Genomic DNA, 71932 nt, shown 5'->3' with positions numbered 1-71932 from the left:
GGCATAGGATGTAAATCAGATCAACCCAAGACCTGGTTGGAAAAGGAATGTTTTCGCCTGGCGCCTAAAGATGTATAATGTAGGTGCCAGGCGAACTTCCCAGGGGAAAGCATTCCGAAGATGGGGAGCCATGGCAGAGGAGGCCTGTTCTCGTGTTGCCACCCTCTGGGCCTCACATGGAGGAGGAGGTACACAAAGGAGGGTCTTAGAAGATGATCTCAGGGACTGGGTAGGGTCATATGGAAAGAGGCGGTTCTTGCGGTACTGCGGTACTGAGCCGTTTAAGGCTTTATAGGTCAAAACCGGCACTTTGAATTGGGCCCGGAAACGAATTGGTAGCCAGTGCAGTTGGACTAGGATCGGCTCACACCATCTTGCTCCAGTGAGCAACCTGGCCGCTGAATTCTGAAATAGCTGCACTTAGTGCCCTCTTTGCCACCTTCAATGCCATTTTAGCAGTTGCCACTTTCCCCATTAATGGTGACACCTCCCCATCATTTTATTTTATTTTCCATTTTGACCCTACTTTTTCTCCCAAGAGTTCAAGGTGGTGTGCATCATTCTCCACCTCTCCGTTCAGTGGCATGCAGTGAAATCTTTCATAGGGGAACATTTAGGTCCAGAGGCGCCAGCTTGCCAGCGCAATTGTGTGTGTTTGTGTGTTGGGGGATGCTGCGCATGTGATGTCACACGGTCCCAAAGTTGCGTGTGTGAGCATCACGCCTCGCTCCCTAAACCAGACAGAAGCTTCCCGGGCTTTGGGAAGGAGGTACCAGGGGAACATTTACGGGACTAACCTAGTCCCCCTAGTACACTGTCCGCACACCACTGTCCCTGTTCTATCCTCAGAACAACCCTATAAGGGAGGTTAGGCAGTAACTGGCTCAAGTTCACTCATTGAGCTGCGTGGCTGAGGGAGGATTTGAACTCTGGGCTCCCAGGTGCTAGTTCCGCACTCTAACCAATTTTTCCAAAATCCAGTGCCCCAGGACAGAGACATATAAAATCACCCCTGCCACCCTTGCCTCCTCAACTAGCGTTTTCTGATGAAGGCAGTGCCCCAGGCTTTTACGGACCATACAGACCAATCTTTTTGGGTGCAGGATATACGAGGCATGTGGGACTCACCCTTTCCCCTGCAGAAATACAGTGGAACCTCGGGTTAAGTATTTAATTCATTCCAGAGCTCCGTACTTAACCTGAAACTGTTCTTAACCTGAAGCATCACTTTAGCTATTGGGGCCTCCTGCTGCCGCCGTGCCACCGGAGCACGGTTTCTGTTCTCATCCTAAAGCAAAGTTCTTAACCTGAAGCACTATTTCTGGGTTAGCGGAGTCTGTAACCTGAAGCGTATGTAACCTGAAGCGTATGTAACCCGAGGTACCACTGCATGGGGTTGCGGAGCTCATCTCGCTTCCAGGCTGAGGGAGCTGGCATTTGTCCATAGACAGCTTTCCGGGTCATGTGGCCAACATGACCAAACCACTTCTGGTGCAATGGAGCAACGTGACGGAAACCAGAGCTCACGGAAATGCCGTTTACCTTCCCTCTGCAGCGGTACCTATTTATCTACTTGCACTGGTGTGCTTTCGAACTGCTAAGTTGGCAGGAGCTGGGAGAGAGCCACGGGAGCTCACTCCATCGTGGGGATTCAAACCGCCGCCCTTCCGATCGACAGGCCCAAGAGGCTCAGTGGTTTAGACCACAGTGCCACCAATGCCTGCAGAAATACACACAGCCTACACAGAAATATGTGATAGTGTTGACGGATCTAAATGGAGAACTATATGCCCAACAAGAGGAGACACAGGACGCATCAAAACGACAAGGGGAAAGCTGACAATTTGGCAAAGCGACCCCTTTGGCCTCAGCCCAAGTCGAAACGATCCATTCTGCAGGCTTATTTTTATTGCTTATTTTTATTGCTTGCTTTGAAGAGCTGACATGCCTCCTAAATGAATATATATATATATATATATATATATATATATATATATATATATATGCTTTCGTAGATTTTCACGGGTACAGGAATGCAGGTTTTGGTGTCTTCGGGTGTCTTCCCGTGTAAGAGTTGGGGTGTCTAGGCGACGTTTCGACGAGGTCTCACTCGTCATCTTCAGGCTGGTGCTTTCGGCTTCTTGTTACTGGAACAAGTAGCCGAAAGCACCAGCCTGAAGATGACGAGTGAGACCTCGTCGAAACGTCGCCTAGACACCCCAACTCTTACACGGGAAGACACCCAAAGACACCAAAACCTGCATTCCTGTACCCGTGAAAATCTACGAAAGCAAATATATATATATATATATATATGGATTTGTAGGCAGGGCAGGTTTTCAAATTAGATCCTGGAACTAATAAACTGTTATTGTCTCATAATTATATCTGACGTGATGCACTCCTCCCTTTTCCGGGAGGGGGAGAACTGGTGCTGCATCAAAAGCCAAAAGCAATGGGAAAGCACAGAATTAGCTCTTATCCTCCTGCCAGCAGATGCCAATCAGCCTTCCGTGTGCCACACGCCACTGCGGTTGTTGTCTTCGTCTCTTGCACAAATAGCAGAGGTTGGAGATAAAGAGCCTTGCGTGAGATGTGGACTGTGGATATCTCCCTCTCTTGATGAGAGCTAGTCGCTTTCATTTCCTGCCACACTGGCAAGGGCACAGGCTCAGGGCTGTTCATGCCAGGGGAGGGGCAGGGATTTGATTCAGTTGGCAGCAAAAGGCGAACCTTCCTAATTCTCAGCTCCTGAAATCATATGTGGACCGAAACAGAGCCATCCGTTGAAATCTGTGCATCTCAGAATTTTGCAAATTAATTGAATTCCAAATCTTTGCCTCCTCTTTCTCTCTCATTCTTATTGTTTCAGCACTAATTTAGATAAACGAAGCTGAGCTTTGCTTTCCAATCATGCAGGAAATTGAAGCTTAACATTCAGGCAAGGGCACCTGAACGATACCAGGATGGAATGGGATGTAGACTAACCCCCTTTTCTCCACTAACTCTGAATAGCGGACCTGCCTGACCTCTCACAGTGTGCCATCGAAAGGTTCAAAAGGGAGCTACATCTGAAATGAGACGGGACTCTTTGAGAAACATAGCTCTCAAATGCTTCCTGTGAAAGTTGGACTTTTGGCTGCTAATGACCTCCATAAGAGCCAGTGTGGTGTAGTGGTTAAGAGCGGTAGTCTCGTAATCTGGGGAACCGGGTTCGCGTCTCCGCTCCTCCACATGCAGCTGATGGGTGACCTTGGGCTAGTCACACTTCTTTGAAGTCTCTCAGCCTCACTCACCTCACAGAGTGTTTGTTGTGGGGGAGGAAGGGAAAGGAGAATGTTAGCCGCTTTGAGACTCCTTAGGGTAGTGATAAATCGGGATATCAAATCCAATCCAAACTCTTCTTCCATAGCCAATGCCTGGTCAACTACTTTAGCCAAAACATGGAAAATTGGGCACTGACATATAATTACCAAGATCTAAGTGAACACAGAAGCCATCCCCTCTCCCTGTAAAAGACACTGCCATTATGTCCTTCAGGAGCAGATGGAACTGTATCATCTCTCAATGAGATGTGGATTATCTTTTTTTTTTAATGCCCTCAATTTCTCCTATTTTACTGGAAGCAGCCATGAAAAGCAGGATGCTAGCATGCATATGAAAAGAATCAAATACATTGTCCATATTCTCAGATGTCAATAATTTCAGCCCATCGAATAAAAGTTCCCCAGAAAACCTCTGTCCTTTACTTGGATAGAGGAATAGAATCAATATTAGTATGCATGTGAGAAATAATTTATACCCTTGATTATTTTGGTTTCCCTTTTCCAAACCTCTAAGCTAGCCTCCTGCCCTCACGATTGTTGTTCCACCACCATTGTTTGAAGTCAGTGCTTTTTTTCTGGGGGGGACACAGGGGTACACAAATCCCTAAACATTTTGTGAATCTGAGTTTGGCCTCATTGAGGGGCAGTATTTCAATATGAGTAGGAAAATGAGAGTACCCCTAAACATTTTTTTTAAAGAAAAAAATCACTGTTGGAAATAAAATTCAACTGCCAGTTCTGTCAGATTCTGTACACAGAAATGTAGTCGCACCTTGGTTCTTGAACGGAATCCATTCCGGAAGTCCATTCGACTTCCAAAGGCGTTGAGAAACCAAGGTGCCACTTCTGATTGGCTACAGGAGCTCCCTGCACTCAATCGGAAGCTGCAGAAGTCACGTCAGACGTTTGGCTTCCAAAAAACGTTTGCAAACCGGAACACTCACTTCTGGGTTTGCAGTGTTTGGGAGCCTAAACGTTTAAGTTTCAAGGCATTCCAGAACCAAGGTATGGTTGTAGAATGAAGTACTTTTCCTTCACCTCAGGTGGCAAAATGTCCTGGAGTTTCTTGATCCATAACAAAATGGCTTCTGCCCATGGTAGAATGAGATTGTCTACCCAGGTGGACGTGGGTGGTGCTGTGGGTTAAATCACAGAGCCTAGGACTTGCCGATCAGAAGGTCAGCGGTTTGAATCCCTGCGACAGGGTGAGCTCCTGTTGCTTGGTCCCTGCTCCTGCCAACCTAGCAGTTCGAAAGGACATCAAAGTGCAAGTAGATAAATAGGTACCACTCCGGCGGGAAGGTAAACAGCATTTCCGTGCGCTGCTCTGGTTCGCCAGAAGCAGCTTAGTCATGCTGGCCACATGACCCAAAAGCTGTACGCCGGCTCCCTCGGCCAACAAAGCGAGATGAGTGCTGCAACCCCAGAGTCAGCCACGACTGGACCTAATGATCGGGGTCCCTTTACCTTTACGTTTAGACAACTAGAGCGATCTGCTTATTTGAAGGGCTGCTTGCACCATTGTGGATTTGCCCCTGACTTAGACTGCAGGCCACACTTGGTTAATGGGAACTAAGCATTCTTTGTGGTGTATTTCCCTCCTCAGGGATGTATTGTTGACCCCATCAGTCATGGCCTTCAAAAGGGCTTTGAGGGATTATCTGTTTCATGTCTTCAAACTAACATGATTTCATTGGCTATGTTTTGTTGTATTGATCCAAGTTCGCCTTGAGATACTTCAGGTGGAAGGTGATTAATACATAAATGAATATCAACCACAGTTTTCCTTCTCATCTTTCCTTCAGCTGTTCTGAAGAACAGCTACGTATTCCCTACATTTCCTACAAATGAATGCAGGGCTGCCGCCTTGCCCCTGCGATTGAGGGGGCTCAGGGCCACACGACATCAGCATGCCATGCGTGCATGCTCCATGGCGTGCTGACATCACTTGCACATGCTGCAGAAAGTGCTGTCATGTCATGTGGATGTTCCATGGCTTGAGCATATGACGTGAGCACACCTTGTGCTGTTGTCAGGATGCTGTCAGCAGCTCCTGGTTGGTTGCCCAGGAAAGTATAAAGACAAGGAAGAGTTTCTTACAGTCCTTTCTTATTTCAAACATTACAGAGAGAGGCTCTAGAAGGCAGCTTCTTTGATAATGGCATTGTCCCGAGTGAATCTCCACCCCCCTGTCTCTTCCACTTCCTTGTTCATCATCATCATCATCTCCTCTATGGGTGCTGCTAAGTGCCCCCTGTCTTTGAGTTCTTTGCTCTCCTTCTTTTAAGGCTCCCTGGGTTCTGGGAGATGGTGGGTCTGATATGCTTTCTAATGACAAGTTGTCAGGAATGTGCCCCCCCCCCGAGCACAGTGGAAGAGTCAGCCTCAGAAATTGAGCTGAGTGAGCAAGGGGCCGACTCTGCAGATGAGAGCTGTCTGTCAGAGTTGAGAGAGGACAGCCCGGCCTTCCCCCTTCCCAGAGAAGGCACGGTCAACTCGCAAGGAAAGGAAGAGTTGGAAGTTGGCCAAAGCGTTGCCAGGCAACCAGCAGATAAACCAGAGTCGGAGGCTGTGTCTTCTGGGGAAGAGAAAGGCCAGCTGTTCAGGAGACCGGAGAAGCTTAGAGAACAACGGAATGGAAGGAGAAGAAAGGCGGAATTTTGGCGTTCTTCCTGTTGGGGGAGGGACAATGAGTCAGACTGAGCAACTACTGTTAATGAGAGCATGTGGAATGCCATGCTCTGGATGTGTTTTTCTTGTAAATAAAGTTACATAAAACTGATGGAGAGTCCTTGCTGCTTATCAGGCTGGTTGCTTGCCAGAGATCGTTATACAACGTGTTAGCCAGCTGCTGTTCCGGCTTTGCCTGCTCCTCCTCTCCCATTATCTCCCAACTTTCCCCCCTCATCTTCCTCTGAGCAGTGACCTCCTGCGACACACTGTTGTAAATCTATACTGTCTTCCTCTTCCTCCTCCCTGGAAAGTCAGGGTGTGGAGGCAGTCTCCACCATTCCTCCTTCTGTGACCAGTCCTTGACATCACCCCCCTCTCCAGTGTCCTCCACCACTGCCCAGTCCCTGACAGGTGTGCAAGTGCGGCCAACACAGATCTTTGGTGGGCCCTGGCCCTTTTATCAGAAATATTGTGGGGTTGTGACCTCCCCGCCTGCCAAACTCAGTGCCTACGAATGAATATATGGACATACCACCTCTAAATTTGAGGTCCAGCTGTTTACTCACAAGCTTCCTCTTCTCTGATGCTGCTGAACCAGCACCCTTGTCCTTAAGCTGTCACCAGTGTGGTCTACTTGACAGTTCTCGGTACCTTTTTGCATGTTGTGGAGACACCACAGATCTGAGATGAATAACAAATCGCCTTTCTGAGGCAAATTAATATCTTGTCATCTCAACAGATGCCTTAGGGAGCATCTTTTTCCCTCCACACCACCCTCAAAGTCTGAATGGCTATATTTCATGACAGGATTCTGAGAAGGCAAGTCAAGAGCTGCTGTTAACACTTCTGTATCTCAGTAGCAAGGGTGGGTGTGGGGGCAAGCAGGGGTTGACCTGTAGCTAGGGATGGAGGAGAAATTCAACCCAGTTTGCATTTAGAAGGCAAATCAACTGAACCCACACTTCCCGAAACGGCGTGGAAACTGAAACACAGCCGCCCTCAAAACCCACACTTCTCTGAGTTTGGTAATGCAGTTCTCGAGTGCTCCGTACAAAAATGCACACGCTGCACATTGCCCAGAAATGAGCAGTAGACTCGCCCGACATTCCGCTATATTTCTGGGAAGGGCTTTTACTGCATGTGAAAGCTCAAATACAATGTGGAATTTAATGGTTAGGGAGATGAGAGGAAAATCGAATAAACTGCTCCGTAACGCGGACGTGGGTGGCGCTGTGGTTTAAACCACAAAGCCTAGGACTTGCCGAGCAGAAGGTCGGCGGTTTGAATCCACGTGACGGGGTGAGCTCCCGTTGCTCGGTCCCTGCTCCTGCCAACCTAGCAGTTCGAAAGCATGTCAAAGTGCAAGTAGATGAATAGGTACCTCTCCAGCGGGAAGGTAAACAGCGTTTCCGTGCGCTGCTCTGGTTTGCCAGAAGTGGCTTAGTCATGCTGGCCACGTGACCCAGAAGCTGTACGCTGACTCCCTCAGCCAATAAAGCGAGATGAGTGCTGCAACCCCAGAGCTGGCCACGACTGGACCTAATGGTCAGGGGTCCCTTTACCTTTTTAAATACAGCCTAACTCTAGTTTTGTCACCTCCTTGCTGAGTTGAACAAGGGAGACTGAGGAGGAGGAAGCTGAAAAGCAGTGCCATCCCCTGGGCTGTTTGCAAGAAGGAAAGTGGGCTGAGGGAGAACTGAGATCGGTGGAGCTGTGTCCCCATTTACTCATATGGGCCAGCCTCCTTTGTGTAAGTTGTGAATACATCCAAATCTGTATCTAATGTTCTCTATATTTGTATACCTGATGTTCTGTATACTTCTCACATTTAGTTTGCCAGCATTTATCCCTAGGGGAAGGGACACCTCCAGTTTCGTTTTATTCCATTCCTTAGGATGTCGCTCCAAAGCCCTTGGGCCCTTACCCAATGTCCTTTGCAGCTCCTAACGTTGCATCCCTGCCTCGCCAAACACAAGCCAAATACTTTCCAGGACGCAGATGCTGCAAATGAAAGACTGACACCTTGATGCACCAGTAAACCCGTGTTCCTACTGCTTGCATTTAAATTAGCCCATGCGTCCTTTGGGCTAGCTTGTGGAAAGTCTGCATTCGACACATATGGGGAAGGGTGGGCTTACGCTGCAGCCCTGTCTCCCAAATATAGGAGATGGAAATTGACTTTCCGACGGCAGCTCTCCTATGGCTGGGTTCCACAGTCTGAGCAGGCAGGCTTTGGAAGGACGAAGTCAGCAAACATCTGCTGTTCTGGAGGGGGCATTTCAGCTCATGTGCTCTCAGACAGTTATGGCTCTGAGCGGCAAGCTGCTGATGCTCTCAAATGGCATTTATGGGCAGAACATGGAAAGCAGAATAACATCATTTGCCGTCAACAGCAGCAGCACCAGGAGCTCTCATAATACAGAGATGACTGCAATGAAAACATTTGGCTCCTTTCACCCCACGATTAAAACGTTGTTTTCAGTAGCGCATGGGGAGGTAATACGGGCCCTGCTTATAGCACTACATCTGGGCTTACTCACATGAATTCGCAGGAAAATAAGCTGCTTTATACCATCAGGTCATTGGTCCCTCAAGCTCAGGACTGTCTACTCTGACTGACAGCAGCACTGCAGTGTTTCAGAGAGGGAGTCTTTCCCATGAATTGAATCTAGGACCTTTTGCTCGCAAAACAGTTGTTGTACCACCGAGCTTACAACCCCACTCTAGAGCTTAGTGGCAGAGGGCAGTTTCCAAATATGGGATTGCTAATTTTCCCCACATGCTGCCTTTTCATGCAAGGAAGCCTCCCTCATCGCACACGACGGGAAATGTTCAGACATGCACACACACACACACATTCTGCCCACATGCAATCTCAAATGGTAGTGCCCAGGCAGGCCTGGCCAATGTGCCTTTTCTGAATCAAGGATGCCAAGAAGAATAGGTGGGGCAGGCAGAGAACATAAGCATATGAGAACAAAGGAAGAACCCAGGTGTGCAGCCTGGGAGACATTTTGGACTCACAGCTGTCCATGGAGGCGCAGGTTAATTCTGTGTCCAGGGCGACTGTCTACCAGCTCCACCTGGTACGCAGGCTAAGACCCTACCTGCCTGCGGACTGTCTCACCAGAGTGGTGCATGCTCTAGTTATCTCACGCTTGGACTACTGCAATGCGCTCTACGTGGGACTACCTTTGAAGGTGACCCGGAAACTGCAATTAATCCAGACTGGTGACTGGGAGTGGCCGCCGGGACCACATAACAGATGAGAGATCTGCATTGGTTCCCAATACATTTCCGAGCACAATTCAAAGTGTTGGTGCCGACCTTTAAAGCCCTAAGCGGCCTCGGTCCAGTATACCTGAAGGAGCGTCTCCACCCCCATCGTTAAGCCTGGACACTGAGATCCAGCGCCGAGGGCCTTCTGGCGGTTCCCTCATTGCGAGAAGTGAGGTTACAGGGAATCAGACAGAGGGCCTTCTCGGTAGTGGCGCCCACCCTGTGGAACACCCTCCCATCAGATGTGAAGGAAATAAGCAGCTATCCTATCTTTAAAAGACATCTTAAGGCAGCCCTGTTCAGGGAAGCTTTTAATATTTAATGCTATACTGTTTTTAACATTTGATTGGGAGCCGCCCAGAGTGGCTGGGGAGACTCAGCCAGATGGGCGGGGTATAAATAATAAATTATTATTATATTATATAGCCCTGATGTATCAGGCCAATGGCCCATTTAGTCCAGCATCCTGTTCTCACAGTGGCCAACCCGATGCCTAAGGGGAAGCCTGCAAGCAGGCAGTGGTGGACTTGGGGCTTAAAAATTCCAGTGGCGCCTTCTGCAATGCCAACTGTGGCGATCACACAGGGTCCCTGTGCCATCACTTTAGTTCTCGCTGCCACCACCCAGGCCCTACCTGGGACAATACTGAGTCCAGTCAGGGTTAAACTTAAACATAAACTTTTGTTTATTTATTGCAGTTTAACAAGCGTGTGGTTTCATAAACAGTGCAGTGGTACCTCGGGTTAAGTACTTAATTCGTTCTGGAGGTCCGTTCTTAACCTGAAACTGTTCTTAACCTGAAGCACCACTTTAGCTAATGGGGCCTCCTGCTGCTGCCGTGCCGCCAGAGCACGATTTCTGTTCTCATCCTGAAGCAAAGTTCTTAACCTGAAGCACTATTTCTGGGTGAACAGAGTCTGTAACCTGAAGCGTATGTAACCCGAGGTACCACTGTATCAGTCAGTTACATTCATGGGGTGCCTATCCAGACCTATAACTTCCGCTACCTGCTCTCACTCACTAAACCACCTCTCAGATATTTACTTGTCTGCCTAGCTCCTAACTGTTTCTGACTCAGCCTATTTCACTACACTAACTCAACCTACCTACAACTCTAGCCCAATTCATTTCCACTCCAACCATCCACCCAACTCCCAATGAACTCCTCCCAGAGCTGGTTTTATAGTCCCACTGACTCCACCCCCCTGGGTCCTGACTGGGTAATCTGTTTAACTATTTCACCTCCAGCACTCTCTCATATGTTAACGTCACACTAACATCTGGCACCCCCTCGATTCTCACCTTCCATTTTTCGTCATTGTTCCAGCACCCCCTACAGCATCCTCTCGACTTGGTGCCCAGTAAGGAAGTGCACCAACTTGCCTCTGCGATTGAGAGGGCTGGGGCCACACCATGTGTGCACGCCATGTGGGGCATGCCGTGTCATGCACATGTTGTGTGGTGCGCATGAGAGATGTGAGCACTCTGACCGTGCATAGCTGCTGCAAAATTTTGAGGGGGCTTGGTCCCTTCCTTGAAAATTTTGGGGTTCCCGTGACACCCGGCTCCCTAGTTGGCAGCACACGTGCCAATAATAATAATCATCATCATCATCATCATCATCATCATCATCATAATTTATTTACTGTATTTTTCTCTCTATAAGACGCACCAGACCATAAGACGCACCTAGTTTTTGGAGGAGGAAAACAAGGAAAAAATATTCTGAATCTCAGATGCCAGAACAACAAGAGGGATCGCTGCGCAGTGAAAGCAGCCATCCCTCTTGCTGTTCTGGCTTTTGGGATAGCTGCACAGCCTGCATTCGCTCCATAAGACGCACACACATTTCCCCTCACTTTTTAGGAAGGAAAAAGTGAGTCTTATAGAGCAAAAAATACGGTATATCCCGCCCTCCCCAGCTGAAGCCAGGCTCAGAGTGGCTAACAACAATAAAAGCAACACAATTTACATAAAATTACATAAAATCACAATCAATTGATTGAAATGCATTCTAAAACCAATTCAAAATCAAATTAATGGCAACCATTGGGCTAGAGTTCTGTGAGGATTACCAAAGGAGGGGGTCAGACTGTGCCTTGGCCAAAGGCCTGGTGGAACAGCTCTGTCCTGCAGGCCCTGCAATGAGGGTGAATTGATCACATTCCCCTGTATCTGCCTCTGTAGCAGGACCCGAGCACAAGAGCACTTTTCCCGCTTGTGATTCGCAGCACCTGGCAGTCAGAGACGCCCTGCCTCTAGCAGTAGAGGCAGTGGAAGAGCAATGATGAACATAAGGGCATGACGAGAGCCTACTGGACCAGGCCAATGGCCCATCTAGTCCACCATGCTGTTCTCACAGTGGGCACCCAGGCGCCTGTCAGAAACCTGGAAGCAGGAACCTGAGCTCACAAGACCTCTCCCCTGCTGTGGTTTGCAGGAACTGGGTTCCCAAAGCGTTGCTAAAGGATGAGCGCCAAAGGATGGGCAATTAAGGATGGGCTGTGCCTGCAACTCTGGATCTTTGTTTGTTTTTGTCTCCTCCTGCTCAAGAATCCTGCGTGCTTGTAGCAAGGCAGAGAGCGAAATCAGGTGAAGGATTATTCAGGCACCTCCTCATGTGCTCACACTTGGCTAGGCCTTGTGAATTTCACCTTGGCCCTCTCGTCTGTTGCTCACACATTATGGATGATCAGCAGATTGCCAGAGCACCAGGGGAATGGCGTGTGTGTGTGTTTATGCTGTGCTCTGTGGGCTTCCTTTGATCCACAGTACAGCTTCTATAATTACCTGGCCTCTTAGATGCAATCTTTTATATTCATTTTCTCACTTAAGAAGGGGGGTGGAGAGGAAGAAGAAGGTCACAGGCCAGAGACATGGGATGAGGGACAACGTTTATTCAGTTCACATTTAAAGGCAAATTCACCTAATTTGCAATTTCCATAACAACAGGCGAACCAAAACATAGCTCTCATTCAAAATGTACATTTATCTGAATTTTGCAATGTAGTTCTTGAGCCAAGTCATATGTACAAAAATGCATCTGCTAACGTAAAGTGTATATTTAAATGCACACATTTGTGAGAATAATATACAAGGGTGCATTATAGTAGCGGAAAGTGATTTGCAACAATGTACATATTTGCAAAATTGCATATGAACATATATGCAGTAGTGGAAATTTGCACAAAAACGCTGACAAATTTCTATGAGAACTTTTTTTAATTGCAAACTGATGTGGAAATGTGGAGGGTAGAACTTAAGAATGGAAGAAAAATGACAAACAGAGAGAAACTTAACAGATTTGCCCATCCCCATATAATGCAACTGAATATTATGAGATGAAGCAGTTCCTATTATGATGAGCTAGGTAATTATGAACCTTGACAGCCTCACCCCCAAAGTATTTACTTAGTAACTGCTAGGATCTAAGTCTTTATAGGTGAAATCTTCTCTTCTTCTTATGGCTTTGTTGATTTGTCATAATCAAAACACAAAGCAGAGCAACCTCTCCCTTCCTAAAAAAAGAAGGAAATAATTGCAATTACCCTCCCTGTTTGCTCACTTTAATTTTGGTTCATTTAGCTTAAAAGCAAGCAAGCAGGCAAGCAAGCAAAGGAACAAACAAACAACCAACAAGCAATTTCTTCAGAGGCATAGAGTTCAAGCATATAATTTTTCAATGGGGCCATTGCAGTAGGATGGAGTCAGTCTCCCAATGGCAGCCTTGCTGCAGCATACCTGGATTGGGAAGGGGAAAGGTGGAAGCAAGGTTGGGCTGTGTGGATGTACTGGTGGAACCAATTCAGTGCTTCCACAAATGCATGCACACACAGGGCCATCTTAAGCATATCTGGCGCCGTGGTGCAAAGATCCCTCCGGCAGCCTCCCCACCCATTTCCCAGAGTTGCTGACCTTTCTTGGGGAGGATGGCACTGCCAGCAACGTGCCCAGCTTTGTGGGGCTGGAGGAGGCAGGCAGCGGCTGGAGGGCAGCTCCTCCAGTGGGGCAGAGGCGGAGGCTGGATGTGGCGGCTCCCGGCTCAGCTGGCTGCTTTGTGCCGCGGTGGCCACAACAGATGGAGGCTCCGGGTGCTGTGCTGCTTTGGCGCGGCATGGTGGAGGCGGGCGAGGACGGCAAGCTGATGCTAGGAGGCGCTGCGTCCAGCCCCCGCCTCTTCCCTGGCACCCTCCAGAACTTGGTGCCCTGGCGCCCTGCGCCACTAGCCTCTATGGGTAAGACACCCCTGTTCACACAGCCCTGAAGTTGCTACAATCCTGCTCAACCCCAGCCCAGTTCATATAAGCTTGAGTTAGAAGGGCAGTTTCTTTTCTTTTTTTATTAACTTTTTTATTCAAAATTAAAACAAAAGATATTATCCAGAAACATATCATCCTTATTTCCCCCCCATTTTCCCTCCCTCCCTCCCCCTCCCTCCCCCCACCCCCAACTTCCCTCAGTTCCAGTCTTTGATTTCTCTAAAAATGCTGTTTTCTGCATGTTACACAGTTGTATAGATCCTCAAACTATTTAGCTGATTGTTATCAATAAAAAAGTTTGTGAATGTTTATTCAAAACCAGCCAAGGAGTTCAGTTCACTTTGTTGCATCTTCAAATACTTTGTAAAGGGTTCCCATTCATCTTTAAAGGGCGGTTTCAATCCACTCAAACCTCGGTTGACGTACGTAAACCATTCTGGAAGACCGTTCGACTTCTGAAATGTTTGACAACTGAAAACTGAAAGCGGAAGCCTCAGTACAATAGGGAAACTCAAAATGGAAGCAGCGTAGCATGCTTGGCTTCCAAAAATCATTCAAAAACCGGAGCAGTTACTTCTGGGTTTTCAGAATTCAGGAGCCAAAACGTTCCAAAACCAGAGGCATTTGGGAACTGAGGTTTGATTGTACCAGCCACTACTGAAATTTTGCAGTGATTTGGCTTTGCCTAATTAACAGGTTCAGTTTCCAAATTACTGGCCACCAATCTTCCATAAAATTCCATAGGTGTTTTGATAGATTTTCATTTTTGTGCTACCACTAATCAGGCAACTGTGAAGATATTTTGAATTAACCAAAGCATTTCATACGCACATCATTAATATAACCAGTGCACTTTAAAAAAGGGGGGGTGGAGTGCCACAATTCACCATGAAGTTGTTATACACTTTTAACATTTGGGGTGGAAAAGTGCTGGTACTGTGTACACTTGAGTATCCCCCGGGGGGTGGGGGAGCACTGATATAACCCCAGAGCATTGTTAAAGGGTCAGTATTTGATTCATATGATGCAGGATTCTTGATTCAATTCTGTCAACAATGGTTTCTTCAGTTGCAGTTCCCTAAGAGCTAGAATGGAAGTGATATTTTGCAAAATTCAGATGGCACTAAAGTTTGCTTGGAATTTGAAACCTGGATTTCTGAGATGTGAAAAGACCAAGGTTTGAAATTTGGCTGCTTTTATTGGTTAGGCTAAATGGACCCATGGAGTTTGTATAAAATGTATGAAGTTACAAACAGGCATAACTTCAACCAAACAGTATAAAATACTAACTGCTATTGCATGTCAGCTGCTGAACGCTGCCAAATTTCGACAATTGCATTTTGTGGCCAACCAAATGCCTGTGGGAAGCCCGTGAGAGGAAAATGAATGCAAGAGCCCTGGGCCCACCTGCTATTCCAAACAAATGGTATTCAGAGGCATAGTGCCTCTGACAGTGGAGGCAGAGCTTCTTCTTCGTCTTCTTCCTCTTCTTCTTCTTTTTTGGTGATCACTTGTAGCCCAGTAAGATTGTCTTCCATGAACATGGTTTTAACAATGAGTCCCTAAGTGGCTGTGGAGGCCAATTCTGGATCCCCACACCTTCCACAGTGGGGACATAGCTTTCTGGGTGGGACTTGATCATGGTGAGGGTTTGCCAAGTGTGCCTCCCTCTTAGCACGTTTCCCCCTTCCGTCCTGAGTTTGAGTGTCTTCAAAGTCCGTGACTCCTTCGGAAAAGGCTGTTCTCCAATTGGAACGCCCGCAGGTCAGTGTTTCCCAATTGTCGGTGTTTATACTACTTTTTTTTTAGATTTGCTTTGAGCGAATATTTAAACCTCTTTTGTTGACCACCAGCATTACGCTTTCCATTTTTAAGTTCAAAATAGAGTAGTTGCTTTGAAAGATGATAATCGGGCATCCGCACAACATGACCAGTCCAACAAAGTTGATGTTGAAGAATCATCACTTTGACACTGGTGATCTTTGCTTCTTACAGTACACTGGAATTAGTTTGCCTGTCTTCCCAAGTGATGTGTAGAATTTTTCAGAGACACCGTTGATGGAATCTTTCAAGGAGTTGGAGATGGCGTTTGTAAGTGGTCCACGTTTCACAAGCATACAGTAAGGTTGGTAGTACAATGGCTTTGTAAACAAGCAGAGGCATCATGACTAGCAGTCAATGATTGCCTTCTCCTCCATCAATTTACCCAATCCTCTTTTAATGTCACCCAATTTGGTGGCTATCACTGCCTCCTGTGGGAATGACTTCCATTCTGGTTTTGCCTCCATGGTCCTCCCTGTTGAATACACAAGGCCAAGGCCAAGACTCAGAAGTAAGAAAAAATGATGGGCAATCCTACCCCCTGAATTGGTTGCAATTACAAAGCCAGGCAAGTGAATGGGTTGACTGAGAGCTGACTAAGGTTGGTAAGGCAGTGCCCCATTTACCTTAACTGGACTAGTCTCCCCTGAGCAATACAGTGGTACCTTGGGTTACAGACACTTCAGGTTACAGACTCCACTAACCCAGAAATAGTACCTCGGGTTAAGAACTTTGCTTCAGGATGAGAACAGAAATTGTGCTCCGGCGGTGCGGCAGCAGCAGAAGGCCCCATTAGCTAAAGTGGTGCTTCAGGTTAAGAACAGTTTCAGGTTAAATACGGACCTCCGGAACGAATTAAGTACTTAACCCGAGGTACCACTGTATTGCAAAGGCAATCTAAAAGAAAGAGTCTAGCACCCTTCATAACTTGCCCTACCTAGCTACACGTTGAATAACCTTGTTGCAACGTGTGTGTGTGAGAGAGAGATACAAGTTAGTGGTAAAGCTAACAAAAATCATCGTTCCTTCCTGCAGATGCAACAAGGGAAACAGCTCAGTCTTTGAATTCCTCACTGTAATAATGCCACAGCAGAGAGAAAATAATTTTTCCCTTAAATGCTCTGCTTGAGACACAATCTTGCATTGTGACATATTCTAACAGGCTCCAGCGATCGCATTACATAACGGGATGCAAGCTAATGATCCAAGATAATAAGAGGGAAAAGCTGAATATATTTGAAGAGGAAAATGGAAAGGCACGGCTCGCATAAACATGAAGTAAGAAATAAATTTCCTATAGTATGAAATGAAAGATCTTGAATAAACCAACAAGCTCGTGGAAATGGTGCCCAGTGTACGTTCTCTGAGTGCCTGTGCTTATGTAGCCAGAATTGCACCATCCATTCACAAAAGGAAAAAGACTTGGGGAATGGGTATTCCAAAGTTTTCTGAAATACAGAAAAAACTTTAGAAAAAACTCTTATGGGGCTGGGTTGGAGGACATCCAAACAGTCTAATTGTGGGATAACCAGTCCCATATAACCAACATGCTTCAGTCCAATTAATGCATGAAAGGGTTAATACCACAGAGTAAGCTGTCCTGCCAGGCTTAGCTATGTCACTTCCCTTACCATCGTTGGAAATGGCCTGTTTCCCCCCCCACAAATCTACCTGAGAAGCTCAGTGTGTGGAGAGGTTTGAGCTGGCTGCTCCAGCTCAACCGTATGGCTCTCACCAGCCTCTTTTGAGTTCCTATGCCAATAATCTAGGAATTTTTACCACTAAGTTTTACTGCTTGTGCAACTTGCCTGACTGAGGTATGTAAAAGCACATGAACCAGACCTTTGAAGAGTTTGTAAGTAATCTAATTCTTAACTTACCAAACATGTGGTCTTTTCCTATGTTGGGAGAAGAGGGTAATTTTGGAACTCACTCGAAAGGGCATATTTTAAAGGTCTAACAGCCTATATTTCCACACTTTGCTGCATATTTTGAACTTTAAATCTCTGCTGGTGCTCTCTCAGCAAAGAGTACTTGCCCCAAACTTGGATTTTACACCCACCCCAGTACCACTGCAGACTGAGCACCCTCAGTGGGCACAGAATGACAACCAAAGAAAAGACAGCAGGGACTGAAAAGCAGAGAGGGCGAATTAAATGGAGTCACTTGGGAATGGGGGCCAGAGGGAGATATGCATAGGTATAAAAAAGTTAGAGAGAACCATCTCATTGTTTGGATAGGTCATTTTGTGATTCACTCTGAAAAGCTATTTTTAAATGTCCCCAGGGATGGAAGTGAGAGTTCTACAGAGAAAACCAATGGAGAAATGCAGATTTTTTTAAAAAAATGTAAGTGAAATGTGAACACTGACACTCCCTCAAAAAGATATAAGGGGGAGGGAACCTAAAATGGAGTTATGCCCCTCCTAAATAGCCCAATGAGGACTTAGCGTGTCCAGTAGGCACTAGAAAAAAAATGACTCAGAATTGAAATAAAAAATATTCCATCTTCACTTGTACCTCTAGCACAGTCATGTTTGGGAGCAGGAAACCTAGGTCATTGCTGTAAATTACAGGAGGGGAAAGTGCTTTTGTGCTTGGGCCCTGATTGCAAGTTTCTCATAGGGGTTTTTTTATATATATATAATATTTATTAAAGGTTTTAAACAATACATCCCCAAACACATAAAACACCATCACCAACATAGAAAAAAAAGTAAACACAAAACAAATAACATACAGCATAATTAGATTTCAATAAACCAAATTTCCATAACCTTCCTTTCGGACTTCCTCACATCTCCCTTTCCTGCGTTCCCATTTATAAAGTTATATTCAGCAGTGCTTCACCTTCTTTCAAACCTTATTTTGTAATTTTCAAATATTATGTCTCCAATTTTAAACTTTGTTATCAAATATTTAGGTATTTAAATTTGACATAATATTAATCAAAATTTCAACCTTGTTCTTATAGTTCGCTTATTTTCATGCCTCTTTCCACTAAATTACTAATGCCAGATTATTTTCTATCCTGCATCATCTTAACATTCATACAATTTACAATGCTTTTGCAAGTAGTCGTTGAACTTTTTCCAGTCCTCTTCCACTGTCTCTTCTCCTAGGTCCCGGATTCTGCCAGTCATTTCTGCCAGCAAGTTTCTCATAGGTTGGTCACCATCAGAACAGGATTCTGTACTGGACAGACCATTGGCCTTATCCAATAGGCTCTTTTTACTGCCTTATGTCCACTTCAAAATCCACAGTCTGGCAGATTCCAGGTGGTCTGAAGGCTGCATGCTGCCTCCGTTCTCCCCTCCAGATACCTGTCCTTGAAAACTCATAGCAATAAGGATAACGACAATAACAAGGTGTACTTTGCCTGGTGTGTTTGACCAATGACCATTTGAGATAGCCCCATGGTTGTCCTGGAGGCCACAGAGTCCCTGTCAGGAGTGCGTGCAGGAGCCAGGCCCTGTGACCGGTTGGGCTTTGCAGGACTGGGGCCTTTCTAAGTTTGTTCTGAAGAGGCAAGGCACAGCCGCACAGGTGAGGCCGATTGGTAACTCACAGCACCTGGTGGCAAGAGCTGGGAAGGGATATACAGTCAGCATTTCCCTTTGGCTCTTCACCATAGCAGGGACGCGGGTGGCGCTGTGGGCTAAACCACAGAGCCTAGGACTTGCCGAGCAGAAGGTCGGCGGTTCGAATCCCCGCGACAGGGTGAGCTCCTGTTGCTTGGTCCCTGCTCCTTCCAACCTAGCAGTTCGAAAGCATGTCAAAGTGCAAGTAGGTAAATAGGTACCGCTCTGGCGGGAAGATAAACGGTGTTTCCGTGCGCTGCTCTGGTTCAGCAGCGACTAAGCCAGAAGCAGCTTAGTCATACTGGCCACATGACTCTGAAGCTGTACGCCGGCTCCCTCGGCCAGTAAAGCGAGATGAGCTCCACAACCCCAGAGTCGGTCATGACTGGACCTAATGGTCAGGGGTCCCTTTACCTTTACCTTTACCTTTGCCATAGCAACACACTTCCTGCCTTGCTGTGTTTGGCTTCTTGACTCCTTGTTTCCTGATCCTTGGACCCTTGGCTTCCTGACTCCTGGTTTCCAGACTCTCGTTCCTGCTCCCACCCCTGCATCTTGCCCCTGGTCCTGACGTCTTCCGCCAGGACTTTGACTGGACCGTGACAGTCCCATTCTCCCTCCTTCCTGCTACCCCCATTCTGTCTTCCTGCCGGGGTCGTTTACTGTTTTCAGCAGAGCGTGTCCTGGAAATGGCAAGGCATTAATTGCAGGCCTGCCAAACTGTCAGCCTTTGGTCCCCATCCTATCTCAGCTAAAACACTTGCAGGGGGAAATGTGCAAATAGAGCAAGTTGCCTGATAGCCAATCAATATGAAAGGCTTTGCTACCTAGCTCACATGGGAGTCCAGTGTTACACTCAGTGACATGGCACATAACTTTGCGGCACGGCTGAGTCTGATGCTGTTGACATCTTTTTTTCAGGCCAGTCTGACAGCCGGGATTTGTCAGTCCTGCGCACTCTGATCTAAAGATCTTTTTGCTGTTTGTCGCAGGTGGGCAAAGTGCTGCTGCACTCATGCGCAGCTTGTTGGTTTTCCATAGGCATCTGGTTGGCCACTGTGAGAACAGAATGCTGGACTAAATGAGCTATGGGCCTGACCCACAGAGATCCAGCAGACTCATTTTATGTCTCTCTCTCTGTGTGAGTGTTGGCCATGAACTGCTTAAAAAAAAGATTAACACCACAAACCCTAACTGTGTCTACTCAGAAGTAATCCTGTTGAATTCACCAGGGCTTACTCTCACATAAGTGGAATTGCCCTGATCAAATAACTCCCCAAATGCTGCCTGAATAGGGAAAGCATGACTACAGCAGTCTACAGCAGTCGAGGCATTGCTAACGTCAAAACCAAATTGCTGCAATGCTGTTTACACGGGGCTCCCCTTGTGGTTGGGAGTGAACTGGGGAGTGTCCCAAAGACCAGAAAGAGAAGTATGGATGGCCACATTTGGCCCCTAGTTCTGCAGTACAGCTAAGTACAGATGAACATCTCTCCAAAATCATAGCTCACTCACCCACATTCCTTATTGATTCACCCTTCTCCATTTAAAGGACATGAAGGTGGTCTATTTAGGACTTGGATGTTCAACAGGCAAAATCCAGTTATCTGGATCTCTCATATCTCCCTGCATTGCTACATGCTGAGTGCACTTTCTGTCCCTTATTCCAATATCCTTTATGACCTTCTGCATCCTCGAGACCTTTATCACCCGCAAATTTCCTGTCTCAGAAATGGAGAGGGAACAAGATTTCTGATCAGAGACTTGCTTCCATTGCCAGTCATAAGCAATAGCTGTTAGTCAGAAGGGCAGAATTTGGAACTGGGCGTCTCCATCTGTTTCACCCTTTTCAGCAGGGATGTTGCTGAAATTTCTCACACCCACCTTTGTGAGGGTTTGCTCTGAAAGTTGGGCAGGTCACTTTACTGCCTGTGGCAAAGGACTAGATAGCACCCTAAACCCACCCATGTCCAGTCGTATTGGACTTCGGTTCTCATTGCAGGGTTGCATCTTCCAGAGAGCATCCGACTGTCATAAACCCTGCAATGGCATCAAGGTTGGGGTTGGATTGGCAAGCCCTGGTGTAGGAGGAAGAAACAGAGGAGGCTGCTGAATGGTGGGAACATGGGTTGGAGGAAGGGGTGTCTCACGTGTGTGTTCTGATATCCACTGCTTTGGAAGGGGGAACAGGGATGCTGACTCTTCCATCCCTTAAACCTTCTTGTACCTACGGGACCGCCTCTCCCGGTATGCCCCACGGAGAGCCTCAAGGTCCATAAATAGCAACACCCTAGTGGTCCCGGGCCCTAAGGAAGTTAGATTAGCTTCAACCAGAGCCAGGGCCTTTTCAACTCTGGCTCTGGCCTGGTGGAACGCTCTGCCTCATGAGACCAGGGCCCTGAAGGATCTGATTTCTTTCCGCAGGGCCTGTAAGACAGAGTTGTTCCTCCTGGCGCCAATTTGATTCCCTCCCCCTCTTTCTTTTTCCTTTTTCCTTTTTCCTTTCTCCTCCTGTGATGAGGCTGCATTTTAATATTTTAATGTTTCAATATTTTAATGTTGTATTTTAATCTTGTTTTTAAGTTGTATCCATTCAACTTGTTTTTATTATTGCTTGTTAGCCACCCTGAGCCCGGCCTTGACTGGGGAGGGCGGGGTATAAATAATAATAATAATAATAATAATAATAATAATAATAATAATAATAATAATAATAAACTTGCTGCGGAGTGGAGAACCACAGCGGAGGTTGGAGAAGGTGGCATCAACTGAGTGGGGAAGCAGGAGGGCATCAGCAACAGAGCCAGAACAGGAGGATGCAGCCTGGTCATCTAGAACCAGATGCCACCTTCACCTGCCCCAACACAGCACATCCTTGCAAGTTTGACATTCCCACAAGGCGAGAGAGTCCCATGAGTGAACACGTTATACCTTAAAAGCTTGGCAGGAGGAGCAGGGAAACTTGTTGGAACATCCTCATTGCTTTCCTCTATTTCTGAACTTCTCCTGAGCTCCTGAATCATGACTTCTGAGCCCAGCGTCTGTTGCTGAGCCTTTCCTCCCTAAGAAAAACCTCCTGAAAACACATCAATATTCTAGTGCAAAATTCACATCCTTGTATGCAATTTTGTCTAGCAAAGCAATTTCCCCTAATATAATGCATTTTTGTATTTTATTGTCATGAGGAAAATATTTTATTTTATCCAAGGGTCTGTATGCCCCAAACTGAAGCAATGGAAATAGAGGGAATTGTTTTTCCAGGGCTATCCAATCCCAGTGCTTTTGGTGGGGGGAAATGCTGAACGAAATAAATACCGGTAGCTTTGATTTCACATGCTTCTCACTTTTCTCCAAGTTCTGCCTCTGCGGGGCATTATATATATATATGGAACTGTGGCGGAGCCATTGAAGACTTTTCATTTGCTTCCCTTCCAAATTGAAACCAGTCCCTTTCCTTCCAAACCCTTCCGGATCTTTTTCATTTATTCCCTTTGATTTAACATTGCTGCTGTTTGTATTTTGCTCCCTCCACACTCTTCTACCCAATCCACACCCTTTCTTCCAAATCACAGTCATTTCTCATTTATTCTTTTTGATTTCAACTTGCTGCTGTTTGCATTTTTTAGTTGGAGCAGCTTAAGTGTTGTTTGCATATTCTTAGCAGAGGCGGTGGATCCCATCCCCATAGAACGGTTCTAGTCTCAAGAGCTTGTTTTACGGTCAATGTATGTAGTCTGTTTTATACAGCCTCTCTCCCAAGTGATTTTATTCTGCCATCGTCTGTCTTACACTATTAAATTCTTAGTGCTTTTCTCCTCCTCCTCCTCCTCCTCCTCCTCCTCCTCCTCCTCCTCCTCCTCCTCCTCCTTCTTCATCTCCTCCTCCTCCTCCTCTCTTGGTTCTCCCCCTGCAATACAATAACCAAGCGACAGAGTTCTGCACTAGCTGCAGCTTCCAGACCATATTCAAGGAAAGCCCTATGCAGAGTTCATTGCAGTAATCTATTTCTCCCCCCCCTATAATTTTATTAATTTTTCTCTTTCACATTTTAGAATATTAATTGAAACAACCTTAAAATATCACATGGTGCCAGCCCTCTCAAGTGCGGGGGCAAGCCGGCATGCCTGAGTTCTCGGCTGGATCTAGAAACAATAAAAAAAATTAAAAATCAGGAAAATGCATTGGAAAGCTCCTAATGGGAATCACCTTGCCGAAGGGTCGAACTCTACAGTGCCATCTGGTTTCACAGTGTTATAACTCACGTAAAACATTTTTTTTTTTTTTACTAATGTAGCTGAGTCCCTAGTGTTATGAGAGAAGGGAGAAAACTTTTCTCTGTCCACATTCTCTCAGCCGTGCCTAATCTTATAAACTTCTATCATGTCCCCTCTTACTTGCCCTTTCTCCAAACTAAAACACTCCAAATGTTGTAACTTTTCCACATCGGGGATTGGCTTCTTCCCCTTGATCATTTTGGTTGTCCTTTCCTGAACCCTTTCCAACTTTACAGTTTCCTTTTTGAGGTTGTGTGTGTGTGTGTGTTTATCTCCATTATCCCTATCCTGAATGGAGATTAGCTCAATGCAAGGAAAGTATTTTAGAAGCAGCACTTGAGTGACAGTTTGCTGGCTGGTCAAAGGCCGTACCTTTGCCAAAACCCAGGTACCCTCTGAAGCTTGTCACAGTGACCTACATATTCACTTACATCTTGCAAATGCTGAAATGCTTGCAGTACAATGCTGCTTGCAAACAGGGGGCCATATGGAAACAGTACTATGGAACAATCTATCAAGGAAAAGATGGAAATGAGGGTAGACTTGAGGACAGTTATCTACTTTGGTGGATGAAAGGAAGAAAACAAAACTGATGGCTGACCCATTACAGACATAAGAAGAGACCTGATGGCTCCCACCAAAGAATGTGAAATGTGTGCCAAGGATAAAGGGAACCTGTGGAACCTCCCGGTGTTGTTGGACTACAACTCCCATGATCTAACAACCGTTTGGCCATGGGAGTTGAAGTTCTCGAGGGCTTTAGCTCCCCTGCTGCTGCCGTAGACCATACAGCTTGGGTAGGCAAACTAAGGCCCGGGGGCTGGATCCAGCCCAATCGCCTTCTCAATCCAGCCCGCAGACGGTCCGGGAATCAGTGTGTTTTACATGAGTAGAATGTGTCCTTTTATTTAAAATGCATCTCTAGGTTATTTGTGGGACCTGCCTGGTGTTTTTACATGAGTAGAATGTGTGTTTTTATTTAAAATGCATCTCTGGGTTATTTGTGGGGCATAGGAATTCGTTCATTTTTCTTTCCAAAATATAGCCCGGCCCCCCACAAGGTCTGAGGGACAACGGACCAGCCCCCTGCTGAAAAAGTTTGCTGACCCCTGCCATACAGAGCTGGACAGGTCAATGGTGTAACCAAGTACAAGACTGATTCCTCTGACATGGTTTTCCCTATGCTGCTATTGGTCAATCGTAGGGGAGAGAGAAGTTTCCTTCTCAGCCATAGGAGAAGACGAAACAACTGAAAGTGAAACTCTATACTACTGGAATTTGGTCCATTAGGGCAAATGGGGCACAGCACCACCAACCCCAGCTAGCCTTCAGCTACCCCCCACGTACCTGCCTTCCTGTTTATGAATCCAATGAGTAGCTCTGCCTGCAAACTTCCTCCTCCTTAGGCCACATTCACAGTAGTCTATGAAACCACTTGAAACAATCATGGCTTCCCCCAAAGAATTCTGGGAGCTGTTGTCTGTTAGGGGTGCCAAGAGCTGTAGTTCCCCTCACAGAACTACAATTCCCTATGAAGGGGCTAGACAGCATCTTGAAAAGCAGAGACATCACCTTGCCAACAAAGGTTCGTATAGTTAAAGCTATGGTTTTCCCCGTAGTGATGTATGGAAGTGAGATCTGGACCATAAAAAAGGCTGATCGCCGAAGAATTGATGCTTTTGAATTATGGTGCTGGAGGAGACTCTTGAGAGTCCCATGGATTGCAAGAAGATCAAACGTATCCATTCTTAAGGAAAACAGCCCTGAGTGCCCACTGGAAGGACAGATCCTGAAGCTGAGGCTTTAATACTTTGGCCACCTCATGAGAAGAGAAGACTCCCTGGAAAAGACCCTGATGTTGGTAAAGATTGAGGGCACAAGGAGAAGGGGACGACAGAAGATGAGATGGTTGGGCAGTGTTCTCGAAGCTACCAGCATGAGTTTGACCAAACTGCGGGAGGCCGTGGAAGAAAGGAGTGCCTGGCGTGCTCTGGTCCATGGGGCCACAAAGAGTCGGACACGACTAAATGACTAAGCAACAACAACAACATGAAATCACGTGAGGTCCATTGTGTAAATAATGTATATAAAGCAGACATTCTGGGAGAACTTCCATTTCTCCTCACCACTATGAGCTGAATAAAGAGCATGAAATCCACTCACGACTCTGAGTATATTTCAGTTGTTTAAATGAATATTCTAAATTGTAAAACAGAAAATGTATCTATCTATCTATCTATCTATCTATCTATCTATCTATCTATCTATGAATGAGAACACCATACCTCCAGGTTTGCCAGAAGGACCTTACACCTGCCAGTCACCAAATTTCCAGTGTGTTGATGCTCCATCTGATGGGCAGACCTCTTTCCTGGTTTCTGAAGCGCTCAGAGCTATAGGCTTTGCTCATAATGAGCCATGGCACTGATATAGAGCTGTTGGCACAACTTTGCTCAAGCTCTCTCTCCCTCTCGCTCTTGGCAACCTATCCCTGGCTGCCACAGCCCTCCCAGATGCTATCAGCAGCCTGTTGTCCATCTCTTGCTCCAACAAACTGTCACCGTCTGAATGCCAAGGCAGGTGCGGAGCTGTGGTTACGGCAGGTGGTGGCACCTGTGCCCATTCAAGGCATGAAACCAAGACAACCTGCCCTCCCACCGTGAGAGAGGACCATTCACCTGGCAGGTAGCGACGCCTCCAAAATCACCCACATATCAATTCCTCCTTCAGTTTTGCAGTTCTTGGTTACCTGGCCTTGCTTCTGAAATAGAACTGATGTTTTGGGGGATTTTGTGTTGTTCTGGGTCTGTCATGCTTCTGCGGTTAGTACAGAGCATCACTCAGGCTCGGTTTAGCTCCTTGCCTTTCCCCCTGCTCTGCACCACTGATGCATGTACACAGGTTGATCAAAACGCTTCAATGGCATAGTTTAAATCCAACACTGTGCTGAGTGGGGCTGATCACAGTTGGAGTTACTGGGGTGGCCAACTCCCAAGAGACTGCGATCTACTCACAGAGTTAAAAACTGGCAGTGATCTACCCCCCTTTTTAGGGGAGGGGGTTCAGGTCAAAGTTGCTGAGCTGTTTTTAGGAAGGAGTAAGGCCCATTTTTAGGGGTTCAGGTCAAAGTTGCTGAGCTGTTTTTAGGAAGGAGTAAGGCCCATTTTTAGGGGTTCAGGTCAAATTTGTTGAGTTGTTTTTAGGCAGGAGTAAGGCCCATTTTTAGGGGTTCAGGTCAAAGTTGTTGAGCTGTTTTTAGGAAGGAGTAAGGCCCATTTTGGGGGGTTCAGGTCAAAGTTGTTGAGCTGTTTTTAGGAAGGAGTAAAGGCCCGTTTTGGGGGGTTCAGGTCAAAGTTGTTGAACTGTTTTTAGGCAGGAGTAAGACCCGTTTTTAGGGGTTCAGGTCAAAGTTGATGGAGGAGCAAAAGCTGTTAAGCTTCTTTTGGGGGGAGCCACTGATCTACCACTGATCTACCACAGACGTCCAGTGATCTACCAGTAGATCACGATCTACCAGTACAGCAACATCTAGAGAACCACTGCTTCTCCATCCCTGCTTTAACCACGACACCCAGGACTGGCTCAAGGGACTTCGCTGCCTAAGGCAGCGTGTGCCCCACCTGCAAGGCAAGATGCACAGTCCCCCAAACTGGCCAAGTTATTTTCCATAGAATCATAGAATTGCAGAGTTGGAAGGGACCCCGAGGATCATCTAGTCCAACCCCCTGCAGTGCAGGAATAGGCAGTCATCCCATTCGGGGATCGAACCTGCAGCCTTGGCATTATCAGCACCATGTGCTAACCAACTGAGCTATCCAGGCCCCCAAAGCAGGAAATCCCACAAGTGCCTTTCCATGGGAGTAAAAATGCAATACTAATAAATTTAATAACCAATAATTTGCTGCCCTTTTGTGACATCTAAAATCAGCTGCTTGAGGCAGCATCCTCACTCTGCCTTACAGCAGGGCCGGCCCTGGCTACACCAGGATTCAACAGGGCTTACTTCCAAGCAAGTGGGGTTAGGATTGCAGCTTTATCTTCCAGCTTTTACACATTCGGGATATTTTTATTGCAGTTCTCAGCTCAAGAAATAAATCACAATGAGGAAAATGAACCCAAAGATATGGATATGCATTTAAATGCAATTTTTTATGCAGATTCTTTTTTTTAAAGATGAGAGGAGGTACATTCAAAAATGCTTATTTAAATGCAAATTTCCATGCAGTTATATATATATATATATATATATATATATATATATATATATATAATGTAAATCAATGGAGGAATGGAATGAAATGTACTTATGAATGAATGTAGACTGGAAATAGATTGATGTGTCCAAATTCAATTAAGACTGAAAGAACAATTTCTGGAGTTTCTGTTTGGAGGCTGTAGGAATGGCCGAGTGATTTTTGCGACATAAATGTATGAGTTTAATATCATCCACGGGTTTTCTAGGTCGGCATTCAGCAAGGCAAGCTCCCCTGGATGGTGCAAAGATCATCTGAGGGCAGGAAAAATGTTAGCTGGGTGACCCTGAAAAAGAGGAGCCAAGAGGCAGAGAGAGCCTTGCACTTTCTGAGGCACAATGGGAAATGGGATTATTTGTTCTGCTGTTGCTGTTGATTGCAGCGAAAGGGAGAAAGCAAGATTAATTTCATCGGCTGACATTTTGCAGCCCTGCCAGGAAAGTATATTACCCAGAGATGTTGCCTAACAAAGCTAGCGCGGTGTGGCCAACTGTGAGTGAAAGCTTTATGAAAACAACTTGAAGGATCGGTAGAGGAATCTGAAATTAGATGTGTTTGTCACAGCTCCCGACAAAGCGTCTGGTGTTGCGACTTTCCCTGCCTGTCACAACTGAGGTGACAAAAGGACATTCCGGCGGTGGCTGCAACTGATCTCTGGCTGGCAGAGTTGTGCTCTTTGACGTTGCACATGCATAACATCTTTAGATGCAACATGCATGGGCTTTAGCAGAGGAAATATCCATTTGCTTGCAGGAAGAAGCCAATGCACACCAACTCTCATCAGCCCCATTGAGAATGACCGATAGGAGAAATTTATCAACATTGCGTGGACAGGCGGAGTCCCCAGATCCTGAGCGGTCCCCCCCCAACATGTGGAATAACGACTCAAGACAACGTGCTATGGGATTAAATTGGCCACAACTTTATTAAATTTCAAATGTGGCTTGGCTCAGGCATTGGGCGTTCTCCCTCCCCAGTGCCCAGCCGGGGACCTAGGGAGCATCAGGGTTATCCAGTGTGTGTGTGGGGGGATGGGCCGGCTCTGGAGAACATATGTTCAAGCAGAGATAGCCGCCCCCGTTACGCCGCCACCGCAGGGGAGAGCAATGACAACCTTTCGGCGTACGGTCAAAGCCTCCCTTCAGAAACCCCTTTAACGGGGAACCCTGGTATTGCCGCCGCAAAGAGGAAGATGGACTAACGGATTCCGCCCAAGGCCTGATACCGCCAAAGTTGTGACGTTTTGCTACGGGAAAGGCGAAACCTGCCAATGCAGGGAAATTCCTTTCTGGCCCTTTAACAGCGACCTTAACGTAGCAGCGCCCGCATACCTGTGAAGAAAAGTTAACCTGCAAAGTAAGACATTAACTGAGGGTGGGTAGGGTGGGAGAAGCTCTGGAGCCAAGTGAGGATTCCCAGGTAAGAGCCTCCCTCTATTGTGTGGGCAGGTAATCCCTCCCCTACCTGGCCTGGTCTCCTTGGCAACACTTACCACAGGTGGGATTGGACAACTGACTGAGGTAGGCGGAGACCTCCAGGTATCCCACCTGAGGGAAGGCAAAGCCAAGCCTATGCTGATGGAGCCGCTCCAGATCCAGGGGCTGCGCGCGCCCCCCGTTTTATGCGGGGAGCGGTCATTCCTGCTTACCCAGACATTTGACATCTGAAAGTCCTGTCCCCAGCAAACAAGTGATTGCTTCTACAGGTATTTAACTGTTTTCAGGGGACACAGGTGGCACTGTGGGGACGCGGGTGGCACTGTGGTCTAAACCACTGAGCCTAGGGCTTGCCGATTGGAAGGTCGACAGTTTGAATCTCCGCGATGGGGTGAGCTCGTGTTGCCCGGTCCCTGCTCCTGCCAACCTAGTAGCTCGAAAGCATGTCAAAGTGCAAGTAGATAAATAGGTACCGCTCCAGCGGGAAGGTAAACGGCGTTTCCGTGCACTGCTCTGGTTTTGCTAGAAGCGGCTTAGTCATGCTGGCCACATGGCCCGGAAAAACTGTCTGCGGACAAACGTAGGCTCCCTCGGCCAGTAAAGCGAGATGAATGCCGCAATCCTAGAGTCGTTCACAACTGGACTTAACTGTCAGGGGTCCTTTATCTTTTTAACTGTTTTCAGAAGATTATTTTAAACTTTTAAAGAAGTTTTAATTGCATTGCTTAAGTATTAACAAGTTTGCCTCTCTGGGCTCCTTTGATAGAAGGGAGGGATAGAAATGTAAATGATATTTATAACATAGATTATAGTGAGGGACATAGGCACCGAGTCAGGAGAGGTGCGAGATCCCTTTGTCCCCCCAATAAAATATTTGAACCTCCTCCCCAAATTACTGGGTCTTAAGTTGTGGGTGAACGTATGAGACGACACAGCGATTCTTCAGACAGCTCTTGTTTGTTCATAGGCCAGAACAGAACTGAACTGAAGGGTTCAGCCAACCTGCTTATATAGAGCAAAACTACAAAGCAACAGTAACAACTTTCTGTAACTATCCAATCACTGAACGCCACTTTCAATTCCTTATTTGCATATGCGGACCTGAGTGAAAACTATCTACAGTATCCTCCTGCTGGCCCAGGGTGAGAACTTCAGTACATAACACTGGGAATTGCCGTTCAAGTGGAATTCATGTGACACATCTTGTGATCTATTATTTGGGACTGGGCTTACCAGGCCCCCTTCTTGGCAGGGGGGGGGTAGTTCCCATCATTCCTCCTCAGTCCAGCCCCTGACAGTAGATTACTTGAAGGGATGGGATGCAGTTTGTTTGAAGAGCTTCTGCTGTGCATGCAGAAGGTCCCGGGTTCAATCCCTGCTGTCTCTAGGTAGAGCTGCGAGAGATCCTGCTCTCAAACCCTGGAGAGACACCACTAGTCAGTGTAAACAATCCTGAGCTAGATAGACCAATGTCCTAATTCAATATAAAGCAGCTCCTTGCATTTTCAGTCCTACTTCGCTTTTTTCCTGGTCGAGTTTTATCTATTTTTGATACGCCCCAATATATTATCACTGATTGCTTTGCCTGCAAGTAAAAACAGGCAAACAAACAAAATCTCACCTCTCTCCAGTGGCAATAAGTTCGTTTTAAACATCTTTAAATGCTATTGTATGCAGCTGCAAATCACTTGTCATAGCCGCTCAGGAAAGCTAACAAGTTGTGGTTTTGCTGAGAAGCAGTTTCTCAGCTGTGTAAATCAGATTAATAAAGCGAGTGTTGTGCGATTCCAACTCTTCCTGGGGCGGCTGGAGGCTTGTCTGAAATATGTGCGTTGTGTTTTTCCAGCTCTGCTCGCTCTTCAGGGCCATTCAGTAGGATGGATGGATCAGACTGTCAGTTCTGTATGTATTCATTCATAAATCCATTACATCTGCCCCACTGATCACTGGCATGTTGTTTCTTTTCTCATTCACTGATGGCATATGATCAGGGAGGAAAACACGGAAGTAAAAATGCGGGGAAGAGGAGAAAATGAAGTTCACCTTAATCAAGAAAAGTTCAAGCTGGAGAGCAGCCCCGTGACAGAAAGCCGTGAAGTGAGGAGTTCCCTGGACTGTGGAGAGAGCAACAACATAAGCCTCTGCTATTTTTGTGTTTAAACGGCTTGTGCTATTCCGCACCGGTGCTTGCAAAGGAAAAGAGTGTGCAATATGGCATTAGGGCTGCAAGGCAAGGTTTGCTGGATTAATCTCCTAAATGAGTGCTGAAAGAGTAGGGTAATCTTTTCTTGGCTCCTTTTCATCATCTAAGCTCTCCTCTCTGCTGTTGTCAACACCGTGCTTCTCCCCCCCCCCCCAACATACTGCACAACACAATAGAGGCAAACGATTGCCTTGTCGCTGCAGCATTTTCTGCTGTGCTTTGAGAATTCTTGGTGCATGTTGTTAATGCTTAATGGAAGGACTGGTAGATCTACCATTCATGGCCTGTTTCCTGTCCTATATGAAAACCCGGAAGGTCAAAAAATTGGGACCTAAGAAACCCAGTTTTTTGGTGTGCTTTAAATTGGGTGTATGCAATTTACACTTAAGGGACACGGGTGGCGCTGTGGGTTAAACCATAGAGCCTAGGGCTTGCTGATCAGAAGGTCAGCGGTTCGAATCCCCTTGACGGGGTGAGCTCCCGTTGCTCGTTCACTGCTCCTGCCAACCTAGCAGTTCGAAAGCACGTCAAAAGTGCAAGTAGATAAATAGTACTGCTCCGGCGAGAAGGTAAACGGCATTTCTGTGTGCTGCTCTGGTTCGCCAGAAGCGGCTTGGTCATGCTGGCCACATGACCCAGAAGCTGTACGCCGGCTCCCTCGGCCAGTAAATTGAGATGAGCGCCGTAACCCCAGAGTCAGTCACGACTGGACCTAATGGTCAGGGGTCCCTTTAATTTACACTTGGAGGGGGGAAGACGCGCACCCACTCACTCTGCTCCATCATTGCAACAGCCCACTAGACTTGCCCCAACATGGGTGTAGTCAGCATATCTGAAAAGGCATGGCAAAGGCAGACGCAGCGAGAGATGACCTCATTTGTTGGTTACAATGTCCGTCAGTTTCAGTTCTCCACATTATCACAGCAGCTTGCGATTTTCTTTAGATATTCCTCGTGAAAATGTACTGGCATTTTAGTGTGAATGGACACTTTTTTGCAGGCAATTTTAAATAAAAACACTTTTTTTGCGAGCCGTTCCCCCTAATGTATGGTATTTTCATCAATATGCACATTTTTATGAGCACTTCTGCCTAGCATTTTCAGACACACTGTTTGGTTGGATAACTGCATTGCAAAATTTTGGACAAGTGTGAATTTCGAAGAGAACGGTGCTATGTATTTGCTTCAAGAAGTAGGACTGGTAGCCTCTCATTAGAATGCAAACAGAATTGAACCTCTCTGTCATCTCGACACACAGCTACATGTATACACAGATGCTTCATGTGGTCAGGAAATTCAGAGTGTGCAGAGTTCCCAACCTCATGGAACACCTGCGCAAGTCTGGCAGAGGTGAGCTGAAATGATTGCCTCAATCATAGGGAAGAATTGAGGGTGGCTGTTTTGGTTTATTGAGGGGGTCAGGGATCACAAAAACAAAATACTTTTTTCATCTGCACACCGAGAAGAAAGAACAGCAGACAGGCAGATCTGTTGCTGATGTGGCAAGTTTAGGGAGCCCTCCTATGCACAGAAAGTCAGCATTAAGCATGCCATGTGTGTGTTAAGCAGGTGTAAGGGGAGCGGGTGGCGCTGTGATCTAAACCACTGAGCTTCTTGGGCTTCCCGATCAGAAGGTCAGTGGTTCAAATCCCCGCGACGGGGTGAGCTCCCGTTGCTCTGTCCCAGCTCCTGCCAGCCTAGTAGTTCGAAAGCACGCCAGTGCAAGTAGTTAAATAGGTACTACTGCGGCGGGAAGGTAAACGGCGTTTCTGTGCGCTCTAGTTTCCGTCACAGTGTTCCATTGTGCCAGAAGTGGTTTAGTCATGCTGGTCACATGACCTGGAAAGCTGTCTGTGGACAAACACTGGCTCCTTTGGCCTGAAAGCAAGATGAGCGCCACAACCCCATAGTTGCCTTTGACTGGACTTAGCCGTCCAGGGGTTCTTTACCTTTTTTAAGGTTACACCAGAATATGAACCAGCCTTATAAAGCCAAAAAATACAACTACAAATGAAAATTAACACATAACACTTCAGAACAATTTAAAACAACCTCTCCCAATAAACAACACCCATTCATAAAAGATATTTGAAAAAATAAAGCAATCCGGGTAAGAGAATTGGGAAATAATTCATAATGAATTGAAAAAAATGTTTAAAGGTACTTTCCCCAAAAAACCAGAGTCCCTTTTGTTGGGGATAATTCAAACAGAAATTCCCAGGTATCGAAAAAGGTTATTTATGTATGCCACTACTGTGGCCTTTGTTTCCTTAGCCCCAAAATGGAAAATGAGTGAGGTCCCAACTAAAGAAGAATGGCAACTTAAGCTGATGGAATATGTGCAGCTTGTGGACTTAACATATAGCATAAGAGAACAAGAAGAACATACGTTTAAAGAAAATTAGAAAATGTTTATTAAATATATAGGGGGAAATTGTGTACACTTGAAAACGTGGGCAGCATTAAGATAAACTCAACAGCGTAGACAAGTTTTGATGGATGTAATAATGGAATACTGAATGGTTTAGTTTATGTAAAATATGCAGGGATTTATGGTATGCAAAATGAACCATGGAAAGAGAAGAAGCAAAGTCATTGATATTGTAAGGATATTTAAATGAGTATTTAAAATTGTAAAACAGAAAATCTAATAAAAATTATATATCAAAAAGTGAAGAAAAGATAAAGCAATCAGAGCAGTTGTACATCTTATGAAACCGTAGCCCTGTTCGCTCATGAAGGCTCTTCTCCATACTTCAAATACAGATGTGGATGCCAGGTGACAGCAGCTTCCATATCCAGCACTGTGCATCAACATCTGGAATGGGTGTGGAAGGACCCTCTCCTATACATAAGGCCTATCCAGCTCTTAGGGAACATATACAGCTGCCTTACACTGAAGTCAGACTGATAGCCCATTTAGCTCAGCATTGTCTGCACTAATTGACAGCTGGTTTCTGAGGTCTCAAAGAAGACTCTACCTGGAGATGCCAGGGATTGAACCAGACATCTTCTGCATGAAAAGCAGATGTTCCATCAGTGAGCTACACTAGGGTACAGCCCTTCCTTCCCTTTCAAGAACCATTCCTGTCCAAGAACTTACCATTGATCTTGTTCTCTTAGAATGGCAATGGTGCCCACCTGAGAGGTGCTGGAACTGAGTTCTGGTGAGTTCCAGCTAAAAAAGAGCCCTGGTTCTTCTCATGAGTCAGTAGGTTATCAGTTAAGCTTCTTAAATCCCAGTGACTTGAGGCAGAGCACCCTTAACACATGGGTAGGCAAACTAAGGCCCGAGGGCTGGATCAGGCCCAATCACCTTCTAAATCTGGCCCGCGGATGGTCCAGGAATCAGCATGTTTTTACATGAGTAGAATGTGTGCTTTTATTTAAAATGTATCTCTGGGTTACTTGTGAGGCATAGGAATTCGTTCATTCCCCCTCCTGTCCAAAATATAGTCCGGCCCCCCACAAGGTCTGAGGGACAGTGGACCGGCCCCCTGCTGAAAAAGTCTGCTGACCCCTGCTTAGATGAAATAGATTATTATGAACTGATTTACCCCATCCATTTCCAAATGCTTAGCTAAATTTAAGCATGTTGACTTTCTGTATTCCAGATTATTGCTGTTTATCTATTAACTATGAGTACGGTCTCAGCTTCCACTCTTTTGACATCTTCTGCACATGGCTATTTGACATCTTTTAGAACAATAATATTAAAATTCCAGTACCATAGCAACTGGAAATGCTGGTCATGAATTATTCCATTATGATGAACAAAAGATCGTCGGGATCACTTCCAGAGCTATCTTTCTCCGCTGTTAACCTGTTTTATGGTTCTGTAGCACCAAGAGCAAAGACTCTTCCCCGCTTGTCATTTAGGAGATGAACTTGGCAGACTCTCTGCAACAGCCGTGAGGTAATGGATAATGTGCCACTCTGCGGGATTTTATTCTGTATGGTTGGGTAAAAGTGAATGCTTTTTCGGCAGATGATGTAATCAAATCAGGATATCTCTCTTATGAACATCAGTCAATAGTGCCAGAAGAGCTTAGCTAATGTAGGTCTATAGGGACATCTCTTGTCCCAGAGGAGGTAAGAATACTCTTGCTCAATTTGATATCTCAGAAATTTATCCTCTGTACGATCAAAGAACTACATTTTTCATACAAACCAGACCTGGAATGCCGACATGAAGGCATGGGCGTAGCCAGGATTTATGTTAGGGGGGCGGGCAGGAAACCCACCTGTCATCATCCTGTGTCTGGCTCTGTCTAGCAGATTTGGAATGAAATGTCTCAACACCAGTTGCTTTAAATTGCTTTCTCTTGACCCCAAGTGCTCAGAAGAATCTGTCGAAATCTTCAGCCATTTGAAAACTAGCAAGTTAAATTAAAAAATAACACCAGGGAGTACCTTTTAAGCAGTTAATGAGTAAATTTTGCAAAATTCATCTTATTTTCTTTTAAAAATTAACTAAACTAAAACGAGTTTTAGTTTAAAATAAACTAAACTAAAACGAGTTTTCTTGGATTTGCTGAAAACTATCCAACCTCTGCTTAAAAGCCCCCGAGGAAGGAGAGTCTACCACCGTCCCAGAGAGTCTTACCATCAGAAAGTTCTTCCTAATGTTTAGTCCGAATCTCCTCTCCTGCCCTCCCCTCTGGAGCAGCAGAAAACAAGCTTGCTCCCTCTTGCAGCCTTCAGCTATTGGAAGATGGCTCTCCTCTCAGTCTCCTCTTCTCCAAGCTAAACATACCCACCTGCCTCAACTGTTCCTCATAAGGCTTGGTTTCCAACTACCTCAACCATTCCTCATCAGGCTTGGTTTCCAACTGCCTCAACTGTTCCTCATCAGGCTTGGTTTCCAGACCCTTCATCATCCTGGTTGCCCTCCTCTGCTCACCTTCCAGCTGCTCAATATCCTTCTTCAACTAGCCTGCACTGACTGGCAGCAGCTCTCCAGGGTTTCGGATGGGGGGATGGACATTCCCAGCCCCTCCCCCTGGAGATACTGACCAGGACAGAAGACCTGTATGCAAAGCAGATGGTCCAATCCTGCGCTGTGGAGACCCCCTAGCCTGCCTTGAAGGATGTGGGGATGGTCTCCCTTTGGAAACGGGACCGCAGGAAGAAGGATGTGAAATGCCGACGTGAATCTGACCAGAGAAGATGTGGCCCAGCTGCAGGCGTATCACCAGATGCCTCCAAGTTCTGACTGTGGAGCATCACCTCTCAGGAGGGGCCAGATCCAGATGAGGGGGTTGCCACGGTGACAAGGACCTGCCCTCCTGTGTGACATCTTTTGCTTCTCCCTTAAAAGCCAGAGACTTGCAGGAGGCCATTGTGGGTTAGTAGTGAGGTGAGTTGAGTAGTAGAGAGAGGTAGTGGAGATGATAAGGAGAGGTGTTCTTTGATGGTTATTTTGATTTGATTTACAGTGGTACCTCGGGTTAAGAACTTAATTCGTTCCGGAGGTCCATTCTTAACCTGAAACTGTTCTTAATTTGAGGTACCACTTAGCTAATGGGGCCTCCCGCTGCCGCTGTGCGATTTTTGTTCTCATCCTGAAGCAAAGTTCTTAACCCGAGGTACTATTTCTGGATTAGCAGAGTCTGTAACCTGAAGCGTATATAACCCGAGGTACCACTGTATTACTTTTATTTGATTTATTTGATTTTATTAATTTTTATTTTATTATTTTACTTTTTTATTTTAACACTTTTATTTTACTTTTTTATTTTACTTTTTGTTCTCTATTTACATATTTTTTATTTTACATTTTGTGGACATTTGTGCACATTTGTGTATATATTTTGTATACAGTGGTGCCTCGCAAGACGAAATTAATTCGTTCCGCAAGTTTTTTCTTCTTGCGAGTTTTTCGTCTTGCGAAGCACGGTTTCCCATAGGAATGCATTGAAAATCAATTAATGCGTTCCTATGGAGACCGCCTTCAGACCAGGTCCAGGGACAGTCTGTCCCCAGACCTCTTCTGAAGGCTGGCGGGGGGAGAAGGACTTTTCTCCCCACCGCCAGCCTTCAGAACAGCCTTCTGAAGGCTGGCGGTGGGAAGAAAAGCCCTTCTCCCGCCGCCAGCCTTCAGAAGAGTTCCCGGAGGGCTGCCTAGGCTGCGGATAGCAGCCTGCTGCCCGGTGCGAGGCAGACATCTGCAGCTTGGGGTGCCCTGCAGGACTTCCCCGCAGGGCTCTCCAAGCTGCGGATAGCGGCCTGCTGCCCCGCACGAGGGGCGCTCTTAAGCAGAGCGCCCCTCGCGCGGGGCAGACATTCGCAGCTTGGAGAGCCCTGCGGGGAACTCCTGCAGGGCTCCCCAAGCTGTGAATGTCTGCCCCGCGCGAGGGGCGCTCTGCTTAAGAGCGCCCCTCGTGCGGGGCAGCAGGCTGCTATCCGCAGCTTGGAGAGCCCTGCGGGGAAGTCCCGCAGGGCTCCCCAAGCTGTGAATGTCTGCCCCGCGCGAGGGGCGCTCTGCTAAAGAGCGCCCCTGGTGCGGGGCAGCAGGCTGCTATCCGCAGCTTGGAGAGCCCTGCGGGGAAGTCCTGCAGGGCTCCCCAAGCTGCAGATGTCTGCCCCGCGCGAGGGGTGCTCTGCTAAAGAGCGCCCCTCGTGCGGGGCAGCAGGCTGCTATCCGCAGCTTGGAGAGCCCTGCGGGGAAGTCCTGTAGGGCTCCCCAAGCTGCGAATGTCTGCCCCACGCGAGGGGCAGCAGGCTGCTATCCGCAGCTTGGAGAGCCCTGCGGGGAAGTCCTGCAGGGCTCCCCAAGCTGTGAATGTCTGCCCCGCGCGAGGGGCGCTCTGCTAAAGAGCGCCCCTCGTGCGGGGCAGCAGGCTGCTATCCGCAGCTTGGAGAGCCCTGCGGGGAAGTCCTGCAGGGCTCCCCAAGCTGCAGATGTCTGCCCCGCGCGAGGGGCGCTCTGCTAAAGAGCGCCCCTCGTGCGGGGCAGCAGGCTGCTATCCGCAGCTTGGAGAGCCCTGCGGGGAACTCCTGCAGGGCTCCCCAAGCTGCGAATGTCTGCCCCGCGCGAGGGGCGCTCTGCTTAAGAGCGCCCCTTGCGCGGGGCAGCATGCTGCTATCCGCAGCCTAGGCAGCCCTCCGGGAACTCTTCTGAAGGCTGGCGGGGGAGAAGGGCTTTTCTTCCCACCGCCAGCCTTCAGAACAGCCTTCTGAATGTTGGCGGTGGGGAGGAAAACCTTCCTCCCACCGCAAGTCTTCAAAACAGGTCCGGGAACAGAGGAGAAGCGCTGCGCGCCTTCCCCTCTGTTCCTGGACCTGTCCTGAAGGCTTGCGGTGGGAGGAGGGCTTTCCTCCCCACCGCCAACATTCAGAATGCTGTTCTGAATGTTGGCGGTGGGAAGGAAAAACCCTCCTCCCACCGCAAGCCCCGGGAACAGAGGAGAAGCGCTGCGCACCTTCTCCTCTGTTCCCGGACCTCCCACCACAAGCCTTCAGGACAGGTCTGGGAACAGAGGAGAAGGTGCACTGCGCTTCCCCGCTGTCCCAGGAGATTTCCCTATGGGCTTTCGTCTTGCGAAGCAAGCCCATAGGGAAATTCGTCTTGCGAAGCCTCTAAAAATCGGAAAACCCTTTCGTCTTGCGGGTTTTTCGTTTAGCGAGGCATTCGTCTTGCGGGGTACCACTGTATATTTATTTTGTGCATAGAGGAGTAGTTAAGGGCTAGGCTTAGGCTTAGGGCTGGGGCTGGGGTTGGGGTCAGAGTTAGGCTTGGGTGGGCATTTTAGATAGTTAGTTTAGAGAGGAGGGTGGGAATTTTTCGTGAACAAAATGTGCAGACTGTAAGTAGCATTCCTTTGCTTTCTCTTGGTCTCCTGGGGTGAGTCCTGGGGTCCTCTGCACAGCCTTAGCTCTCTTGAAATGGACCCGGCCACTCTTCTCCAGAGAGCTCAGCTCCTCCACACTCTTCCCCTGCCTTCCCCTTTTCTATCCCCTCTCATCATTTACATTTACTAGGACATTCCTAGCTCACTTTCCTCCCAGGACCTCAAGGTGGCCTTCATGGTTCTCCCTGCCACCAAATGTTATCTTCACAGCAGCCCTGCAAAGTAGGCTAGGCTGGTCCAAGGTCCACCAGGGAGCTTCATGGCTGAGTAAGGATTCGAACCCTGCTCTCCCAGGTCCTCCTAGTCCAGCCCCCCAACCATTACACCTCTGTCTGGCTCCATTTTGCATCTCTCCAGCTGCCCTACGACATCAGCCTTCTCCCCCTTCCTGGGGGTCTCTCTGGCTTCAAGGAAGACTCCACCACCTTCTTCATGTTCTGCTCCTCTTCTGGGACACCTTGATGCTTAGAGGACCCTCCTAGGGGTCTCCTTCTGTTAAATGTTCGGGAAATGTCAGAAGCCCAAGGCGGTATAAGTTCCTCAATTACGTTTATTCAACATTTGTCAATGACAACAGCTCACTCATAGGAAAACAAGAACCGAACTGACTGGACAACACAACACAATAATAATGCCAGAGCATGAACTGACCATTGACAGTTGACAGTTGGAAGTGCATGCACTTACTTGCCCTACCAACTTACTCTACCAGTACTCTACTCTACTTACTCTACCAACACTTATACGATTGGTTAGAATGTGCCTTGTAACATAAAATGTGTTAAACCCAATACATAACACCCTCCTTCTCCTGGAAGGGTAAGGTAAAGGGACCCCTGACCATTAGGTCCAGTCGTGGCCGACTCTGGGGTTGCGGCGCTCATCTCGCTTTATTGGCCGAGGGAGCCGGCATACAGCTTCCGGGTCATGTGGCCAGCATGACTAAGCCGCTTCTGGCGAACCAGAGCAGCGCACGGAAACGCCATTTACATTCCCGCCAGAGTGGTACCTATTTATCTACTTGCACTTTGACATGCTTTTGAACTGCTATATTGGCAGGAGCAGGGACTGAGCAACGGGAGCTCACCCCATCGCGGGGATTCGAACCGCTGACCTTCTGATCAGCAAGCCCTAGGCTCTGTGGTTTAACCCACAGCGCCACCCGCGTCCCTTTCTCCTGGAAGGGTAGGTCTGTCCTAAGAAGACGAGGCAGAGCAGCCCTTTAACAGCTGGCAATGCTTCTCTTTTCTTTGGGCTGGAGCTCTTGAACCCATAGCACTTGGGGCCTCCTTTCTCTCTCTGCCAGCCCTCAGGGCTGCCTCTTTCCTCTTTCAGGTCACTGAACTGCAGAGAGATGGAAGGAATTGGGCCAGCCGCCCCTCCTCAAACACAAACACCCCCCAAGAATTGGGGCTGCCAGCTTCTGAGTCGCTCTCCCTGCTCGTCTCTTCTAGGTTCAGGTGCTTAAGATGCCTGATCGGCCGCAGCAACAGAGTGCCCCCCCCCCCGCGCAAGGCCCGGAGCAGCCGGTGGCATCAGGTGAGCAAGTGGCCCTTCTTTTTGGGACAGAGGAGGGCAGGAATGGGCTAGAGGAGCAGCTAGTCAAAAGATGCACAGAGCCAATGACTGGATCTGACCCAAGGTCCATCTGGGCCAGCGTCTGGAAACCCAACCACCCTGTTTTGTGGGGTCCAATGGAGGAAGCAGGGGGCTGGGCTGCGGGGCAAGGTGGGGGGGCAGTTGTCAGTGGGAGGGGCACCTTCCCTGGGGAGCCATGTTTTGGGGGCAGGAGGGCAGGATTGGCTCCCAAGGCCTGGGGTGTCCCTCCCCTGTAGTAGGACTTGGAATCCAGGAGAAAACTCTTGGAATAGCCTTGCCAGGGGCTCGGGGATGAACACATCGCACAGTTCATACTCTCCCCTGCCTGCTCCTCCAGTCAGAAGCGGGGGCAATGGCACATGGGCAGGGAGCACATCAAATGTCACCCCCCCTCAGGATGTCACCTGGGTTGGGCCGTCCCCACTTCACCCCCCCCCTCCGACACCTCTGCCTAAGCTAGAAAAAAGATCAGTCTTCTGCCCCCTTCCAGGAGCCTGGATTCCGCCTAGGAATACATACCTACAAGTGTGAGATGGAAGCCAAAATCTGGGTCAGGCCAGAAGGGATCTCTTCTATCGTAAGTACAGTAATTGCGAGCCAAAGGAATTTCTGTTGTCAGAAGCTGAGCTGCGATCAGCATCTAGGAAAGCCAGTAAACTCCCTGATGGGAAGAAAGAAACAATGTTGGGCAGAAAGGATGCAAGGATTTCCATCCTTCCTAGGTTTTGGGACAGGCAGATGCACTTCCAAAAGTTTTATTTGGTTTTACAAGTTCATTGACACAACTAACATTCTTGCAAATATTAAAATTAAAACAAGATTCTGCCGAATCTTAGGACTTCCCTCCTCCCCTCCGTGGGTTCTTTAAATACCTCTGTCAACTGCATATTATAAATTCTTCCAAATTTCAGTCTTCCATAATATCCAAAGTCTTTGCCACATTGCAAGAGTTATTTAAAGCATGCCAAAGAGTTCAAGTGTTTACAGAGTTCATTTAGATATAGTCTATATTTATCCCATTCTCTATTGAAGTTTTGATCCTCCTGATTTCTAATTTTCCCGGTCAATCTTGCCATCTCTGCATAGTCCAGTAGTTTCATCTGCCAATCCGCTTTCGTAGGTATCTTATCATCTTTCCAACTCTGGGCAAGCAGCATCCTTGCAGCAGTAGTAGCGTACATGAACAGTCTTTTCAATTCCTTCGGTTCCAATTCCTAACAAAAAGACTTCTGGTTTTTCAAAAAAAACCCATTATTTTAAACTTTTTTAAAAAGTTCATTATATGTCATTTCCCAGAATTCCTTTATCATTTTACAATTCCACCACATACGATAGAAGGTCACCTATCAATTCATGATCTTTATTTTTAAAAAAAATCGTGAAAGTTTGTCTGCAATTTAATGTGAACTTCCCCTAAAAGACATATTCCAAATGTGCGCCAGCAACAAGTTGGTGAGCCCTGCATGCTTGGTTTGACTTCACACCCAACCAGGGGTGCCATCTCCTTGGGGCCAAGTCCTTTGGGGGGCCCTATATTTTGGGGGTAGGGGCTGCCCCTCCCCCATGTCCAAGAAATCAACATTTGATGATCTCCTTCTACCAGTCCACAATAGAAAGTGTCCTTTCATACCGCATCACGGTGTGGTATGCTGGTTTGACACCAACTGATAGGAAGTGCCTACAGAGGGTGGTGAATACAGCACAATATATTATGGGCTGTCCTGTGAATCCGCTGGATGGCATCGTGGAAGAACGTTGCCTCAGGAGAGTGAGGAAAATTCTCAGGGATGATTCACACCCTGGCCGGCACTTCCTTTATCTCCTGCCCTCAGGCAGAAGATATAGAAGCATGATTAGTCACACCAACAGGGTAAAGAACAGCTTCTATCCATGGGCTGTTAGGCTGCTGAAGGAAAAGATAACAACAGGGCAACTGACTTTCGGGTTTGGTGGGTGTGCGTCAGTAAACGAGGGGAATTAAGACTAAGAGAGCTGAGTGGGGGGGGGGGTGTCCGTGTAATCTCACTGTATACAAGTTGTACAAGTGACAATAAAGTATTTCAATTTCAATAAAAGAAGCATGGAGTGAAGTGGCCAGCTCCTTCACCATCTTCTCCTGCCATGGAGGAGAAGGAGAGTTGTGAAGCAGCCTTCTGCCAGTGGCAACACTAAGAGAAGGAAGAGAAACCACCAGTTATCGAAGCCACGAGGCCGCCATGTTCAACTCCACCCCCAGCTCCTCCCAACGCCCTGACATCACAGGCACGACATTGGCCTCCCCGATTGCCTTGCAAACTGGCACCTCTGCGTCCAACACAGTCTTGAGCAATGAGGCATTCAGAGTTTGCACATAAAGCCTATGTAAGACAGGCTTCTCTATACAGTGGTACCTCAGGTTAAGAACTTAATTCGTTCTGGAGGTCTGTTCTTAACCTGAAACTGTTCTTAACCTGAAGCACCACTTTAGCTAATGGGGCCTCCTGCTGCCACTGTGCCGCCGGAGCACGATTTCTGTTATTATCCTGAAGCAAAGTTCTTAACCTGAAGCACTATTTCTGAGTTAGCGGAGTCTGTAACCTGAAGCGTATGTAACCTGAGGTACCACTGTACAAGTGTAGCATGGGTGCCGCAATCGATGGATTGCATTTATATCCCAATCTTTCCCCAGGATACCATACCTTCCAACATTTTGCAAGAAAAAAATGGGGCACCCCTCCACCCATCTCCATCGCTTGCCCCCCCCTGCTACTGACCCCTTCATCGCTCATCCGCTCGGCCCCTCCATTTCAACCCTCTCTCACTTTGCTGTTTCGGCCTCCTGGTCAAAGGCCTAGAGTGGCCTCGGGAAGGTCGCGCTAGTCCCTGCCACGTCCAGAGATGCCACGTGGCCTAGAGTGGCCTCCAGGAAAATGGAGCATCCCAAATTGGGTGGGTTCTGTAAATATGGGTTGTCACAATTATTATTATTATTATTATTATTATTATTATTATTATTATTATTATTATTATTATTACAGTGGTACCTCGGGTTAAGTACTTAATTCGTTCCAGAGGTCTGTTCTTAACCTGAAACTGTTCTTAACCTGAAGCACCACTTCAGCTAATGGGGCCTCCTGCTGCTGCCGTGCCGCCGGAGCACGATTTCTGTTCTCATCCTGAAGCAAAGTTCTTAACCCGAGGTAATATTTCTGGGTTAGCGGAGTTTGTAACCTGAAGCGTATGTAACCCTAGGTACCACTGTATTTATATACCACCCTATACCTGGGGGTCTCAGGGCGGTTCACAGAATAAAATCAAGATATAAAACCACAAAATACATAACAAAAATAAAAACAACAACCCAATACCCCCCCCCACATTTTAAAAGGGCATAGGATGTCAGTCAAATGAACCAAAGGCATGGTTAAAAAGGTACATTTTTGCCGGGTGCCTAAAGGTGTCTAATGAAGGTGCCAGGCGAACTTCCCTGGGGAGAGCATTCCACAGATGGGGAGCCACTGCAGAGAAGGCCCTGTTCTCGTGTTGCCACCCTCCAGACCTCTCAAGGAGGAGGCACATGGAAGAGGGCCTCAGAAGATGTTCTCAGGGTCCGGGTAGGTTCATATGGAAAGAGGTGGTCCTTGCGGTATTACGGTCCTGAGCAGTCTGAGGTTTTATAGGTCAAAACCAGCACTTTGAATGGGGCCCAGAAACTAATTGGTAGCCAGTGCAGTCGGACCAGGATGGGTGTAAAATGCTCAAACTGTCTTGCTCCAGTGAGCAACCTGGCTGCTGAATTCTGCATTAAATTGGGACACTTGAGGGGTCTCGCATACCTGGTTTTCCTTTTCCTTATTTAATCCCCACAATAACCCACTGAGGTAGGGTAGGCTGAGAAATAGTGACCGTGGCCCAAGGTCACGCAGTGAGCTTCATGGCTGAGTGGTGATTTGAACCCAGGTCTCCTAGGTCCTGGTCTGACAATCTAATTGCTACACTACACTGGCACACTGCGTAGAGTGAGGAGGTTGAAGTATCTTGCTTTACAAAAGGCGGGTGAAATGGATGCCCCGCAGTCTGAAATGTGAACTGAGCTGTGAATTTCGGGGGAATAATTTTGGCACACCCCTGTAGCAGGTGCACCTCAGGTTCCCTCACCCTTCCCATCTCAGTCACACAAAACAGCATCAGGTTCTGTGGTGAGGCTCTGCCATTTGAGGATTTTTGATCCTCAACTGGATTGATGGGTTTTATCAGGTAATGGACACAGTCAGGGCTGAGGTTTTCTATTACCTCGCAAAATTGAAGAAACTGATGTGTTGTTCCAATATATCAGAAAAGCAACGTGCCTTCTCTTGCTTCCTTGCAAAAATGACAGACGAGGAGGGTGGAAAATAGTTTAGTTTTTCAAAAGTGCCATGTGGCTTTTTTTTGCTGAACCAAGAGGAAAGATTCCCCAGCAAACTGAAACCCTTTAAATAGTATTTGCACAGAAAGCACACACAGATGGATAGTTTCATATAAAGCGCCTTTATTATCTGGGGACTATTGCCCTAGTAACAGCCATCTCATTCTCATTCTATATTTACCTTCTAATGACTATTCTGTTACTACTCAATTCCTACATTTCGTAATGCTTCCATGCTTTCTTTATCTCCATGCTTTATTGGTGTGTACTTACATGCATTTGGGACGCAGGTGGCGCTGTGGGTTAAACCACAGAGCCTAGGACTTGCCGATCAGAAGGTTGGTGGTTCGAATCCCCGCAACGGGGTGAGCTCCCGTTGCTCCGTCCCTGCTCCTGCCAACCTAGCAGTTCGAAAGCACGTCAAAATGCAAGTAGATAAATAGGTACCGCTCTGGCGGAAAGGTAAACAGCATTTCCGTGTGCTGCTCTGGTTTGCCAGAAGTGGCTTAGTCATGCTGGCCACATGACCCAGCCAATAAAGCAAGATGAGCACCGCAACCCCAGAGTCGGTCACGACTGGACCTAATGGTCAGGGGTCCCTTTACCTTACTTACATGCATTAACACAGCGGGGCCAGTTCAGATGTGACAACCATGTTGTAAAACACCAGGAGCCTTGTGTTTGCATGCTCTGTCCCTTCCTTGTTTGTTGAATCCTAGGCAGTTTGGGTACTTCTGTGGTGGTTTGTTTAAACCATTGTTTCCCATTGCACCAGAACCAGGAAACTCTGGTTTAACCGCTCTGCTTACAAACAAGGCTTTGGTATATACATTGCAAAGGGCAGTCCCTAACATTTCTTTAAAAGAAATGGATGAACGAATCTTCTGCTGGAGGTCACTGAATGAATTATCGACAAAGCACACGCCATTTTGCAGCCCAAGTCAAAGGACCAGATGGCAACCCTCTCCCACGAACAAAGGCCAAGTGGACTAGCAGTCCACTTGCACTTGAGGCTGAGATGGGGCAGGGCAGCTCATGCAGTACACACAGTTCTGTCCTCCAGCACAGAAGGAAAGCCAGGGGGTTGAGAAGGGCTGGTGGGAAGGCTGTCAGTGCTTCCCTCCAGCATCCACCACTTGAGGCAGTTGTCTCACTTTGCCTAATGGTAGGGCTTGCCCTGATCATCACCTTGGGCTTTGTGGTAGCAAGTGAATGGTCAGCCAGAACCGTTAATTTATTATTCTGGGCTTTTTTTCTGATTAAAAAAAAACAAACCAAGAGAGGAACAGGAGTCTCAGGAACTGGCCAGTGGTTCTTTTGTCAGATTCACTGATTCAAAAAATAGAAAACACACACACAAGCACCTTCTTCACTAAACATTTAAAGCAGTATCATATCACTTTAAAAAGTAATGGCTTCCCACAAAGAACCCTGGAGTCTGTTAAGGGTGTAAAGGTAAAGGTACCCCTGACCATTAGGTCCAGTTGTGGACAACTCTGGGGTTGCGCACTCATTTCGCTCTATAGGATGAGGGAGCCGGTGTTTGTCCACAGACAGCTTCCGGGTCATGTGGCCAGTATGACTAAGCCACTTCTGGCAAACGAGAGCAGTACAAGGAAACACCGTTTACCTTCTCGCCAGAGCAGTACCTATTTATCCACTTGCACTTTGGTGTGCTTTCAAACTGCAAGGTGGGCAGGAACTGGGACCGAACAACGGGCACTCACCCCGTCACGGGGATTCGAACCGCCGACCTTCCAAGGGAGAATTAATTTTCAGCCACTCAGGGAACTGTTGCTCAGGGAGGGGCTACAGGTTTCCTAACAACTCTCAGAACCCTTAACAAACTACACATCCCAGGATTCTTTGGGGGAAGCAATTACCGTTTACTAAAACGCAAAGAAGCGTTTACGGTACCCATGTGGAGAAATGTGTCTGGCGGGTGCATAAAAATCTCCCTCTTTGACTCCACTCACTTTCGCCTCTGGCCATGCCCACCTTTATTTATTTGATTTGTTTGTTTAATAAAATTTATACACTGCTTGTTTATTTTTTTAAAAAAAACCTCAATGTCTCTGGCCTTGCATACCGCTGGCGCTCGGCCCTCATTGCGTCATCCAAGAGGAAATCCGACCTTCAAGCTGAAAAAGGTTCCCCACAACTGGAGATTTTCTGTTGGTATTAAACACCTTCCCTCTTTCTGTATGTTTTTAACCTTCCTGTCTAAGCTTCGGGGAATGAAAACAAGGTTTCTTTTTGTTGTTGCTACTGCTGCTGCTAGCAAAACTGTTCTTTTTTAAGAAGGAGGGGGAAACGGGGAGATTCTAATAATGGAACCAGTTGGAAGAGGAAGATTATAATGGCCCATCCAATCAAGGAAGTGACAATAGCCAATCAGGAGAGCTGAGAAACAAGAGTGTCATGATTATGCAAATCCCTTTGTGGTGATTGCTCTACAGCTCTCCTCAACCAATCGGCATTCACAAGTCCAAATCAGAGAATTAAAGAAAGGAGAAATGTGGAGCAGAAGCTTACAGTAGCAGTTCTAAAACTGAGTTTTGGGCCCTCAACCCTGAGCTAATGAGTTGATGCAGGTCTGATGAGACCAAAGAGTGTATTTTCTTAACCGGTTTTTAAAGTAGTTTGCTTTAAATAAACATTTTTTGATTTATGCACCCAGATAATCCAAATTCCACCTCAAGGAAAGGGTGCTTCTGTGGAGAAATTATGCTTTATATGCAGGAGATCTCAGGGCCAACTTCAATCCCCAGCATCACCAGGTAAGACTCAGAAAGTTCCTGGTCTGAAAGCCTGCCTGGAGAGCTGCTGCCAGTCAGTGCAGACTCTACCAAGTTAGTTGGATGAATTGTCTGACTCTGTGTAAGACAGATTCCTGCATTCCTAACCTGAATGCACTTTGCAAATTGAGAAATACAAGTGATATCTCTTGTTTTCCATCAATCCTTCTGCAAGTTTTGTTGTTGTTTAGTCGTTTAGTCGTGTCCAACTCTTTGTGACCCCATGGACCAGAGCACGCCAGGCACTCCTGTCTTCCACTGCCTCCTGCAGTTTGGTCAAACTCATGCTGGCAGCTTCGAGAACACTGTCCAACCATCTCGTCCTCTGTCGTGCCCTTCTCCTTGGGCCCTCCATCTTTCCCAACATCAGGGTCTTTTCCAGGGAGTCTTCTCTTCTCATGAGGTGGCCAAAGTATTGGAGTCTCAGCTTCAGGATCTGTCCTTCCAGTGAGCACTCAGGGCGGATTTCCTTCAGAATGGATAGGTTTGATCTTCTTGCAGTCCATGGGACTCTCAAGAGTCTCCTCCAGCACCATAATTCAAAAGCATCAATTCTTCGGCGATCAGCCTTCTTTATGGTCTAGCTCTCACTTCCATACATCACTACTGGAAAAACCATAGCTTTAACTATACGAACCTTTGTTGGCAAGGTGATGTCTCTGCTTTTTAAGATGCTGACTAGGTTTGTCAATGCTTTTCTCCCAAGAAGCAGGCGTCTTTTAATTTCGTGTCTGCTGTCACCATCTGCAGTGATCATGGAGCCCAAGAAAGTAAAATCTCTCACTGACTCCATTTCTTTCCCTTCTATTTGCCAGAAGGTGATGGGACCAGTGGTCTGCAAGTTTTACTATTTCATAATTTAGAACAGATTGCTAGATAAATCCTTGGACCCCCAAGGATCATTCACTGGTAACTGTATACCTCTTTGGTTCCCAAGTTTCCAGCAGGTAATGACCGTTTATTTTCAGGTGTCATAAGGACTAGCATCTTAGGTTTTTTGTTTTAACGGAATCTGCAGTTCTCAAGGACCTGAATTCTGCATTTTTCTGCTGCTCCCATGGAATTGAGGCTAACTACCCAGAGTCCTGGATGATACATTTCCATAATGATCTTAGTTATGTACGCTGTCGCCAGATCTGTCCAGATGTCCCCAGTGCAAAGCATACTTCCCCATGGAGCCATTGCCGTCCTCCTGAAGGTCAGCCCACAACTAAAAACTCTGAAATTTAACTCTGAGTCAACACTGTTTGTTTAATTAGAGCAACTTATTTTGGAGCAGCCATTTAATCATTTCTCAAGTCACTAGCACGACCCAGAATCGCCCATGTGTTTTCCAAGGTGTAATTATTCAACATGACTGAGTAGTCTTTCTGTATTTTTTTCTGGTGGCTGAGAATGAGAAGCAGGGCATCAACATCCCCGTACCAGAAGTTCACACACTTTACTTTGATTCTAGATGAAGGGAAGTTGCAGCCTTTGCAGATATCCACTCACCCACAGAATGGGGAATGGAGGCCTGGAATGATGAATGGAAACATGCAAAAACGGGAAGCTGCCTTATAACAAGACAGACCATTGGTCCATCTAGCTCAGCATGGATTACACGGATTGGCAGAAGCTCTCAGGGGTGCTCAGACAGTGTCCTCTTCCAGCCCTACTTGGAGATGCCTGAAAGAGCAATGCAGTGGTACCCTGGTTCTCAAACTTAATCTGTTCTGGAAGTCCGTTCTAAAACCAAGGTGCACTTTCCCATAGAAAGTATTGCAAAATGGATTAATCCATTCCAGACATTTAAAAACAACCCCTAAACATGAATTTTGCTATCTAAGGAGACCATTGGTCTATAAAATGAAAGCAATAATCAATGTACAGTACTATAAAATAAAGAAGACAGTATTGTAGATGATAAAAAATAAAATTCTTATTATTTTCTTACCTGCACTGATGACAGTCATTGTTTGGATGGGGTGGGGGGCTTTTATCCATTTCCGCAGTCACACAATCAATCAGTAGCTGAACTGGGTTCCACACAGTCACAAAAACAAATTAACCAAAAAAGCCTCAAAAACAAAAATGCAAAATAAATAGGTAAAACAAAAGCGCCTAACTTAATCCATTCCGGAAGTCCGTTTGACTTTTGAAATGTTCAAAAACCAAGGCGCAGCTTCTTATTGGTGCAGGTGCCCCGGAAACAATAGCCGACAGCCGCATCAGATGTTTGACTTCCAAAAAACGTTCGAAAACTGGAACACTTACTTTCGGCATTTGGGAACCAAGGTGTTTGAGTACCAAGGCGTTTGAGAACCAAGGTACCATTGTACAGAATACATAAGAATTTAAAGCACATGTGACGTTTCAATACAGCCCAGAGAAGCTTGGATCCAGACCAAGCTAGATGCCCCTGGTTCCCATTGAAATCAATGGGACTAAGTCACGGATAACTTGCCCCGGTGAATTCAACTAGACCTAAATGCTGCCAAGTTAATCTGGATCCAAGCCAGAATGAACTGATGGTTCCTGTAGGTCTGGGACAGGACACCTGTGGCCCTGCAGATGTTGTTGGACTCCCCAGTCACCTGTCCAAGGGTCAGGGATGATGGGAGTTACAGCCCAACATCACCCAGAAGGTCACAGGTTCCCCTTCCTTGCTGCAGATGAATGAAATGGAGATTCCAGAGCCAGTGAAGCAAGGCAGAGCTGGATCAGAGTCAAAACTGTTCAAGCAAAGCACCTTGCCAGCTAATGATAATCCTTGGCTGGCCTGAAAGCAATCTATTATATCTTATTGCAGTGCATTTGATATATTTTGGGGTAGACTCATTTCTCCTGCTTATCCAACACCTAGAGCAGTCAGTGACTGGCATACACCGGGACTGTGCCAGGAAGCGGCATCAGCCAGGTGTGCAGCCTACAGGTAGCATGCAGAGAACAGAGGATGCTAAGCTAAGTCTCTCCTAGCACATTCCTTGCCCTGCTGCTGCACAACAGCCCTGCAGTGCTGCCTGCTGGGCCTTGCTACCCAGTAGCAGCCACCGCCACCCTCTCACTCAACTCTCACAGCCCAGATGGGAAAGGACTGGGCTGCACTGAAGCAATTACTTAAAATAAAAAAGCTCTATGCCAGGCATAGGCAAACTCAGCCCTCCAGATGTTTTGAGACTACGGTTCCCATCATCCCTGACCACTGATCCTGTTCGCTAGGGATCATGGGAGTTGTAGTCCCAAAACAGCTGGAGGGCCGAGTTTGCCTATGCCTGCTCTATGCTAATGCAACCTCCGCTCCTTGGCCCAACCTGCTCACAACTTGCTGGGGGAATCAGGGCTGTCTTCCAGCTGCCTAATCCCATCCAAGAGATCAAAGCAGCTTGCGGACCCCAGCCAACTTCCATAATAATAATAATAATAATAATAATAATAATAATAATAATAATAATTTATTATTTATACCCCACCCATCTGGCTGGGTTTCCCCAGCCACTCTGGGCGGCTTCCAACACAATATTAAAATACAGTAATGCATCAAACATTAAAAGCTTCCCTAAACAGGGCTGCCTTCAGATGTCTTCTAAAAGTCTGGTAGTTGTTCTCTTTGACATCTGGTGTGAGGGGGTTCCACAGGGCGGGTGCCACTACCAAGAAGGCCCTCTGCCTGGTTCCCTGTAACTTGGCTTCTCGCAGGGAGGGAACCGCCAGAAGGCCCTCGGTGCTGGACCTCAGTGTCCGGGTAGAACGATGAAGGTGGAGACGCTCCTTCAGGTATACTAAAGCCCAGGAACTCTGAGACCAATGCTCCCTGAGTTTCCCAGAGAACTCCCTCCCAGTTTGTTCAGCGTGTAAAGGCAGCCCATGCTCCCCAAGCCTCTCCCAGAGTTCAGAAGAACATTCTGGTTTATTACGACTCTGCTCTTAAACATTTCATAGAATGGATTCCAAGTGTCAAGACAAGTGGGGATGATCAGCTTCCTGGTGGCATGGGAAATCTGGCCCAGAGCTGGTGCAAAGGACAAAGCTGTAAGGCTGGCTCCACGTTTAAAGGCTCTTTTCCCTCTCCGTGGAGGGAGTGGTCTCTGGCTTTTTCTGACCACAGTCAATTTACTATGGATGCCATTTCTACCAGGCAGGCATCCTAAGTACCCTTGTTCATTTGAACAGAACTGGTGGGAGATACACGATTGTGTGGCTTAGATAAATGGCGGGGGCAGGAGACCATGCCAATGCACATGGCTGGGAAACAAGGTCACATACCACTACTTCCACTTCAGAATCCTGGAAACAAAGTCAAATCAGGTTCCTGTAAGCAGAGGGTAGTTCCACATACCGTATTTTTTGCTGTATAAGACGCACCAGACCATAAGACGCACCTAGTTTTTGTAGGAGGAAAACAAGAAAAAAAATATTCTGAATCCCAGAAACCAGAACAGCAAGAGTGTAGTGGAATGAAGGCTTCCCCTGCCCTCAAGACGCTTCATGCGGCTAAGCCAGAAGTCAGGACAGCAAGAGGGGTTGCTGCGTAGTGATTCCTCTAGCTGTCCTGGCTTATGGGATAGCCGCGCGCAGCCTCTCCCAGGCAGCAGGATGAAGGCTCCCCCAAGAGCCGCGCTCCCTTTAAGGAGTGTGCGGAGTTTGTGTGCGGCTCTTGGGGGCTTATCCCCAAGGAGGGAGAAGGGCAGCCCTTCCTCCTCCTCAGGGAAAAGCCCCCCCCCCACGCTCCACACTGCCCTTTAAAGGGAGCGCTGAGCAGAGCCTCCCACCTGCATTCACTCCATAAGACACACACACACATTTCCCCTTACTTTTTAGGAGGGGGAAAGTGCATCTTATAGAGCGAAAAATATGGTAGGTGAGGTCAAGCAAAGCCGTCCTCAGGATCCAAAAGGCATGAGAGCAAGGCAGGCAGCACCCTGGACAGCTCCGAGGAGGGCCTAGCCAACGAAACAAGGCCAGTTTGATTATGACTCCAGCAGGCGACCAAACCAAGCCTTGGTTGTAAGTAGGACTGCAGCTCCTGATAACTGAAACTTATACTCTTATCAAGGGACCCAGCCTATTTTAGTACCATTGACTCCAGTGGCAAGGAGGAGGTTGTGGTTCTTCTATTTCTTCTGAAGACCACAGTAAACAATGTAACCACTGGCACCATGTGGTGTTAGAACTCCTGAAGAAGCAGGGGCATTGAAGACTAGTTCTGAGGTCCAATTTGCCTCCTGGTCTGAAGCCCTGGAGAGCTTCTGCCAGTCACTGTAGGTGGACCATGGCAGCTGTGTAAGGCAGCTTCCTATGGTCCTAAACACTCTATGAAGACAGGCTGTAGCTCAGTGGTGGAGCATCTGTTTTGCATGCAAGAGGTCCCAGGTTCGGTCCCCAGCGTCTCCAGGAAGGGCTAGGCAAGACTCCCCATCTGAAATCCTAGAGAGCTGCTGCCAGTCAGTTTAGACAACACTGAGCTAGAAGGACCAGTCGTCTGACTTGTATAAGGCACTCTGCAATGTAAGTTGGTCAAAGATGTCCTCTGTTTGCATGGCCTCTTCTCCTGAGGATCTGGAATCAGAGCCCTGGCTCATGACTGACTTGGCATCACTCAAATTGCAAAACAACCTATAAAATAATCCGTTGAGAATTCAAGAGCTGATCCCTCCTGCAGACCTGCAAATCCCTTGGCAAGAACCTATAATTTAAAAAATCCATTTCCGATGAAAAACCCGGCCGATGCGAAACAGAACGTGTTGTTAAGCCAACCCTTCGCCAATCAGGCTTACGGCATTGTCTTGGATGTACCTGGGAAGAGGAAACATGACCGAGGGATGAATTAATATTTCTGTTTAATTAAGCGGACTTCGAAGGATGTGCACCATTTTTAAAAGTTTATTGGATGTCACATTTTAATGAACTGAAAGGCCACATTGTACAGTAACTTTGTAAAAGAAAGGCATCATTACATCTGACAGTTACCAAATGCCCCAGTTAAATTAAAACAGATGTACCCTAAAAACCTGGGAAGGATGGAGACATCCTTCTTGCCTTACTCTTTTAAGTAAACTGGATGATTTCCATATGGTGGTCCTGACCCAGCAAGAATTTGGTGTGAACCACGTCCCATGGCAAGCCATGGGACCAAAGTTATTTACAATTCCAATTTCTTGAATTAGTTGCAATGGAACATTTATTGTGACCAGCTGAGTCAGGTGCAACCCTTAAAACGCACTAAGAGAAGTAGGATTGGTTCTAAACAGTCTGTTGACTTTATTAATTTTCACAGTACCCTTTCGTTGTGTATATAACCATTTTATTTATAAGGCATAAATACAAAAAGAAATACGCTCATCATTATTATTTAAAGTAATACCATCTAGTACATTTTTTTTCTCAGTCACACTAAGGATTATAATGTACCTATAGCTGCATTATTATTAGTAGTAATAGTAGTAGTAGTAGTAGTAGTATCTCCATATAAAAGTCTATAATGTAGAATACAGTATATAGCGTTTCTGTTAAAATAACTGTTACACAAGATTGAACACAGTATAGTTTGCCAGCTACTGCTGCCAGATTATTTCAACTATACAAAAAATAATAAGGATCCACCTTCCCTGAATTTCAACGCTCGCAGTGAGCTTGAATCGCACTACAACTCTTTAAATATCACCACCCTGATCCAGCAAGGGAAATCTGCCCATATGTGCAGATGCCTGCATATTTAGTCAACATGAGTGCACCCCTGTATCATGATGTTCATATATTCCCTTCTGAAGTGATTGGAGGAATTTGAAAGGGGAGGGGTATCCCCATCTGGGGCCATAATTTGTTATGCTAATTGCCCACAGGTGTAGCTGGATCAGAAGCAGTAACCTTCTTTTTTAAGGGAATTGGGGAGGGGGAATCAAAATATTGCTTGATAGACCCAGAGAAATGCCCTTGAAGTCGATGCATATATGTCCTGGAAGCTTGTTAATAGGGCATAGAGACAAGATGGGAAGCTGGCCATTGATGGGACACTGACGGACATGGCTTCTACAATGGACTAGATGAAGCAGCTGTATGAGCGCCGCTGCAATATTCTGATATTTAAAACACCGTCCATGCAACTCCTTTTGCCACAAGCCAACTGCAACGTGGGGCAAGAAAACCTCCCTGATGAACCCCTATGTTCGGGGCTGGGTCCAAGGTGTGGTGCCCCAACATTCAAGAGGAGGCCTACGTCTTGTGCTACAGTGATTATGCACAATGATTGCAATTGTGGTTGCAGCCACTGGTCACTTCCAGACAATCTGTTGATTGAGCCTTCATCCCGATTTGTTTGCAGAACCTTAGCAGGGAGGTTATATGGGGGTGTTATAGGTTTGTTCTTGTTTTTTTATTTCGATCATGTATTTTGTGTTTTTATATTGTGATTTTATTCTGTCAACCACCCTGAGACCTGCGGGTATAGGGTGGCGTACAAATTTTAATAATAATAATAATAATAATAATAATAATAATAATAATAATAATAATATGATGCCAGTGGCTTCTTCATCCCATTTATTTGTGGAGAGGCTATATAAGGCAAACAATTGTTACCCCACACTTCCGAGCACATTTTGCCATCGTGGACCTTCTTGCAAAAAGTTGTGTGTGTGTGTTTTAAATGGAAATGGGTTTGTTGAGGAAGAGCACCAAATTCACTTCAACCGCTGAACCTGAATTGGTCCGGAAGTGGCCAGTGTCTTTGGCAAAACTTCTTGCTGAGTCGGTTACAATGCTCTGGCGCACACAACTTGCAAGGCCATCTCATGGAGGACGAGCTGCGCTACACTCCCTGCCCACAACCCATGTGTGAGCCAGGGGATCTAGGACAGTGCCCCATTCCCCCGCCTCCTTTTTAGTGCGTGTATGTCAGAAATTGTGCAAGCAGCACCCTCCACAAAACCAGCCGTCCCAATGGAACACCCTGTTTATGTATCATCTGAGCAGCGGAGGGGATTCAGGGAACAATCCACACCCACTATACAAAGGCCTGCAAATTTGCAGGATCCTGGCAGCATTTTCACTTAAATTACAGAATAGCATCTTCTGAAGTATATATTGCATGAATATCAATGTTTCCCATTTGTGCTTAAAACCTGGGTCCTTAATATAAGCACCCAGCAGCTGACTATTTGGAGAACTAAAAAAATAAAATAAAAATACCTTGGCAGAATTTGCAGTTTTCGACTACTTAACGCTGGAATAAAGCAATTAATTTCAATGGGAGCAAATTTCCAGGGCCTCTTCCAAGCCAATTGGCCTAGCCTTTGCTGGTGTCTTTTCATCTGTGGTAGCTACTGCCACGTCACATCTCTGGCCATGTACGAAATCCACCGGAAAGTTAAGTGGCCAGAATTTGTATACCAGTGATCAGGTCAGGAGGCTGTCTGTTCCACTGGCAATCAACTCTATTCAAGGCCACTGTTTGCCTCTGTTCTGTGCCATTGTGGCACAGCTACTCTGTGGGTCTTGCTGGAAATGTGCCACACTGCATGTTATGTTACAGACCCGAATACACCAACGGCCACTAGGGAGGCACCGTCCTGGCATAGAGGTGTTGCACAAGTCTGGGCTGATGCCCAGGCATTTCAACACAGCAGGCGCCGTGGGCATCATGCCCATGAAGATGCACTTTTGAACAGCCTCCACATGACACCCAGCTAACATTTACAATGAATTTTCCAAAACAGCAAAATGCCAAAATGAAATAGAAATAGAACACGTGACATGAGATATCCTGGAATCAAGGACAACTCCCCCCCCCACCCAAAAAAGCATGCTTGAGACAACAACCTTCTACAGTGAGCGCTGCTCATAACTTATTGCGAAGTGAAGACTTCAGTTCACTTAAGAAGCGTTGCAAAGTGAGATGCTAAAAGAGAGGCAGGTGAAAACAACGAAAACCTGATGGATTCTCAACACAGAGGAGGGGAAGTCAGTTTGGCATTTTGTTGATCTGCTCTTTTGGTTCCTTATCCAGCAGGTCTTCTTCTGCATGTTGCCAGTTAAGAGAGAGGCGTCAGACCTTTCGGCAAGATGCCGTACAAGCAGCAGAAGAGGCAGTGCATGAAGGCTGGCCATGTGTCCTACTTTATAGAGGGCAGTCCCCTAACTCAGGGATGTCCAACAGGTCAATCATGATCTACTAGTAGATCCCCGGGAGGTTTTGGTAGATCGCGGTCGATCGCTCAGTACCTTTCTGCCCCTGCCCCCTCGCCCTGCCCTCCATTGTTGCACAATCTGCAGAACGGAAGACGGAGTTTCCTCGGTGAGGCTGTTTGTTTCCCCAGCGATCTGTTGGTGAGTGGCTGTTCCTCTGTCACTCCCCCAAAGGGACCTTCCTCCAGCTCAACAACTTTGACCTGAACCCCCCAAAATGGGGCTTTTCTCCTCCCTAAAGAAAGCTCAACAACTTTGACCTGAATCCCCCCAAAACAGGGCTTTCCTTCCCCAGAAAGATCAACAACTTTGACCTGTATCCCCCACTGCCAGTTTTTAATTCTGTGAGTAGATCGCAGTCCCTTGGGAGTGGGCCACCCCTGCTCTCGCTGAAGGAGTCCTCTATACGAAAGGTTACCGGGGCAAGGTCTGCATTTCAGGATGGAAGAACCATGAAAAAGGGAAGGAGGGTGCTTGAGGTTGCCCACCAAGAGTTAACATCTGGACAGCAGACTGAGCAAGCAGATGGGTCTCCTGATCACAGTCTCCCTCATTATGCTGAGATGCATGGTATTTCTACTTAAATTATAGCAATTCTCTCCAAACTGGCATCTCTGCGTATAAATTACCAGGTGAGGGTAATGCAGATCAGTGTCCTCTTTTGCGCTTCGTATGGCGATGCGTTCTCTATTTTATTTTTGGCAATGCGTAGGTGGCCTTTTTAAGCCATGTGTCAGAGCCAGGTCAGGACTGTGTGTGGCTGCACCCAGATTCAGTACCTTACATCTTTTGGTAAGGAAAGTGTGGAGTACTTGGCTCCTAGTACTTATCCCAGTTTTAATCAATCCAGGGTTTCTTACTGCCTGCCAATTGCAGGAGCCTCTGCTGAACATTCCTATTCCCTCCTACACTTGAAGAAGCTTCAGAGGCCTAAGCACCTAAAGATGGGGGAGAAATCTGATTCGCCTTGCATTTGCAGGTGAATACACACAATCTGTGCTTACTGAAACTATATGCAAACCAAAAACGCAGCCATCCTTCAAAATTCCCACTCCTCTGAATTTTGCAGTGAAGTTCTCCTACCAAATGATCTAAGCCAAAATGCATCTACCAGGGGGAAGTGGCGGATCAATCTTAGTGAAAGTAATATGCACAAATGCATTGCGTTAGTGGGAACTGCTTGCAAAAAAGGAGGAAATGACACACAATTGTATCAAAAATGTGTGCATTAAGGGGGGGGGGACACTGAACGATTGATGAATTTTTGCAAATAAGCAGATGCAGCAATGTGGAGAAGTGAATTTAAAGGTAAAGGGACCCCTGACCATTAGGCTCAGTTGTGACCAACTCTGGGGTTGCGGTGCTCATCTCGCTTTATTGACCGAGGGAGCCGGCGTTTGTCCGCAGACAGCTTCCGGATCATGTGGCCAGCATGACTAAGCCACTTCTGGCGAACCAGAGCAGCGCACAGAAACGCCGTTTACCTTCCCGCCGGAGTGGTACCTATTTATCTACTTGCACTTTGACGTGCTTTCAAACTGCTAGGTGGGCAGGAGCTGGGACCGAGCAACGGGAGCTCACCCCGTCGCGGGGATTTGAACCGCCGACCTTCTGATCGGCAAGTCCTAAGCTCTGTGGTTTAACCCACAGTGCCACCTGCGTCCCTGAAATGAATTTAGGATGGGAAAAATGAGAAAGTGAGAGAAATTGAAATTGACAGGATTTGCCCATCCCTACAAACACCATACCTTGATTCTGTGGTTTCCCCAATGCACAGCCTCTTGTCACAATGTCTGAAGCAACCTTTAGGTTTTACTCATTCCATATCCTGAAAAGGGAGACCACCTGAAGAAGTGCCTGAAAAGACACTGGCCGGCACCAAAATAAACAAGCAGAGCAAACGTCATATGCTGCAATTCGCACACTCGGATCCACACTGGTTGGTTCACAGTCGTCATACAGGAGTCATCGCTTCAAAAGGAGACATTTTGTTTCTGGGCCGATCTGAGCACTGTCAAAACATTACAGCGCTTAGGTGCAGGATATGCAGCTGTAGTTGGGGCTAAATAGCACCCACTATTTCAAAGTATGAGGAACACTTACCACAGACAGCTGAAAGCAATATCCAACCCTAAAAACAATGGTCCCATCTCTACTGTTCACTGCACTGCCCTTCAATCATGGCTTCCCAACCCTAAAGAATCCTGGGAACTGTTGAGAGTAGTTAGGAGACCACTGTTCTTCTCCCAGATCTACAATTCCCAGAATGGTTTAACAGCTCATGCTCTTTCCCAGGGAACTCTGGGAAACGTAGCTTTCTGAGAGGAATAGGAATCCACCGTAGAACCACAAAAAACAATGAACCTAAGTTAGGCCACATTCACACCATACATTTGAAGTACTGTGATACCACTTTAAAACCGTCATGGTTTCTCCCAAAGAATTCTGGGAACTGTAGTTCATTAAGGATGCTGAGAGTTGTTAGTAGAACCCTGTTCTCCACAGGGTGGTTTAACAACCAATTCCTTTCCACAGGGAATTGTAGAGGCGAATGGGGATCCCATAAGACCTCTCAGCATCTTTCTACAATACTTCTCCCAAAACACTTGGGAGTTGTAGCCAGTGCTATTTCTACTCAAGAGTATATTTGCCGAAGTTAATGAACATGACTAATGCAGGACTATTAATTTCAGTGGGTCTTCTCTGAGTAGGAGTAGTTGGAGACAACTCTTGGTTTGCACGTTTAAGCATGCACTGAAAATACTGTATTAGTTCTAGATCTGAAAAACACAATGCAGGATTTGCACTGCCCGCCCGAAGCAGGACTTTGTTATGAAATGAAAAGTATTAAAATGACAACGACAACCCAATCACCACAAAACACAAATGACCCATCCTGTTCGTTTACATTCTAAAAAGGCACAAAATGTTTGTTGCGAAAGTAACATTCTGACAAACCTCCTCACAAGTTCAACAGAGAAGAGTGACAGGGGATCCAGCCAATAGCCAGCCTCCCACTGCCTATGCACTGAACCGGCTAGATCCCACCACCCATACGTACATTGGGCATATGTGCCACATCAATGCACATGCACAGAGCTTTTCCACACAGTGGAGGATCCTGATGGGTCCAAGACTAGCCCTCATGTGTCGGAGCTCCATGCGCAAACATCTGACACATGCACATGGCCTTTCTCATGTGTGCACAAGTGATAGGACTGCACAGACAACATGCATGTCACCAGGAATTATGTTGCCTGCGCATGGATCCTTTCCTCTCCACACCAAGAAACCAACAGCAACTGTGCAAACTTCTCTAAAGTTACAACCATTCTGGTTATAAGCATTCCAACCATCGCAGAAGAACAATGGACACCTCCTGAATTTGTTGGATTTCGCCATGACTGGAACAGAACAAAAGAGCAACATTTGCACGCCATTGGTGGAGGTAAAACAACAACAGTGCCACCTTTTTTTGGCTGGAAGCACATGCCGGCTTTTTTTTTTTTGGGAAATATGATTATTAATGCAAGCAATAAAAAACCCTTTTGGATCTTTTTGGTCTACAGCAGATGATGCTTCACCAAAGTACTGAGTGATAACAAAGGAGGGTCTGAGGGGAAGACCTTGTTACAAAGAGCCCTTATCGATTCCAAATGTAGGAACGCACCCGTCCCATGGCAACCAATCTGCTTTCAAAACTGGACAAACAAGGAATACGTAACAGAACCAGCACAAAAATACATTCAGGTTGTTCATACTTTGGAGTGCAGTATCACTGCTCTTATCTGTCTGACGAGATGCATATTTGTACAGGATGGTTAGCAGTCAATCTAGAGAACTTTAGTATAAAATCTCTCTCGGTACAGAGGAGGGAGAGGAACTACTTTCTTCATCCACAGCCAGTCTTGCAAAATATTTTATCTTCTCTTCAAAGGGTGGGGGGGAAAGAGAGGAAAAGAACTCCACTTGTAATAACGTGTAAAAATTTAAACCTAGTTAGCGTTAAGTCTGCCAGGTGCTTTGCTATTTTAAAAAGACTCTTCTTTAAAAAAAAAAAAAACAGAAACAGAAACAAACAAACCCCAAATGTCTTTACATGCTCCCTCGCTGGGATCGCTCAGCGCATCCTTCCCAGTTCACGGTTACAATTTTTGCCATACGGTGATTATTTAAAAGACTGAATGGAATATCTGGAGCAAATGTTACAGGATGGATTTATTCATCCATCGTCAAATTCACGATTTCATAGTACATATGGGAACGACAATGACAAGGATAACAGTACAGGCTGCGGCTGCAATCAGGGCAGCTATTTTGCAAACTTTTGCTCTTCTGAATTCAGCTTCTTTGCGCTTTAGTAACGAGTCATAGCCTGGGGTATAGATGTCCTCCATCCAGTACTCTAAATTGTTGGGGTTTAAAGATTCTTGAGTCTGGAAAGTAAAAAGAAAAATAAAGCCATTAAGATTCTCTTTCTCTAAATTCCAGCTCTAAATAAGGATATGCACAACTTAGGCCACATCCGCACGATACATTTAAAGCACTGCTGTACCACTTGAACAGTCACGACTTCCCCCAAAGAATTCTGGGAAAGCGTAGTTTGTTAAGGGTCCTGAGAGTTTGCTAGGAAACTGCCATTCTGCTCACAGAACCACAATTCCCAGAATTCCCTGGAAGAAGGCTTGATTGCTAAACCACTCTGGGAATTGTAGTTCTGTGAGGAGACTCTTCCTGCTTGATTCCCAGTAAGCAGTATTCTGACAGTGGAGGCAAAACATAGACATCGTGGCTAGTGATAGCGAAGCGGACACAGGCAAGAAGCGGTTCTTCTTTGAAGCCATCTACAGACAAATCTCGGTTGCCAAACTTAATCAGTTCTGGAAGCCCAATTCAGCTTCCGAAATGTTCAACAACCGGAACACTTACTTCTGGGTTTTTGGCATTCGGGAGCCAAAAAGTTCATCAAGGGAGGCATTCAGGAGCTGAAGTATGACTGTACAGTCCAGTGGCGTAGCGTGGGTTGTCAGCACCCGGGGCAAGGCAAGTAATTTGCGCCCCCTAACCCGTGGATTTGCGCCCCCTAACCCTAACCCCCAGATGTTGCGCCCGGTGCAGCTGGCCCCCCTGCACCCCCCACACTACGCCACTGGTACAGTCATACCTTGGATTACAAATGCTTCAGGTTGCATGTTTTCAGGTTGTGCACCGCGCCGAACCCGGAAGTACTGGAACAGGTTACTTCCAGGTTTCGGCAATTGCACATGCACAGAAGCACTAAATCACGCTTTTTGCATGTGCAGAAGCGCCGAATCGCGACCCATACATGCACAGACACGGCACTGTGGGTTGCGAACACTGCGGGTTGCGAATGTGCCTCCTGCACGGATCACGTTTGCAACCCGAGAATCCACTGAATATAAAAAGAGAGTGTATTGGATCCGCTGAAAAATTCAGGCTGACAGGCAGCTTCCCAAAGATGTCTTCCTCTGTCGCCACGCTCTCAAATTTGCAACAAACAACGAAACAAAGCTTATTATAAAGTGGCTGCCTCACGCTCCCCTGTTGCAACGCTTCCTGCTCTCAATTCGGCAGCCTCTCTAAAAACAGACTGCAAGATGTCCTTAAGTCAAGTCCTAGCAACACCTTGTGACTGAAATCTTCTAACCCCTCCAGTCTCTTGGGTCTCAGAACGGCTGATTTATTCCTGAATCTTGCCACCTGTGTGTGACAGAAACTGCGAAAAGCATCTGGTGGTGGTGGGGAAATTACTATTTAAAATACAACTCATGTGTAAAATTCTGAGGGAGGGCAGGCCTGCACAACAAGCGACCCACAGAACCGAAGGGAGCCTACCAGCCACGTAGGCCAACCAGACCTGACACCTGCATTCGTAATCCTCGGTCAGTTGCCAGGGACCAACCATAATATTATTTGCCAGCTCTGAGGCTCCTGGGCCAGGTGGTGTGGAACAGTCAATTTAGCTTCCCACACAACATCTCAGAGCAGAGCTATTTCAACACCAGGCATCGTGGGAAATTAAAATGGCATCTGGTGCTGATTTGGAGTGCGACTACTGACCGTCATATGCAAAGTCCATTTGGGTGTTTTGCCCTGGGTCATCTCAAACCTAGAAGGGAGTATCTTATTAAAAACAATTAATATATTAATTGAAATCAGATTGGTTGTTGGGTTCCTACTGAGGGTATCCAGCGAGCCAAAATGACAGTGATGAGGGATTGAGGAATGCATTGGTCATTCTGTGATGTTACAGCAGGGAACAAAGCTGCATTGTAACTTTTGAATAAATGAGTTTTAACAAACAAAAACAAAGCAATCAACATTTTTAAGCAGCAGCAGCAACTCTGCTACCTGATTTGCACCTCTCCAGTTGGTCAGTTTCTAAAACAGATAATTGACTGAACGCTACAACCCTAGTTATAATATGCATGATGCGCTCTGAGGATTTAGAGTAGGCAAAGTGAGAGATGGGGAACTTGTTGTACAGTGGTTTGCTGCTAGACTGCAAAATCCTATCTAGCAGGGACTTGTTCCATTGCTCTCCTGCTGCTGAGGCTGTCATGGAGCAAGAGACTGCTCCTGATCTCTGTGGGCAGCTTGCTACATTTCCATACTGCCTGCTGAGAAAGGAAGCCCCCTCTAAGCACTGTAGCATAGAAGCCAAGCAGCTGGTGTGAAAGTGTTGAGAATGGGTTGTGAGTGAACGTTGTGTGGGTGGATTTAGAGATCTAGTCAGCTGTGCGCCTTAGCGTGCAAATGGTCCAAAGTAGTCAGGATGTACATACTAGCAGTGGGCAGACCAAATAAATACCAAAACTAGAAGGGATCAACATTATTATTATTATTATTATTATTATTATTATTATTATTATTATTATTATTTTTATATCTCACCCATCTGGCTGTGTTTCCCCAGCTGCTCTGAGTGGCTTCCAGCACATATAAAACATTAAAGAACTTTTCTATACAGGGCTGCCTTTAGATGTCTTCTGAAAGTTGTGTAGTTCTTTATCTCCTTGACATCTGATAGGAGGGCATCTCACAGGGAGGCCCTCTGCCTGGTTCCCTGTAACTTCACTTCCTGCAGTGATGGAACCACCAGAAGGCCCTCGGAGTTGGACCTCAGGGACCAGGCTGAATGATGGGACACCCTATCACTGCACACACCCAATTCACACACAAGTATGGCATGTTTAGGTGCGCACACAAGGCCCACCCCAATGTCCTTGTGTACATTTATTCTCCGTGCTTGGTCCCTGATCTTGTCTGTGTTGTCCAAGGAACCTCTCTGTGTGGCTTCTTCTTGTGTTCCTTTGAATGCTAGTAGAACTCTCTGAATGATCAAGGACCAGGGCATGCGGAAGACTGTGGACTGAGTGGGGACAGGCAATGCCCACAAGGACATTGGGCATGTGCACCAATCCACACTTGAGATCATTCAGGCATTCATGCGAACACCTGCGCACATCTTACATGTGTGTGAATTTGTGTGAACATGAGATGAACCTGCTGGACCCATCTAGTCATCCTGTTCTCACAGCCCCCCCCCCCCCCGATGCCTGCAGGAGGAAATCCTCAAGTAGGAACCAAGCACAACAGCGCTCTCCCCTCCAGTGGGTTCCTGCAATTGATATCACTGCATTATTGCCTCTGCCCCTAGAGGGAGGGAATGTGATTTAAACGGCTCAGGACCGCTATGCCTCAAGGACCACCTCTTTCCATATGAACCTACCCGGACCCTGAGATCATCTTCTGAGGCCCTTCTTTGTGTTCCCCCTCTTGAGAGGTCAGGAGGGTGGCAACACAAAAACGGGGCCTTCTCTGCAGTGGCTCCCCATCTGTGGAATGTTCTCTCCAAGAAAGTTCGCCTGGCACCTTCATTATACACCTTTAGACGCCAGGCAAAAACGTTCCTCTTTAACCAGGCCTTTGACTGATCTGATTTACATCCTACACACTTTTAAAAATGCTGGCTCTTTTTAGGGCAGTTCCATTGGGGTGTCGTTTGTATTTTTATTATATATATATATGTGATCCTTTATGTCAGGCTTCCTCAACCTCGGCCCTCCAGATGTTTTTAGCCTACAACTCCCAGGATCTCTAGCTAGCAGGACCAGCGGTCAGGGATGCCAGGAATTGTAGTCACAAAACATCTGGAGGGCTGAGGTTGAGGATGCCTACTATATGTGAACCACCCTGAGACCTTCGGGTATAGGGAGGTATAGAAATCAAATAAATAAATAAATAAATAATGAGAGTGGGCCCCACCCACTCCTGGTATGTAGACCCTGACCACTTTCTCCTGAGGGAATGCAGTTCACAGGAAGAAGCTCCCGCACCTCTCATATACAGGGTTGCAATCCAAACCTACTACACCCTCCAACATTTCTACATTGAAAATAGGGACGTCCTATTTCATCATCTTTTAAATCAGAACCAGTGAAGGCAGTGAAGGTCCTGTGTGAGTGTCTGGAGGCGGTTGGAAGATGGATGGCGGCTAACAGATTGAGGTTGAATCCTGACAAGACAGAAGTACTGTTTTTGGGGGACAGGAGGAGGGCAGGTGTGGAGGATTCCCTGGTCCTGAATGGGGTAACTGTGCCCCTGAAGGACCAGGTGCGCAGCCTGGGAGTCATTTTGGACTCACAGCTGTCCATGGAGGCACAGGTCAAATCTGTGTCCAGGGCAGCTGTTTACCAGCTCCATCTGGTACGCAGGCTGAGACCCTATCTGCCTGCGGACTGTCTCGCCAGAGTGGTGCATGCTCTGGTTATCTCCCGCTTGGACTACTGCAATGCACTCTACGTGGGGCTACCTTTGAAGGTGACTCGGAAACTACAACTAATCCAGAATGCGGCAGCTAGACTGGTGACTGGGGGAGGCCGCCGAGACCATATAACACCGGTCTTGAAAGACCTACATTGGCTCCCATTACGTTTCCGAGCACAATTCAAAGTGTTGGTGCTGACCTTTAAAGCCCTAAACGGCCTCGGTCCAGTATACCTGAAGGAGCGTCTCCACCCCCATCATTCTGCCCGGACGCTGAGGTCCAGCGCCGAGGGCCTTCTGGCGGTTCCCTCATTGCGAGAAGCAAAGTTACAGGAAACCAGGCAGAGGGCCTTCTCGGTAGTGGCGCCCGCCCTGTGGAACGCCCTTCCAGCAGATGTCAAAGCGATGAACAACTACCTGACATTCAGAAGACATCTTAAGGCAGCCCTGTTCAGGGAAGTTTTTAAACGTGTGATATTTTACTGTATTTTTGGTTTTTATGGAAGCCGCCCAGAGGGGCTGGGGAGGCCCAGCCAGATGGGCAGGGTATAAATAATAAATTATTATTATTATTATTATCGGGGACGCGGGTGGCGCTGTGGGTAAAACCTCAGCGCCTAGGACTTGCCGATCGTCAGGTCGGCGGTTCGAATCCCCGCGGCGGGGTGCGCTCCCGTCGTTCGGTCCCAGCGCTTGCCAACCTAGCAGTTCGAAAGGACCCCTAAGTGCAAGTAGATAAATAGGGACCGCTTACTAGCGGGAAGGTAAATGGCGTTCCGTGTGCTGTGCTGGCTCGCCAGATGCAGCTTGTCACGCTGGCCACGTGACCCGGAAGTGTCTTCGGACAGCACTGGCCCCCGGCCTCTTAAGCGAGATGGGCGCGCAACCCTAGAGTCGGACACGACTGGCCCGTACGGGGAGGGGTACCTTTACCTTTTACCTATTTCATCATCATCAAAATCATCATATTTATACCCCACCCATCTGACTGGGTGGCTTCCGATATATATGAAAAACATACCGTAGATTCCGGCATATAAGATGACTTTTTAACCCCGTAAATGAGGTTAAAATGTCAGGGGTCGTCTTATACGCCGGGTATGGGCGGCGTGGAACGGAGCCCGCCCATTGCTGCTGCTGCGGCAGCTCTGAAGCAGCAGCAGCCAGCAGCAGGCTCTGCTCCAGACGGCTTTCTCCTGGGGCGGAGCTGCCCAGCGTATTAGGCGGCTGGGCTTATGACGAACCCCCAAATTGCAGCTGCCATTTTGGGGGGTCGTCTAATACACCCAGTTGCCTAATACTCCGGAATCTATGGTAATAAAACATTAAACATTTTTAAACTTCCCTCTACGGGGCTGCCTTCAGATGTCTTCTAAAGGTTGTATCGTTACTTATCTCCTTGGTTGGGGGGGGGGTCACATAACTCCACACCCTCCAACATTTCTCCGATGAAAATAGGGACGTCTTAAGAAAAAGCGATCACATCAGAAACCAGGACGGCTTCTGTAAATCTGGGACTGTCCTTGGAAAACAGGGACACTTAGAGGCTCTGACATACTTACTGACAATATGAATCTCTATACCCTTCAACATTCAGGTTTCCCCTTCTTTTGGGTAGGTTCCACTTTGGCACAGGCCACCCACGGTGGAAACCAACGTGACTCACTTGTAGATCCAGAGCGGCCAACTTTCCTTTCTCGCCCGAGTTCCTTGTGTATTCCTCAATGGTCCACGACGGCTGAGCCCGCTTCACTTCCGCCAGTTCCATCAGCCGCATGTCCGTGTAGAGGGGGTTGGTCTTCATGTGCGACTTGAGCGACGCCGGGTAAGGGTGGGGGCTGAAGACTTGCTCAATCAAGAAGCCATCTTTGGGTTGCTTGGAGTGCCTTGGGGCGTGGGGGGTTTCATATTGCCTCTCTGCCTGCAGGGAGTCGCACAAGGAGTTCAGAGAAGGAAAGAAAGGAGTTTTGTGCTCAACAACTCAGTCGCCTTGGCTGCATCCAGATGGCTGTTTATTCGATTCATTTTTAATTTCATTCAATGTGTTTCTACGCCACTTTCCATTCAAACAAATCCGAAAGCGGCTTGCAAACAACAAATGGCAATTACATAATAGAACATCACAGGTACAGCACAAGTCGTATTATATATCATCCATAAAATGGTTACTATATGTATTACACCTAGAGCTGGGTGATATATCATTCAAGACTGGTTTGAAGTCCATATTGTGATATTGGTTTCATAATTTTTTATTGTGAATCACGATGTGTGTGTGTTCTGTGCTGCGCAAAAATCACGGTGCAGGAAAAACCATTCAGACATTCTGCTATATCACTATATCATCTATATCACTTTCTTTTTTCTTTCTCGTCCTGTGATGAGGCTGCATTTTAACATTTTTATATTTTACTGTTTCACTATTTTAACGTTGTATTTTAATCTTGTTTTTAAGTTGTATTCATTCAACTTGTTTTCATTATTGCTTGTTAGCCACCCTGAACCAGGCCTTGGCTGGGGAGGGTGGGGTATAAATAATAAAAATAAAAATCATGATGTTTAGCTGCTGTTGAAAACCAAATATCGCTCAGCCCTAAATACTACTACTAAAAAATAAGCTAAATACTACTATTTTGATACACACTTCCCCGCCAATTCAGTTCATCAAAATATACATACACATCCATCATTCAGGACCTTGATCTAACAGAAGTACAACAAAACTATACTTTAACTAATTGGTTTATTACATTTCCCCAATGTTTCCCTTGCTGTTTATTTCTGCATTATACACAATGCAGAAGCCACTTATGGGAAAACTAATGGAATGCAGTACTTGTTTAGTGCTCATTTCTGTGTTATTTGATTGCGGGCTGGGGGGCACCATTTGCAGCCCTTAACCCAGAAAAATTGTGGAAGTAAAGTGCCAAAATTTGGGGCAGTACACCAGCATATAGTTCTTTCCTGCCAGTATCATGGAGGAATAGAAGCACACATGTAGCTTCTGTAGAAACGTTGTCCAATGACTTTGGTTGTGTCACACCATGTCTAGTGGTATGAATGAAAGTCAATGCAAATATGCTGGTTTAGGGGTCAATAAGCTACAGTTCCATAACACAACAGGTACTGCAGTGTGAAAGGAACATTAGAGAACGGGGCAGTAGCACTACTGTTATAATCAGGAAAACTAATGCACCCCTGGATGGATAAGTCCGGTCATAGGCGACTATGGGGTTGTGGTGCTCATCTCACTTTTCAGGCTGAGGGAGCGGACATTTGTTCACAGGCAGCTTTCTGGGTCATGTGGCCAGCATGACTATACCGCTTCTGGCACAATGGGACACCGTGACAGAAGCCAGAGTGCACGGAAACGCCGTTTACCTTCCCGCCACAGCGGTACCTATTTGTCTACTTGCACTGGCATGCTTTTGAACTGCTAGGTTGGCAGGAGCTGGGACGGAGCAACAGGAGCTCACGCCGTCGCGGGGATTCGAACCGCCGACCTTCTGATCGGCAAGCCCAAGAGGCTCAGTGGTTAAGAGCACAGCGCCACCCGTGTCCCATGCACTATTCCCCATTTCTGAATGCACCCCTAGTCAACCAGGAATTTCATGCAGAAGAGCTCATGAAACTCCACACAGGTGAGTCGGTTGGCTGGCTAGGGAGGGTTGATTCCCTCCATCTCTTCCCTAAAACTCTGCCTCCTATGTGCGGAAGGAGGGAAGTGACTCTGAAAGTGACTAGGAACAGGGTAAGAAATACCGTTCACATTTTAATATGAATCTACCAATTTTGCGGGGACATGGGTGGCGCTGTGGGTTAAACCACAGAGCCTAGGGCTTGCCGATCGGAAGGTTGGAGGTTCGAATCCCCGTGATGGGGTGAGCTCCCATTGCTCGGTCCCAGCTCCTGCCCACCTAGCAGTGCGAAAGCACGTCAAAGTGCAAGTAGACAAATAGGTACCACTCCGGCGGGAAGGTAAACGGCGTTTCCGTGCGCTGCTCTGGTTCGCCAGAAGCGGCTTAGTCATGCTGGCCACATGACCCGGAAGCTGTACGCCGGCTCCCTTGGCCAATAAAGTGAGATGAGCGCCGCAACCCCAGAGTCAGTCACGACTGGACCTAATGGTCAGGGGTCCCTTTACCTTTACCTTACCAATTTTGCACCTTCTGAAATAATATACAAATTGAAACAATCTTCTTTGGATTTCTCGAAATAAAATAAAATAAATTCTCAAGGCACCTGACATAACTAAACAAACAAAGAAAACTTCTACAGTTCAAAACAGGATAAATAATTAAAACAAAACCCATAAGCATAATAGTATACACAGGAGCAAGCAAGGCTTTAATCATTCATAAAAGCCTTGTGAACGAGAAAGACTTTAAAGCCTGTTTAAAAACAAGAAGAAACTTATTTGTATAAGTTATTTAATATACTCATAAAATTCTGTACCGCTCAACCAAGAAGAAGGATCTTCTTTAAAATGCCCACAAACTACAAACATGTTACACAATGTGACAAGCACATGTTACATACTCTCTTAATCTTTAAACCATCCCTAGTTTCCTCAAATCACACACTACTGTCATGGAACTGCCATCGGAGCTAGAGGCGGAGGGAAGGCTCCAGAGGGATGGCGGAGAGGGTCCCAGTAGGGAGAGAGGCAGCCCGTCCGCTGGGGAAGGAAATCAGCATAACACCAGTAGCGAAGGGGGGGGGGGCAGATGGGGGAATCGGAGAGGAGGCTCCAAGACTCCTCGCCGGAGACCATTGGAGGGAGTACGGGTCCTCTGCTGCCCACACCCTCCCTGCGCAGAAGGCTTCCGCGCAGGGAGTCTAGGCGGAGACTAGGCGTCAAGGAACTTTTGTGCTGGAAGAAGTTTAAGAAACGCCCACTGACGGATTCTGCCAGCGACTGAGACAGTCACAATGCTGGAGGCTGTTCAGTCAGAAAGGGTTTAACCAGGTAACCTCGCCAGGAGTGGCGGCAACTTACGCACGAGCAACCCCTAAACCCATTACAACTACAAACAAATTTTTCCCCTGAAAAACCACCCCAGCAAAATCTATGAAAGAACAATGCACAGAACCTGTCAACAAGCTGAAGTCTCTCACCAAATGCTGAATTCATCCAAAAAAAGCCATTTCTTATCCTGTCCATCTCAAGTTCATCATGGGCTGCCCTCGAAGCTGTCTCTCCTATGCTGCTGAGTTTCATATCATTCCGCTGAGACACGCTCAAACTGTAAGTCGTAGAACCTACTACCGCCCTTCCAATTTCTAATCATAAATGGAGGAACACGATTCAGTCAACACACATACCCCTAACCGCTGTGGCTCTATAATTAAAAATAACAATAAACTTTCATTTCCCTCTCGCAGTTCTTTTCTGTCCTTCACATATCCATGTTGGCATGTTCCAACTGACCTGTCTGACAGACATTCTCACTCCACCCAACTTTCCTCCACCTAAACTTCTCTCACAACAAGTTCGTACTGAGCATGTGCAAGGAACAACCTTATGAAATCCCATTGACCAACATTGGCCACAAAAATGCCTTTTTGATTTATTTGTTTATTTTTAACCCAATCTACAAACATATTACACTACTATTAGACAAAAGCACACTCTAGGCATTCCCTTTGACCTAACAGAAAAGATGCAGTACAAATGGAGAAATATTTCTGGAAAAAATCACCTGAGCAAAGTCTAAGAAATAAAAACATAAGGTACCCATCAAGAAGCTGGTATTTTGTTTAGGTTTTTTAAAAACCTCTTCAGAATAAGCCATTTCTTACCCCTTCTACCCCAAATTTGGTTTGAACCATCCTGAAAAATGCCTCTCCTACACTGCCCAGTTTCAAATCAGTCCGATGAACCATTTTCTAACTATCCCCGGGAAACTTGACTTCTCATTATAGTGGTGGGATTTAATTCAGCCAATTTACCCTTAACATAAGGCCATGAGTGCGGCCCTATAATTATAGACCAACATCAGATAATAATAATAATAATAATAATAATAATAATAATAATAATAATAATAATGCCAGAATACAAAGATATCTAAACAGAGGAAGAGCACATGTGAATGTACACTTCTTAAAGGCATTTCTCACCAACAGGTGAGTCCTATCTGTAAAGAATTAACATGAAAACTGAACTGTCAAATGAACTATACAAGTCTATTTGCTTTCAGGTCAGCTCAGTTGGCCAAGGTGGCGATTTTGATGCCC

The 71932-nt window shown here is 46.7% G+C and overlaps 1 protein-coding gene and 1 long non-coding RNA gene across 6 annotated transcripts in view; one reads left to right on the top strand and one right to left on the bottom strand.

Annotated features, from left to right (window-relative positions):
- The first annotated feature begins 33345 nt into the window (after nucleotides 1-33345).
- On the top strand, nucleotides 33346-57507 carry LOC310693413. 5 transcript variants are annotated; one of them, XR_014519146.1, is made up of 6 exons: nucleotides 33346-35019; nucleotides 40411-40495; nucleotides 41046-41132; nucleotides 47623-47722; nucleotides 48759-48938; nucleotides 56434-57507. It is a non-coding gene; the product is annotated as an uncharacterized lncRNA (long non-coding RNA). The 5 variants fall into 5 exon arrangements; XR_014519147.1 differs by having other exon boundaries at nucleotides 47623-48938; nucleotides 56434-56630; nucleotides 56724-57507; XR_014519148.1 differs by having other exon boundaries at nucleotides 47623-48938; nucleotides 56434-57043; nucleotides 57316-57507.
- A 3600-nt stretch (nucleotides 57508-61107) lies between these two features.
- The window catches only part of MINAR1 (membrane integral NOTCH2 associated receptor 1), a 24878-nt gene continuing 14053 nt past the window's right edge, over nucleotides 61108-71932 (bottom strand). The window contains exons 3-4 of the mRNA XM_083475336.1: nucleotides 67359-67613; nucleotides 61108-61338 (exon numbers count right to left, since the gene is read on the bottom strand). Of these exons, the coding sequence (XP_083331462.1) occupies nucleotides 61141-61338; nucleotides 67359-67613 (453 nt within the window). The 3' untranslated portion in view covers nucleotides 61108-61140. The remainder of the gene's footprint in view (nucleotides 61339-67358; nucleotides 67614-71932) is intronic.

The sequence above is a fragment of the Podarcis liolepis genome (genome assembly GCF_965112155.1).
Source record: "Podarcis liolepis genome assembly, chromosome: 14".
NCBI classification, from domain to species: domain Eukaryota; kingdom Metazoa; phylum Chordata; class Lepidosauria; order Squamata; family Lacertidae; genus Podarcis; species Podarcis liolepis.
Note: the sequence above shows the minus strand (reverse complement) of the source record. Positions and strands in the feature narration are given on the sequence as shown.